Here is a 72,089-nt window from a genome sequence, read left to right on the forward strand (position 1 = left end):
TTTTGACTTCCAGTAGCATGATCTCCATCCCCTCACTTTCAATCTGAAGGTGTCCTCAGGTCTAAAATGAGTCTCTTCTAGACAGCAAATAGATGGGTCTTGTTTTTTTTAATCCATTCTGATACCCTATAAATTTTGGTTGGAGCATTTAGTCCATTTACATTCAGTGTTATTATAGAAAGATATGGGTTTAGAGTCATTGTGATGTCTGTAGGTTTCATGCTTGTAGCGATGTCTCTGGTACTTTGTCTCACAGGATCCCCCTTAGGATCTCTTGTAGGGCTGGTTTAGTGGTGATGAATTCCTTCAGTTTTTGTTTGTTTGGGAAGACCTTTATCTCTCCTTCTAGTCTAAATGACAGACTTGCTGGATAAAGGATTCTCGGCTGCATATTTTTTCTGTTCATCACTTTGAAGATCTCCTGCCATTCCTCTGGCCTGCCAAGTTTCAGTAGATAGATCTGTCACTTGTCTTATCAGTCTCCCTTTATATATTAGAGCATGTTTATCCCTAGCTGCTTTCAGAATTTTCTCTTTATCCTTGTATTTTGCCAGTTTCACTATGACATGTGCAGAAGATCGATTCAAGTTCCATCTGAAGGGAGTTCTCTGTGCCTCTTGGATTTCAATGCCTTTTTCCTTCCCCAGTTCAGGGAAGTTCTCAGCTATTATTTCTTTAAGGACACCTTCATCACCTTTCCCTCTCTCTTCCTCCTCTGGAATCCCAATCATGCGTATGTTATTATGTTTTATCTCATCACTCTGTTCTCTAATTCTCCCCTCATACTCCCGGATTTTTTTATCTCTCTTTTTCTCAGCTTCCTCTTTTTCCATAATTTTATCTTCTAATTCACCTATTCTCTCCTCTGCCTCTTCAATCTGAGCTGTGGTAGCCTTCATTTTATTTTGCAGCTCATTTATAACATTTTAACTCCTCCTGACTGTTTCTTAGTCCCTTGATCTCTCTAGCAATAGATTCTCTGCTGTCCTCTATACTTTTTTCGAACCCAGCAATTAATTTTGTGACGATTATTTTAAATTCATTTTCGGTTCTATTGTTTAAATCATTTTTGATCAGTTCGTTAGCTGTTGCTACTTCCTAGAGGTTCTTTTGAGAAGTCTTCCATTTCGTCATTTTGGATAGTCCCTGGAGTGGCACGGAACTGCAGGATTCTTCCTCTGTGCTGTCTGGAGTAACTTGCGTTGGTGGGCGGGGCCACAGTCAGACCTGATGTCTGCCCCCAGCCCACCACTGGGGCCACAGTCAGACTGCTGTGTACCTTATCTCCCCCTCTCCCAGAGGCAGGGCTCACTGTGGAGTGGTGTGGCCCCTGTCTGGGCTACTTGCACACTGCTAGGCTTGTGGTTCTGCTTCCATGGGATCTGGCGTATTAGCCAGGTGGATCCGCAAGGTGCACAGTGGCAGGAGGGGCAGACTCAGCTCGCTTTGCCTTCAGTGGTCTGCTTCAGGAGGGGTCCTGTGGCACCAGGAGGGTGGCAGACCCTTGGAGGGATGGATCCACAGAAGCACAGCGTTGGGTGTTTGCACTGTGCAAGCAAGTTCCATGACAGGAACTGGTTCCTTTTGGGATTTGGGCTGGGGGATGGGTGAGGGAGATGGTGTTTCCCAGCACCTTTGTTCCCCACCAAGCTGAGCTCTGTCCTCTGGGGCTCAACAACCCTCCCTCCCATTGTCCTCTAGCCCTCCCATTTACTGAGCAGAGCTGTTGACTTATAACATTCCAGATGTTAAGTCCCACTGGCTGTCAGAACACACTCCCTCTGGCCCCTCCGCTTTTGCAAGCCAGACTCAGGGGCTCTGCCTTTGCCGGGCAGGCTGCCTCTCCACCTCCCGGCTCCCTCCTGACATTCCGTGTAGCACACACCGCCTCTCCACCCTTCCTACCCTCTTCTGTGTGCCTCTCGTCTACGTTTGGCTCCGGAGAGTCTGTTCTGCTAGACTTCTGGCAGTTTTCTGGGTTATTCAGGCAGATGTGGGTGGAATCTAAGTCATCAGCAGGATGTGGTGAGCCCAGCGTCCCCCTACACCACCATCTTCCCTCAAGAATGGTTTCTTCTCACCCCGTCCAGAATACAGAATTGAGTGCGGCATAAATAGGAGCAGGAAGAGGCTGGGACTCTTGAGGACACTAAGAAGATACAGATCCAACTAACTACATCACAGATTCCACTGAGAAGCCTTCCCAGGAAATTAAGAAGTGCACCTGTTGTGATGAGCACCGGGTGATGTATGGAATTGTTGAATCCCTGTATTATACACCTCTCACTTCCAGTCCGGCATTCACCAGCTCTGTGCCGGTCATCACCGCCATCATTCTCTTCCTGCCCTCCCCTTCCTATGAGGCCAGATCGCGGGGTGAGTGAGAAAGAATGTGACTTGGGAACAGCCAGGCAGGTGCATTACAAAGGAGGAGGGGTGCAGGATGGGCGGACAGCTTCTCTGCCATCACCAGGCCGCCACTCTCCCCGCAGCTCCACGTCTCCAATGCAATATTTCTTACCAATCCCCAATTTTATTTCTAGGTGAACATGAGATAACACGCTTTATTAAAAGCACTGGATTGATATTTCAGTCTTATTGGCCCACTTGAAATCATTAACTAGGTCATCATTTTTCCATTTAGAGTAACCACATTGTTACCCCTTGTAAAAATAACTGTCATATGTGAAGATATGATCTAAATATTGCCAAAGGCAAATGAATTATTTTTGTAGATGATCATGAGATTAGACCCAAATAATGTGTAAAACAAAGCACTTACAAAAGTATTTTCACAGGAGTTACATTTCAGGCCCAAAGTTGAATGGTGGAAAGTTAGGGCCAGGGAGCATTCTGAGAACTGGCGTGCCACAGTCCCAACTACAAGTGGAGCTGCACACATTTAGGTCCTGGGAATGAGAAGAGATGGCAGCAGAGCAAGAAGTGGTGGTGAAGAGCTGAGAACACCAGCATTCAAATCTCGGCACTGGCCTTTCTGGGGCCCAAACTCTCTCTGCCTGTTTCCTCATATTTATTTTTACCGTAAACTAAGAGAAGAGAGACGTTGGGAGTCACTGACTTTTATCAATGGGGAACAGCAAGGATGTGCTCTTGACCTTTTGCTTTCATTAGGAGATGAAGCATCAAAGCACCTAAGTACAGGTGTGTATATAAATATTCTCCCTTTGGGGTGAGAGCCTGGAATTGGTCAGGAAGACCATGCAGATGCTGCAGTGTCCCACCTGCTAATTGCAGCATTTCAACTTCCTTTCTGTGGTCCCAGCTGTGGGGACAGCTCAGGCTGGCCCTTAGTGCACGGTTGCTTATAGAGCTGGTGTGTGGATGTGCTGGCATGCTGGGCTTGCTCACAAACCTGACCTAGCATCTATGCTCTTAGGTCTGACTCCCCAGGCATCTAGTATTCCTCTTGACAACTGTCAAGGGGGATAGAGTCATGTTGCTTGGCTGGTGTGATCAAAGAGGCTCACCCTAGATTGCTTGGTGAGTGAGCAAGGTGGAGCTATTGGCTCCAGATGGTTTATGATGTTAAACATATCAGATGAAAAGCTAATGTTTTTGTCCAGATTACTGAACATAATGCACTTGGATAACAAATCCATTTTCTCACTGCCCTATAGATTTTCAAAGTCAAATGCACAGCACATTCTGGTGTGTGTATGTGTGTGTGCATATGTGTGTATGGAGTGGGGTGTCAGGGGGTAGGCTGATAAAGAAAATTCCTAGTAATGGACGCTCTTCAGGAGCAGGCATCTGAGCCACTCATCTGCTGGCTCCAATGTTCCACCAAGTGAAATCAGCCATAGGGCTCCAGGGTCACTCAGGCTTTCCAGGTTTAAGAAAAGTGAGACACTCATTCTGCAGAGGTTTACTGGGCACAAACCACAGTCCAGGCCCCCTAGGAGTTGTTGGGGAGAGATATCACTACCATACACAAACTCACCATTTCATGAAGGCAGACAGGCACACATGGAAGATGGTGGGGGGCCACGATGTCATCCGAGTTGTCCTCCCACTGCCCATTAAGTTGGCACCTGTGCAGATGGCTCATAGTTCATCTCATTTATAATTCTGAACTCTTTAACCAGTTTTAGAGTATTGACTTCTTCTAATTCATCCCCCCAAGTGAGATGGTTCAGGCTTCCATGCATTACGTGTTCAACCTCTACCAGCATATATGATTCTAGGATTAAACTGCAGAATTTACAGTGTTCCGGCTGAGCTTTGTTTGTAAAGCTGAGAGTGGGACAGGGCTGGCTATGGGCAGTGGGTCCAAAGTGTTTTTTTATCTCTGACAAAATACATAAAAAGGGTGGGCTGCAGAAGCCCAGTGACAAATGGGCTTCTAGATACTGGAGGAGCATGCATCCATTTGGGTTAACTAGTTGCACTTTAAAATATGAATAACCTCCTAGAGGATTAAGCCCTACTAAGCTTAGGTCATTGCAAGTAAATAATCATCCATCACCTCTCAGAGAGTGGATATAAGTACTTTAAAATTTGGAGATTTGAAGCAGATGCATTTTGGGAGGAGGTGGCTAGCAGTTCAAAAGTGAAATATTTTGAGCAGACAGAGGGAGTCATAAAAGCAGGGAATAAATATTTTCCAAATAATTCACCGAATAGTGGTGGTTCTGTTCCTTCCTTTCTCACAGGGGCCAAGTTTGGGAATTTAACCAGTCCTGTCCTTCCCTTGCCATTCCCTAAAATCACACCGATTAGAAATGCAGTGAATTAATTATCAAATATCCCAGGGAAGGTTAGATAGGAAAGGAAAGGAAAGGAAAGGAGTGAGCATCAGTTGATTCCATCTGAATAGTCTACATCAAGAGAATGGCCATTTTGATTGGGTGAAAAAAAGTAGGGATTTGTACAATTATCAGTTGTAGTGTTTCTCAAACTATTTTTAAATTTACATTGCAGATAAATTAACTTTTGTAAAATACAATAAAACAAGTATCAGGAAAATGAAAGGAAATACTAAAGATACAAGTCTAGATTTTTATTAAGATTCAACAGATCCTACTTATTGTTAAGTACAACATAAAATTACATTTTGAGGGGCGCCTGGGTGGCGCAGTCGGTTAAGCGTCCGACTTCAGCCAGGTCACGATCTCGCGGTCCGGGAGTTCGAGCCCCGCGTCAGGCTCTGGGCTGATGGCTCAGAGCCTGGAGCCTGTTTCCGATTCTGTGTCTCCCTCTCTCTCTGCCCCTCCCCCGTTCATCGTTCATGCTCTGTCTCTCTCTGTCCCAAAAATAAATAAACGTTGAAAAAAAAATTAAAAAAAAATTACATTTTGATAAATATAATCAGCACACACATAACACTGGAAAAAGAAAACAATTACAAAACTGTACACATTCACTGAAGGTATGTATTTGTGTAGGTAATTAATCTATACTCTTGTAACCTTCTGTGGTTCCACAAGTGCAACTAAATAAAAGTTGCAACTAAATAAAATAATTCATGAGTGAAGTGATGATTCCCTATTTCAAATGCCCCTGTGCATCCTTTGAATGAATACCACCATGTATGTTAATATGTGAAGTTTTTAGGGTGACAAACGAGCTTGTTTCTCAGTTGCTAAGTCATCTAAATTCCCAACAGTACTATTTGCAGGAGATAGTGTTTCTATCTTGTTCTATATTTTGTTTTCATAACACTAATAGTAGAGACACCATCTCGCAGAGAAATGTTGACAGTAATTTTAATTCAAACATTTTAAATTTTGAAGGAATTTCAGTGAATTGAGGATATTCACTTTGAAGCTTTTTCCAAAATGAATCAAGTGGTACTGTATCTTCAAAATTAATCTTCAAATTTTCATCAATAGCCTGTTCCAACTATTTGCCCTATGAACTCCTAATTGAATTTAAATTATCTTTTGATGAGGGGCACCTGAGTGGCTCAGTCGGCTAAGCATTCCACTCTAGATTTTGGCTCAGGTCATGATCTTGTGGTTCATGAGTTTGAGCCCCACATTGGTCTCTGCACTGACAGTGTGGAGCCTGCTTGGGATTCTCCCTTTCTCTCTCTCTCTCTCTCTCTCTCTCTCTCTCTCTCTCTCTCTCTCTCCCTCCCTCCCTCCCTCCCTCCCTCTCTCTGCCCTTCCCCAGTTTGCTCTCTCTCTCTCAAAGTAAATAAACTTAAAAAAATAAATTATCTTTTGATGAAAGAAATTATTCCTAATCTGTGAATTTCTTATGAGAAATTCTCTTGATAAAACAAACTCCATATCTTTTCCAACACTTGGTCGATCTTTTTAATTGTTGACATTCTAGCAGGTATGCAGTGGTAGCTCATTTGGGTTTGATTTGGATATTCCTAATTAGTCTGAACATCTTTTCATGTATCTTTAAATTTTTTTTTTTTTTCAACATTTATTTATTTTTGGGACAGAGAGAGACAGAGCATGAACGGGGGAGGGGCAGAGAGAGAGGGAGACACAGAATCGGAAACAAGCTCCAGGCTCTGAGCCATCAGCCCAGAGCCCGACGGGGCTCGAACTCACGGACCGCGAGATCGTGACCTGGCCGAAGTCGGACGCTCAACCGACTGCGCCACCCAGGCGCCCCATTCATGTATCTTTAGTAGTTAAGTGGCCAAATATTTGGCCCACTTTTTAACCCAGTTATGTGTTTTTTTATTACTGACTTTCCGGTGTTCTTTATATACACTTGATAAAAAGTCCTTGACCAGATACATGATTTACAAATATTTTCTCCAAGTGTGAGGCATATCTTAATTGTCACTTTAGAAGAATAGAAGTTCTTAATTTTCATACATCCAATGTATCAATTCATCGATGCCCCAAACCATCAGGCACACTGTATTTTATATCTTTATAATTTATATTTTGGTTTATTACTTATTGCAATGAAGGAGAACACTCACCATGGGGAGCCATGGGGAGTTGGTGGGAGGGTGTTAGAAAGAACCTATTATAAGGTTTGGGCTTTAGTTCGGTAATTTTGGCTTCAGTAGGTGCAATTCTGTGATAGAATCTCTCACTCAATCTTATTGAAAAGCAGAGCAAACCAGAGCAAGGATGAAGCTGTATTTGGTAAAGGAGTAGTAATCACTCATTTTAGCTGGAAGAGGGGGATGTTGAATATTTTGTAGGTTACACAGTGAACTTGTTTTTGTATCACTTTATCATTGTCTCAGGGCAACTTTGTTTGATGTTGGTGTTTTATGAAATTGTTTAATGTCCAACATTAACTAGTTGTGAGCATCAGGCTAGCTTTGTAGTAATACTGAAGCCTCTCTGTGTCAGACCTGTTCCCAGATGTAAGAATCTCCTTTTTTTTTTTCTTGTTTCTCTTATGGATCATAATTTTGCTATTAAATATAAGACCCAAGGTCACAAAGATTCTCTTCTATGATTTTTTCCTGTAGAAGTTCTATGGTTTTACTTTTAGGTCAGTAAACTTTGAGTTAATTTTCATATATGATGATAGGTATAGATCAAAGTGTTTTTTCCTCTTCTTTTCCTCTTCCCCCTTCTTCTCATATTTTCCCCTTATCTCCTCATCCTTTTCCTCCTCCTTTTTGCCTATAGATATCCAATTAGTTCAGCATTGCTTATTGAAAAGACTATCCTTTCTCCACTGAATGGACTTTGTCAAGAATCAGTTACCAGTATACACATGTGGGTCTGTTTTTGAAATCTCTATCTTATTTCATTGATCTACTTGTTTATTTTGATACTAAAACCACACTTTCTTGATTTCCATAGCTTTATAATGAGTCTTGAAGACTAAACTTTGTTCTTTTCTTTTTTTTAAGTAGTTTTGGACATTTTAGGTATTATGCATTTTCATGTGAATTTCAGAGTCAGCCTGCCAGTTTCTACAAAGAGGCATGCTGGGATTTTGATTGAGATAGATTTGGACTTATAGATCAATTCATAGATCAAAGATCTGAATCTTCTGATCCTTCAACAGAGTATGTCTCTCCCATTTGTTTAGGTCTTCTCTGATTTCTCTCAGTGATGTTTGTAGTTTTAGCGTTTAGGTCTTATAATTTTTTTTCACATTGTCTTTAAGTTTTTCATACTTTTTGTAATATTGTAAATACTATTGTTTTTAAATTTCAATTTCCACTTGTTGCTAGTATATAGAAATGCAATTATTCATCCCTGGCTTACTTAAAGGTGTGTTAGTGTCCAAGCACTTGAGGATTTTCTAGATGCTTTTCTATTATTTTTATTTTCAATCTACTGTGGTCAGAGAACATACGTTGTATGACTTCACTCCTTGAATCTCTTAAAATTTATTGAGACTTGTTTTATGGCTCAAATATGTAGTATATCAGTAAATGCTCCATGTGCATTTGAAAAGAATGCATATTATGCTGTTGGGTGGAATGTTCTATAAATGTCAATCAGGTCAAGCTGATTGGTAATACTGGTCAAGTCTTACTGATTTTCAGGATACATATTCTGTTGATTGTTGGGAGAAGGGTATTGAAATCTTCATCTACAATTATGAATTTATTTAATCTTATGGTTCTATCAGTTTTTGCTTCATATATTTTGAAATTCTGTTATTAGGTACATATGTGTTTAGCAGTGTTACATCTTCTTGACCAGTGTACTTCTTTATCATTATGAAATGGCCACCTTTTCTCCGAGTCATGTGGTTGGATATGATATCTACTTTGTCAGATATCAATATAATCACTCTAGCTTTATTTTGATAAGGTTGAAGATGGTCTATCTCTTCTTATTTATATCTTTTTCTTTAAAGTGAATTTTTCTATAGGCAGTATATATCTCGGTCTTCCTTTGAATATAAGTGGACTATGTTTGCCTTTTAAAAAATGTTTATTTATTATTTTGAGAGAGAGAGATAGAAAGAGAGAGCAGGGGAGGGGCAGAGAGAGAGAGGGAGACACAGAATCTGAAGCAGGATCCAGGCTCTGAGCTGTCAGCACAGAGCATGACACAGGGCTCGAACTCACAAATTACGAGATCATGCCCTGAGCAGAAGTTGGATGCTTAACCGACTAACCCACCAGGCGCTCCCACAATCTTTGCCTTTTAACCATGGTATTTAGATTATTAATATTTAATTAACATTAATTGATATGGTTGAGTTTAAACCTACCATCTGACTCTGTTTTGTATTTGTCTCCTCTGTTTTCTGTTCCCTATTTTTTTCTTCTTTTGGATTAATAGAGTTTTAAAAAAGTTTTATCTCCTTTGTTGGCCACTTAGCTATATATAACTATTTGTGTTATTTAGGTGGCCACTTTGGGATTACATCTTTAGCTTATTGAAATTTTCCTTCAAGTGGTATTCTACCATTTCACACGTAGTATTAGACCTTACAAAACTACCCTTTTGTTTGTCCTCTACTAGCCTTTGTAGATTTTCTTTCTACATACACTGTAAACCTCACAATAAAGTAATATTTTTGCTTTAAACATTTCTTGTTCTTATCACACATGCCTCCAACAAGTTTCTCTTTTCTGTTCTCTTAGTGGAAATCTGTGTAAAATAAGAACAAACAGGATCTGAGATCCTTTGGTTTCATAATCTTTAGTGTATTGTCTTTTTTAAATTTTTTTTAAAAGTTCAAAAAAAAATTTTTTTTAATTTATTTTTGACAGAGAGACAGAGCATGAGGGTGGGAAGGGCAGAGAGAGGGAGACACAGAGCGTGAATCAGGCTCCAAGCTGTTAGCACAGAGCTTGTCGCAGGGCTCAAACTCACAAACTGTGAGATCATGACCTGGGCTCAAACTCACCAACTGTGAAATATTGACGTGAGCCGGAGCGAAGTCAGACACTCAAACAACAGCGTATCGTCTTTGTAGCACCAATGTAACTATTCAGAAGCTTTTTTCCTCCTAGTTTTCTTGTTGTTAGTTGTAAATTTGTGGAATAAGCAACTTTCAAGTGAATTGTTACTGTATAAAGAAAGTAGATTAAAAAATAAAAAAAATTAAAAAATAAAGAAAGTAGATAAAAAAGAGAGTTGGGAATAGTTGAGTATTGAGAAACAGATCAAAACCTATTTTGACTACAACTGTTACAGTAAAAAATAGAGAGCGGGGGGGGGGGGTGGAAATCATTCATGGAATGATTCATGGGATGGGAGGTGGTGGGATGTTGCATTTGTATTATAGGACTTGAAGATTGGCTAATGTTGTCTCCTTTTCCCTTTGGTGAATTGACCTAGTTTTCTCTCCTTGCTTGATGAGGAAGCATTTCCCCTTCCCCAAAACCAGATTTGATTAAGGTATTTTATATTTTCTTTAGTCATCCGTTTTAATGTTAAACCTCACAAACTTAAATTTAGACTTGACATAATGAACATGTGGATTCTGGAATGTTGTGTTTTATTGCATTCAAATACAGAGCATAAAATAAATGGTGGAACAATAAGGAGACAATAGGCTATGTGCAGTGAGTACTCTAAAAACTGGCTAATGATCACAGAAGGAACATTTAGTCCTTGCTTATATACCAATACAGCTTTTAACTCCCTCCTTCCAGCAACTTCTGTCTGCGATACTCTACGTTAGGAGACATTTAAAAAAATTATATTTCTGCTTCCTAAATCAAGGGCACAGTACAACGTCCACTTGGAAAATCCCTCCTCTCTCAACACCTAGCACGGTATTCCTTTACGTTCTCTTTTAAAACTATTCTAAACTAGAGTTCTAAAATGTTTCAGTCTAAAATTCAGAGTTCGTTTGGAAGCTTGCTGGAGATCTGTTCAGTACCCACTTCAGGCTTCCCTGTCACTTAAGACAATTTCCTAAATCAAATTCGTGATGTGCTCGGTAACTGCCTCGGTTCTCTTTTGAATCGCGGCCACAGGTTGTCTCGGCGGCCAGGCCTCTGGGAAAGCGGGAGAGAGCTGGGCGCCCAGCCGGCCGCGGACACCTGTTCCAGGCACGACCGGGGCTGCGGGAAGAGAGCGCGCGGCGAAGGGCACGTGTAGGTGAACGCGCACGCACACACGCGCCCAGCCGCCCCGAGACGCGGAGGCGAGAGCGTTTGCAGGAGACGCGGACGTGGGGAGGGGGTCGCCGCGTTCTCACAGGCGGCCTGGGTTACATAAGCGAGCGGGGCAAGGAAGGCGCTTCGCGTGCGCGGGGGCTCGGGCCGTGCCTGCCTCGCCCCCGCCCGGGTCCGGTTGTGGTCCTGCGGGACCGGCCGCCCACGCCGGGTGGGGGACACCGCCGCAGCCTTGCGCCTGCCCGTGCCAGTGGTCGCGGTGGCCCGTAGCGGCCGCCTCCAGACGCGCGTGGCTCTCGGAGAAGGCGGTGGCCGCGCTCCCGCCGCCGCGCCCCAGGCAGCAAGAGCATCCGCTTGCTTAGGCTTCTCCCTTCCGGGCCTACGGGGCCGCAGGCTCGAGGCTATGAGCCCCGAGCCGGTCCCGCCGCCGCCGCCGCCGCCCCAGTGCCCCGGCTGCGACTGCGGGGAGCCTTTCGCCAAGCGCCTGGAGAAGGGCGATGAGGCCTTCCGCGCCGGCGAGTATGAGATGGCCGCGGAGCTCTTCCGCTCGATGCTGGCCGGGCTGGCGCAGCCGGACCGCGGCCTGTGCCTGCGGCTGGGGGACGCGCTGGCCCGTGCCGGCCGGCTCCCCGAGGCCTTGGGTGCGTTCCGCGGGGCGGCGCGGCTCGGGGCGCTGCGGCCGGAGGAGCTGGGGGAGTTGGCGGGCGGCCTCGCGCGCGCCCTGGGCCAGAGAGAGTGGCGGCTGCCGGCTGCGGGGCCGGGCCGCGCCCCCGAGGAGCCGCGTGGGGAGCAGCCGGCCTCGGCGCCCGCCGCGCCCCGTGATCTGCTGGGCTGCCCGCGCTGCCAGCGGCTGCTCCACAAGCCGGTGACCCTGCCGTGCGGGCTGACGGTGTGCAAGCGCTGCGTGGAGTCCGGCCCTGTCCGGCCGCAGGCGCGGCGAGTCAACGTGGTGCTGAGCGGCCTGCTGGAGAAGTGCTTTCCGACCGAGTGCCGTGTGCGCAGGCTGGCGGGACAGGCGCGGAGTCTGCAGCGCCAGCAGCAGCCCGAGGCCGCGCTGCTCAGGTGCGACCAGGCTCTGGATCTAGGTGAGTCGGCCTTGGGAGTTGGCCCGCCGGCCTGCCCACCTGTTGACTGCAGGGGTGGGCGTGGAGAGCTTTGTTCAGGCGTAAGGGTTATTCTCATGATAAAGGTGGTAAGATGAACCTGCACCCAGAGTGGCTGGTGTCAGAGGGCAGGTGCGCCCGCTGGTTGCGTCTTTTACCTCCGCAGCCGCTACCTCTGCAGCCTTCCTGAGTAACCCGTAAGGCCAGGACTGTCTTTTACTCCCATCTCAGCTGTCTAGGAGTGGGAGGATGACCTAGTGTTTTTACTTGTCCGGCAGGAATGTGCAAATAACTAACACCCTAGAGGCGCACTAGGACCGTTGCCTTGTGATGTGGAAGGATTTGCTCTGGAGGTTTCAGCTAATGAATCCAGGAAGGATCGCCTTCCATTCTGCTTTTGTTACTTGTACGTTCTCTCTCAAAGGGCATTAGACGTCGTGTAATTAGCTTATTAATTACATTAACTAGTGTGTGTGTGTAAGTTTTAAAAAATAACTGAAATCTGTGACCAGCACAAAGGATCTCTGATTTCCTACCCACCCCCCCACTCCAGCCCACCTGTTAAGAATATGTAATTTAAAAGACCAAATTTCCTGTCATTGTATTTGATTCCCACTGCCATATGCTCTATTGACAGTTATTGGGGTGAAGTGTGTGTGGAGGGTGATTTGGCTTCACGGTTTTTTTACAGGTTGTATGTGATTTAAATCACTGGCCAAGAAGACTTGGTTTAATCTCTGTTACTAAGAGTCTTGTATGCTGTACTCATCCATTTTATTTTAAATTCAGAGTTAAGGTTTTCCCTTTTTGAGAGCACACCTATATCTAAGTTGGGAGATGCTTTGTTGGAGCAGAACAGTTGAATTGCTTTATGTAAAACAATATCGTGTACCATTTCTGCAGCCAGTATATTCCATACCTTAATATGGCTGCATGTTTCTGAACTTTTGTCCTTTTGTCCATCTTGTTCATGCACGTGCAAGGTGGAACAGCACTATCCAATGGAAATACTGTGTAAACCACATATATGCAATTTTAAATTTCTAGTAGTCACATGTAAAAGGTAAAAAGAAGCAGATGAAATTTATCTTAACACTATTTTTTAAACCTATACATTCAAAATACTATTTCAGCATACCTTCAATATAAAAAATGATGGAGATTTTACTTTTTTTTTTAAACCAACCTTTCAAATGCATTATGTGTTTTACATGCACTGCCCACCCCAATTTGGGCACAAATTTTTCATCAGAAATACTTGCTTTATATTTAGATTTTTTAATATTTAGAGTTGAAAAACTAGGTTGGCATATTGAAGTTCCAAATTAAAAGTTTTCCACTAGTCAATAGGGTATCAGGTTTCAAATTTAAATTTCAATTAATTAAAAAGTTAATAACTTTGTTCCTCTAGTCCCATTTTAGTTGCCCAGTAGCCACATGTAGCTAGTGGCAACTGTATTAGTGGAAATCTAGAACTTTTAAAAACAGCTGCTGGAAATGTAGAAGATCACAATACAAACTGTTGGAGAAGATGGATAAAATGAGGATTATCATATATACTGCAGATCTGCGAGTTGTACACCTGGAAAATTGCTTATAGTATCTGAAAATATTAAATGTGACTTTTGGCCAAGCTGTTTCAACAAGGTGCATGTATATGTGCACTGAGAGAATTATAAGAATGTGCAAGAGTGTATATCCTTATTTAGAGATAGCCCTGAAGTAGAAGCAACCCACATGTCCAATAAGAACAGAATGAATGGCTAAGTAAGAAGAGAATAAATGCCTTTTCTAATACTGTATAGAAAGAAAGTAAACCGGCTACAGACACACACACTACAATGTGGACAAATCACAGACATAATGTTGGGTGAAAGAAGCCAAGACTCAAAGGCATTTTTATGATCTGATTCTATTTTTTTGTAAGTCCAAATACACAAAACTATTATAGCATGTTGGAAGTAAGGGCAGTGGTGACCTCTGGGGGGGGGGCAGGGGGGACAAAATATTGGCAGATTGAATCCAGTGATACACTTAAAACACATCATGGTCAAGTAAAATGTCATTATTTAATCATTGTCAAATGTTTAATCATTATAAATCAACCAGTGTAATTCACTGCATCTACAGAATAGAGAATGGATCTCTCAGGAAAGTTGGAATAAAAGGGAATTTCTTAATATGTTAAGGAGTATATACAAAAATCTGTAGCAACCATTGTAATGATGAAATATTGAATGTTTTACTACTGAAGGAAAAGGTTGACAAGGGTGTTCACCTGTCATCACTGCCATTCATTCAGCATTGTATTAAGATTTTAGCTAGTACAATGAGAAAATAAAAGGTATTAAGGTTGGAAAAATAAAACTTACTATTTGTAGATGACATGCTGGAGTACGTAGAAACTCCAGAGGAATATTTGAACTGTTAGAAATTATAAGCAAATTATCAAGATTGTTGACTATAAGGTTAATATAGAAAGATCACTGATATATATACCTAGTAAAAAAACAAACAGAAAGAAAGCCCATTTATATAACAAAAATTCTTTGGAGTAAATGTTGAAATATCTGAAAGTTGTTCAAGACCTCTACACTGAAAATACAAAATATTTCTGGGAGAAATTACAATTGACTTAAGTAAATGGAAACATATGTTATTTTCACAGATTGAAAAACTCAGTATTGATGTCAGTTCTGTGCATATGGAACTATAGATTGAGTGCATTCTCAGTCAGAATTTTAGCTAGGGGTTTTGGTGGAAGTTGATGAATGGCCAAGGTAATAATGAAGAAAAATAACAAAGCTGGAGAACTGATACTGTAAGATACCCAGACTTACTATAATGTAGCTGCAGTAACTAGCACAGAGTTGTATTGGCCCAAGTTTAGACACATAGAAACTGACTCTCACATACATGGTCACTTGGTTTGCTACAAAGATGCCAAAAGAATTCAATGAAGGAAAAGGCTTTTAAATAGTCTAAGTCTGTTGCATATCCATTTGGTAAAAAAATGAACCTAGATGCCCACTACACACCATACATGGAAATTATAATCCCATATCTAAAATCATACAATATTTTCATGATTGTTAGGCAGTTCTTTTTTTTCTTAAGACACAAAAAACATATCCATACAGGAAAAGATAGATAAATTCAATTTAAAATTAATAACTTCTCTTCCTTAGAGACCCCCCAAAGAGTGAAAAGGTGATGTGTATTTGTAATATATCCAAATGAAAACGCGAATCCAGAATGTTGAAAGAATGCCTACAGTTCGAAAGGAAAATAGGAAGTCTATCTAAATAATAGGCAGATTGAACAGATGCTTTGTAAACTGGATCTCAAATGGCAATAAATATATGAAAGGGTGCCCAAAGTAATTACTGATCAATTGAAAATTTAAACTAAAATATTACTACATGTCTTTCAGAATGATGAAAATGAAAGGGTCATGCTACCTAGTTCTGGCAAGTATTTGAAGTAATCGGGACTCTTAACATTGCTGTGGGAAGTGCAAATTGGTACAAGTTAAGTATGTTTGGGAGTACCAAGTAAGTTTCAACATAGATATAACCTCTGGCACATTTCCACTCTTGAGTATATATCAAGTAGAAATTAATGCTTATGTCCACTAAAAGTAATATACAAGAATGTTCATTTCTAGATATATGTGCCAAAAAAAATTTAGATAACAACCCAGTGGTAGAATAAGTATGTAAGTCAAGTCATACAGTGTATTATGCAACAGTTTATTAAAAAGAAAAAAACTGAGACATAACAGCAATGTGGAGGAATCTCACAGAATGATACTCAGTGACCTATACAAAAGAGTACATTCTATTCATATAACCCCATGATAAGTTCATAAACAGGTTCAAGTAATCTAATGATGATAGACGTCAGATGGTGGTTCCCCTCAGGAAAGGTGTACTACCTGAGAAAGTGCACAAAGTAGCCTTCTTTGTTCCTGATCTGGGTGGTGACCATTCAGGTGTGTAGGTATATAAAAGTTTAAGATACACACTTAAAATTTGTGGCCTTGACTTTTGAGTCCTACATCACTTTGAATAAATAACCTCTGAGGAGAATTGCCGTTTATTCTATTTATTGGGACCACTACATAGCTGTCCTTGCTTTATGTCTCCACTCATTCAGCTCTTTCTAAATAATACTTGGGATGCCTAGGTGGCTCAGTTGATAACGCATCCCACTCTTGATTTTGGCTCAGATCATGATCTCATTGTGAGTTCGAGCCCTGAGTAGGAGTCTGTGCTGACAGTGCAGAGGCTGCTTGGGATTCTCTCTCTTTCTCTCTCTTTCTTTCTCTCTCTCTCTCTCTCCCTCCCTCCCTCCCTCCCTCCCTCCCTCTCCGCCCACCCCCCCCACTTCCATGCACATGCTCTCTCTCTCAAAATAAACTTAAAAAAATAAATAACACTTGTACAGTTCTCTACTTCTCACCACTGTCTGCTCATTTGACACATTTTACACCGGTAACTAGCTCCCAACACTATGACAACTCTGGGTTGGAGTTGGAGGAGAACAGCCTTAGATTAACCCTAAACACAAATGTAGAGAGTAGATTATCTCTTCTCTTCCTCACAATGCCAGGTTCTCAGACTGTACTGTTTTTGACTCATTTCCCCATACAGGGGTTAATTGATAAACCCTTTGGATATTTGTGTCAGTTTCTTGGAAGGTGCACATGTGCATTTTTCTTCCATAAGCTGTCTTCATACAAAGAATTTTAAGTTGCTTTTCCTCTTCCATTTATTTTTTTAGTGATTCCTCCATAAATTTTTCTCAGTTTTACTAAGCTTAAGGCTTAATGGTTGCAAAATCTGTAGAGATTTATTAGAAATATTTTAAAAGATTAAATTATGAAGCTCTGGCTTCATAAATAGTAGAAGTCAACAGAGAAAACAGTCTGATTCATTCAGTGTCTGGATGGGAAGTGACTTTTTTGGACTTCATTAAAAATAGCCTTTAGAATGTGTGGAGTAGAGGCTTAAATGCATTTATTAGAAAAGAATGATTAAAAACAAATGTAAATGAAGAGTGTTTTTCACTGCAAAAACTTTGTCAAAATCAATTAAGGTAACACAAGTGTAAGCAGAGAGATAATGAAGAAAACATGAGTGAAACAAAAAGATTGAGTTGGTTAAGAAGTCAGAAGCTGGTTCATTACAAAGACCAACAAAAGAAACAAATGTTTGACAAATGTAATGAAGAAGAAGCAAACCACAAACAGGAGGATCAGGAGTGAAGAAGTAGCAGAATTGCAGATGTAAAGGAATATAACAGATTTTAAAGCCTATAAAAAAAGGACAGTTTTAAGGAAACTATAAATTATCAAAATTTACCCAGGAAGAAATAAAAGCCTAACACTGACCGAAAATAAATGAAATAGAAGTGCTACTTGGGGCTTTTCTTTTGACAAACAAAACAAAACACTAAGATCAAACAAGTTTTAACAAACTTTCAAGGAAGATAAACTTTCATTTCAGATCATGGAGAGATATGGAAGATTTTTCATTGTTTTATTTTAGAATGCATGAATGGGGTAGAGGGGTAGAGGGAGAGAGAGAGTTTTACGCAGGCCCACACTGACTTGGGGCTCAATCCCACGACCCTGGGTTCATGACCTGAGCTGAAATCAAGAGTCAGACACTCAACTGACTGAGCCACCCAGGTGCCCCACATTTAATTTTATAAGATTGATATAACCTTGATATTATAATGAGGTAAAGCCCAGGAAAAATTTTGTAGACTAGTCTTACATATATACATGGTTGCCAAAATCTTAAACTTGTCAGTATTTGAATCCAGCAATATAATAAGAGTTAAGGCCAAGATGTGCTTATTCTAAGAATATAAGGATAATTCAGTATTAGACAAATTGTTCAATGTAATTCACTGTAAGGACAGATTAAAGGAGATATATTTCATGTAATCTCCCACATGTTGAAAGAGCATTCTATAAAATTCAACAGCCACTTTTTATAATGCCTATATAGAAAACTAGGAATAGGAGGGAACTTACCTAATTTGATAAATATTCTCTGTCAAGAGTTTACAATAAGCATATTTCATGTTAAAACATTATACATATCCTTTTTCAAATTCAAGAATAAGAGCAAAATGTCCGCTGTTGCTGTCTCCCCTGTTACTGCAACGTGGGAGTGAAAAGAAACACGAAATAAAATTAAGAATGCCACAGTCAAAGCTGATTGTTAGCATATGATATGGTTGTTTAGAAGATTCAAGTGGGAGCAAGGTGGGAGAACTTCATTCTCACACTTGCAGCAAGTGTATATCTCAAGCTTGAACTATAGTGCTAGAAGCATTTTTTTGTTTGAGATTTCCAAAATCTCCAAAGGTTATTTCTGTACTTGATAATGCATTTAACTGTGCAGTTTGAGGAGATTTCACTTAATCTTTAGTTGGAAATGAATAATCTGTAACTACATTTACTGTATAATGACATACTAAAGATATAAGAAGAATCTAATAGAATTCTGCAAATAACTCCCAAGCAATCAAATGCTTAATTAAAAATTTTATGCTTGTGGATGGACATCCGTATTTTATAGTACCTATGTGTGTTTTCAAAGATGAAATATGAAAAATCTCATTACAGATCATAACCAACACATGAACATCTTCAATTTATTTTGATGATAGGGAACATTAACTTTGAATTTTAAGGAAAATGTTATTCCTTACCCAAATAATTCTGTTCCTGTACAATATCCTCAAGCTTCTAACTGGCCTGCAAAACCTAAAATATTTACTGTTTGATTTTAACAGAAAAAAGTTGTCGATCCTTAACTCTTACCAGTCAATGTTATTTTAAAGGATTCAACTTTTATTGTTAGATTCTCCTTTCTTGCCATTTCTTTCTTCTTTTTCCCATCTTTTTCCTTGGCATACATTGCTCTATGAAACACATATGCAGCGATAACACAGTTACAAGTAGTGGCTGTAATATCTTTTTGTATGATTTGTTATGCACACTTGCTCAGTTACCTACATAAACTAAGAGGAGATGTAGTAGCATTTGCAAAGTTCCAAGTGGCTAGTTTGAGAAAGAGCCAAGGTCAAGGATTTGGAGCAAACTGAAATGGGTATTAGGTAGAGAGATGAGAACATATTTTAGGTACTGAGAATATTTCTTATCAATTAAAATCAAATGCTATAGCTGTATTACAAAGATCCTGCAATGAGTATATAGAGTGAACCAGGTCCAGCAGTATGAAAAATGGCTTTCATGAGCTCTGTCACTTTTCCATGGTACCTTGCCAAGTCAATGACTTCATATACTACATATCATAGTTCATAGAGTCACTCTTGGCCTTTGCATAGCTAGGCTCTGTCCATAGTCTCATATGAGCAGTTCTCAAGCTTGCATCTGTTTGAGGACTCTAGGGAAAAGGCAGTTATTTTTTCCCTCATTTTCCCACTTAACATACTATAGGTACAATTATGATGACAAGTTCACATCCATGCAGTTGTATAGGAAAGCAAATTATGTGCTTTATTTTTTTTAGTTTCTTAAACTATTTTATAAAATGTTTATTTATTTTGAGAGGGAGAGAGAGAATCCCAAGCAGTCTCCATGTTAGAGTGGAGCCCAATGCATGGAGCTTGATCTCGTGACTGTGAGATCATGACCTGAGCCGAAATCAAGAGTCAGACACTTAACTGAGTGAGCCACCCAGCTGCCTGTTAGTTTCTTGAGCGTGAATTTCCTTGTGTAATTTCAAAAAATTATTTTCAATCTTTTCATTTTTAATATGTAGTTATAGCATTAGGATGTTTCAGCATTTACTCAGTATTATTGCAACTTATGTTGTACCTAGTGTGTGTTCAGCAGTCTTTTTCTGGGTGCATTTAAACATTTATTTATTTTTGAGAGTCAGAAACAGCAAGCTGGGGACGGACAGAGAGAGAGGGAGACACAATCTGAAGCAGGCTCCAGGCTCTAAGCTGTCAGCACAAAGATCATGAACCGTGAGATCATGACGCGAGCCAAAGTCAGAAGCTTGACCGGCTGAGCCACTCAAGTGCCCCTCTGGCTACATTTTGAAGTCTTGCCAATCATCTTCTGTTTTCCTGAGAGAAGCTATGTAAAATATATTTATCAAGTTACTAAACCACATTATGATTTGAGGGAGGAAGTATTTATTTTGCCTTTATATTTACTTTTCAGTTTATTATTTTTAGTGACTTAAAGATTTGTTTTTAAATGTAATCGTTTTAATTTTTTTCTATTCCCTGTGTCTTTCAGTTCCTAGAGATAATTCATTATTGCTGCTGCGAGCAGAGTTGTATTTAACTATGAAGAACTATGAGCAGGCTCTACGGGATGCCAATGCAGTTTGTCAGAATGAACCTCTCTTGACTAAGGTATTTGTATTGGGTGGTTTTAGAGATAAGAAATGTAAGTTTATGGGATTTTCTTAAGAATAAACTAAGATGACTGTGATGAGGTACCTACACACAGTGTATATATCCATCAATAATAGCAATGTAGCAAGCCACTTCATAATAAACCAACTCAGTTTAAAAGATCAAAATGTTCCCAGCTGGATTTAATTAAGAAACACTAATTTAGATCATTCTTAGGAGATATTTAGCCGAATGATATACCTTATATACTAAATAAATACATAAACACAATGATAAAATTGGATAAATTTGTGAGTTCAGGGGAAATGTTTAAAATTATACTTTAAATAGGAAGATTGTAAAATACTCATGAATAACAGGCCCTGCTATGCAGGGGACATATAAATGTTGTTAGTGAAAGGATGAATGTTTTGTATGTATTTTGGAATAATTTTAGTGTCTGTGTTGGAAAGGTCTAATATTTCTGTGATCACACAGAATAAGCTTTGTTAATGTAATAACAATAGCTTAAGTTGCCCTTGAAGATTAAGAAGCCACATAATCAAACTTGTAGCTTTTTTCATAAATCTCTGGAATTTTAAACCCAAAAGGGATTTTGAAGTTTTAAAGAATTTGTGATGAAATTAATACCAATTGCATACTCTATTAGCTAGTAATTAAAAATATTTTTGTCCCGCTGTATTACTTTTTTATCATTTTCATTTTAGAGACATTAAAGAGGCATTAACCCAGGTTAATAGAAAAGATGCCCTTTCCTTCCATCCATCCAACCTTCTGTTCTTTAAAACAAAGTGTTTTCAGATTAGATTGAGTGTTAAATTGGAATTAGGGATGAGCCTTAGGATGGGAAACAAATGTTTATTGGACCAAGTCCAGAAATCTGTATTGTTGCTTGCTTGCTTTACTAAAGACATTTTCTCCTCCTTTTTCTGATGACTTTTCTTCTATCCCTTGATCTGTTAATCTTCTGAGCTAATTTCATCATCAGTGACTGAGCCTTAATTGTTATGAATTATAAGATTAGTATTTCTGACTGACAGTAGACCTGTAGTACCCTGTGAAGCTAGTTTCTTCTCCACAATATTGGCCTTTCAGCTAAAAACTTGGCAGTGTGTCTGTGACAAAAGACAGACTTCATTACTACAAAGTTACATAGATAATTTTAACTGTAAGAGACCCAGCAAATGCATCATTAGCTTTTGGGATTTTGGTCCTGTCTTTAGAATTTGTTGCAAATATGTGGGCCTCAATTCTTGATAAATGCTTAGTAAAGAACAGCTTTAGCAGAAATGTACCCTGATAAATAACTTTAAGATGTGAAGGATAGAAATTTGTTTCCAGGCTAACATCATAACTAAAAGATTAGGACAGAAGCAACATTGTTAAGTATGTTGAAAGGACTGAGGGAAGGATGAATTTGTCCAACTATGGCTGAGCTGAGATGGAAGCACTTTAGAATCAACTGAGTTTTCTGTTGCGGGCTACCAGAGCAATGTGTTTTATCCAGGCAAAACTATCCTTTCAAGCTACCAGCGATGGCTGATACTGATTCACAACTTTTGGTACACATGGAGGTGAGTTAGTGCTAACAAAATATTTGACCACATTCAGAAATATAAATAGTCATGTGATGAGTTTGACCTTATCTAAATGGGTAAGCATACCTGTGCTTTTTAATGCTCATAGAATCCTATGCTGGTAAAACATGTCTCAGTAGATTTCAAATCATTGAAATCTTGAAGAATATACTGACAATAGAATTAAAAGAGTAATCAATGATAGTAAAATATCCAGGAAATCCTTAAATATCTATTTTTTAATTAGGTCACCTTTAAACAATCCATAGAACAAAGAAGAAATCACAAGGAAACCAGGAAATATTTTGAAATCATTGATAATAAAAGCACATTATATCTAATTTGTCATATGCAGCTAAAGCCACTTTTTGAGGGAAATTTGTAACATGAATAAATTATTAGAGAAGTAAGCTCTCAAATGAGTGATCTAAGTTTCCACCTTAAAAAACTAAGAAAAGAGCAAATTAAAACAAAGGTAAGCAGAAAGAACAAAAAAATACATAGAAGAGATTGGAGTCGATAAATGGAAGACAAAAAACAATAAAGAAAAGTCAATGAAACAAAAACCTGTCGTTTTTGAAAAGATCAATGAAATTGATATATCTCACCAGACTAATCAGGAAGAAAGAGAGAATGCACAGATTACTAATATCATGAATGAAAGTGGAGATATCACTATAGAGCCCACAGACATTAAAAGGATAAAAAAGGAACAGTTTTATGAAAACTTTGTATTAATACATTCAACAACATAGAAGAAGTTAACAAACTCCTTGAAAGACACAAACTGCCATTATTCATTCAAGAAGAAGTAGATAACCTCAATAGCCCTATCTCTATTTAGAGAAATTAAAGTTGTAGTTAATCATCTCCCCCTGCCCCACACCAAATATCAGGACTAGATGGAATTACTGTTGAATTCTATCATGCATTTAAGAAAGAAATAATACCAGCCCTTCAAAAATTCTTCTGTAAAACAGAAAACGAGGGAACACTTATTTTATGAGAACAGCATTTTTGTAATAACAAAACCAGGCAAAAATGTTAAAAACAAACTTCAAACCACTATCTCTCATTATCTCATTTGAAAATCAATTTGTATTGGCAGACTGAAAAAAAGCAATAAATGAAGCTAAAGCACTTGATAAAATTGAACATCCTTCATGTTAAAACTTTGAATGAAATAGGAAGAGCAAGGAATTTCCTCAATCTGGTAACGAGCATCTATGAAAAACCTTACAGCAAACATCATACTTAATGGTAGGAAATGGAATGCCTTTCTACTGAGACCAAGAAAAACAAATATGTTTGCTTTTACCACTTACCAATATGGTACTTGAGTTCCTAGCCAGGAAGGTAAAGCAAAAAAAAAAAAAAAAAAAAAAAAAAAAGGAAGAAATAAAAGGCATACATAATGGAAAGAAAAATGTAATACTGTCTATTCACAGTTGACATAATTGTGAGGAAATCTCAAGAAGTTTATAAAAAGCTTGCAGTGTACAAGGTGAATATGCAAAAATGAAACCAATCATATTTCTACACACCAAGAAATAATTGTAAAAATGAAAATTTAAAAATAATATTGTTAAAATAGCTTAAAAAAACATGACATGTTTAGGGATAAAGTTAACGAAGTACCTAAAAGATCTATACACTGAAAACTATAAACCATTGCTGAGAGAAATTAAGTAGCACTTAAATAAGTATAAATACATACTAGGTTCATGGATCAGAAGACTCAATTTTAGTAAGATGACAAATTCCCCAAATAAATAGAGCTAATTTGCCAAATTCTGCAAAGAAGCCTACCAGAATTTTAATCGGGACTGTGTTGTTTTTATTTGGGGAATTTGTCCTCAATGTATATGTGTATATATGTATATATGTATATATCTAATTATTCATTAGTACAAATTATATACATATGTATGTATGTGTGTATGTATGTATATGTCTGTGTGTATTTATGGAAATACAAGGGAAAGAATAGCCAAACAATTTTAAAATATAAGAATGGAGTTCCAGGAAATATACTACTTGATTCCAAGACTTTCTATAAAGCTAAAGTAATGAGAATTGTGTGATATTTGCTTAAGGATAGACATAAGATCACTAAACAGAAGGCAGTCCAGAAATAGACCTACACATAAATGGCGAATTAGTTTTTTTACAATAGTGCAAAGATTTAGGGAAAAGATCATATTTTCATAATTTGTAGTAAGGGGCAATTGCATATCTATTTGCAAAAGAAAAAAGAAAAGAAAAAAGAAATGAACCTCATCCCTCTCTTTACATCATATATAAAAATTAATTCAAAATGGAGCATAGCCTTAAATATATAGGCTATAACTATAGAATATCTGAAACAAAATGTAAAAATCTTTGTCACTTTTTGTTAAGCAAAGATTTCTTAGTCAAGACAAATTGTAAAAGAAAAAGTTAGTAAATTGGTCTTCATCAAAATTGAAAACTTCTGTTCAAAAGATACTGCTATAAAAATGAAAAGGCAGAATGGGAGAACATATTTGCGAGGCATATATTTGTATATAGCATATATAAAGAATACTTACCAACTCAATAATAATTTAAATAACTCAATTAAGTAACGGGAAGGATTTTAGCAGATACTTCACCAAAGAAGACCTAGGAATATCAAGTAAACACACGAAAAGATGTTCCATATCATTAGTCATTAGGGAAATACAAATTAAAACCTCAAGGAGATACCACTCAGTACTCACTAAAATGGCTTAAATTTTTTTAAAAAAAATTTTTTTTAACATTTTATTTATTTTTGAGACAGAGAGAGACAGAGCATGAAGGGGGGAGGGGCAGAGAGAGAGGGAGACACAGAATCAGACGCAGGCTCCAGGCTCCGAGCCATCAGCCCAGAGCCCGACGCGGGGCTCGAACTCACGGACCGCGAGATCGTGACCTGAGCCGAAGTCGGACGCTTAACCGACTGAGCCACCCAGGTGCCCCTAAAATGGCTTAAATTTAAAATACTGGGGCTAAAATGGCTTAAATTTAAAATACTGGGGCTAAAATGGCTTAAATTTAAAATACTGGGGCTAAAATGGCTTAAATTTAAAATACTGGGGCTAAAATGGCTTAAATTTAAAATACTGGGGCTAAAATGGCTTAAATTTAAAATACTGGGGCGCCTGGGTGGCGCAGTCGGTTAAGCGTCCGACTTCGGCTCAGGTCACGATCTCGCGGTCCGTGAGTTCGAGCCCCGCGTCGAGCTCTGGGCTGATGGCTCGGAGCCTGGAGCCTGCGTCTGATTCTGTGTCTCCCTCTCTCTCTGCCCCTCCCCCCTTCATGCTCTGTCTCTCTCTGTCCCAAAAATAAATAAACGTTGAAAAAAAAAAATTTTTAAATACTGACCATACTAAGTGAGGAGAAGGATGTCCAGCAACTAAAACTCTCACACAGTGTGTGAATGCAAAATGGTACAGTCACAACAGAAGACAGTTTGAAAGTTTCTTTAAAGTTAAGTATACACTTCCTATGTGATCCAACAGTCACTCTTAGATATTTCCCAAGAAAAGTAAAAGATATTAATACAGTATTCATAGTAGCTTAATTCATAATAGTCAAAGACTGAATATAACCCATATGTTTGTCCATCAGCATGTAAATAGAGGCTATCACAAGATGGCAGACCAGGTGGTCCCAACACTTATCTCCCCCATGAAAACAACCAAAGCAATAAACAACTACAAAACAGTGAAAACTGTGGGAAAGCTCTGGACTACAGCAAAGCAGCAGCAGAAAACCTATAGAGCTCCAAAACTAAGGATGGTCACATAGAAAAGTGTAGGAAGTATTTTACTTGTATCACTACATCCCCCAGTTCAGAGCAGCTCAGCACCAAGAAGGATCCCCGCATAGGGTAAAGAGAACAAGAGGATTCCAGCAGTCCTTGTTTTCACCAGGAACTTCTGCAGCCTTTACTACTGAGGACCCCAGAACTCTTAACCAATGGCGAACCCAGCTGATGGAACTGTCCAGAATCCTGTCTCAGGGTCTCCTTCCCAGGGCTGGAGCCATTGCTATGGTGACACTTGCCCACTGGAGCCCGAGTTATTGCTGTGCCCAGTTCTGCAGGACTGGGATGCCACAGGGCCTCACCATCTACAGGGACCAGAGCTACCTCTGTGTTGTGCCCCACCCCCCTCAGTCCTAAGCCCTGTCATTGGCCCACCATTACCAAAGCTGAGCTTCTGCTGCTCTGTGCCCTGCATCCTGGGTCCTAAGTGACAGCTTTTACCTGCTATCACTGGGTCATGTTGCCTTTGCTCTGTATCCCACCCCTTTGGTCCTGAGTTGGGGGCTGTGTAGCTGCTGTTGTGCCATCACTAGGGCCACACAGCTGCTTCTGTGTGCCCTACCCCTCAGTCCTGAATAGGGATACCTCTGTGCCCTGTCATCCCTGAGCTGTGCTGCTGATGCATCTTGCTTTCCCCTTTATCCCCTTAAACTAATGTCATTATATGAGTTTCCCAGCTCCCGTTTCCATGGGTGATCTGCACACACTCTTCTTTTTTTTAATGTTTATTTAAATTTGAGAGAGAGAGAGAGAATGAGAGAAAGAGAGGGAGGGGCAGAGAGAGAGGGAGACACACAGAATCTGAACCAGTCTCCAGGCTCTGAGCTGTTAGCAAAGAGCCCAATACAGGGCTGAAACTCATGAGCGGTGAGATCATGACCTGAGCTGAAGTCAGACACTTAACTAACTGAGCCACCCAGGAACCCATGCACACACTCTTACATCTCAGATACTGTCATCACAGCAAATAAGTCTGTGTCCCAGGCCATGGGCTCGGGTAGTTCTGCATGTCACTAAGCCCATGACTCCAGCTCCTTTGCTGTTCTGAATGCCAGCACATCAGAACAGTCACCAAGAGGGATCCTCTTGGCAGGGCACCTGGATGACTCAGTTGGCTAAGCGTCTGACTCTTGATCTCAGCTCAGGTCATGATTTCAGGGACATGAGTTCAAGCCCCATGTTGGGCTCTGTGATGGGCATGAAGCCTACTTAAAAAATAAATAAAGGGATCCTCTTGGCTAGAACTTAACACCCACAGACAAAGTAGAACAGGAGGATCCCAGCAGCCTTTACCAATGAGGACACCAACAGCCCCAGCCACCACTGCCATCACAGACCCCCACAGAATGCCCACAGTCTTGGCCGCTGAGGATTCCCACTGCCTTTGCCAGCATTGGATTCAGTAGACAGATCTGCATGGAGACTATGCCACTGCACCTGAGCCAGCCAGTGCCCTTGCAGCCAACTTTAGATGAAAATCTTTCCCCATCAAATACACATCACCCAGACAGAAAATCAGCAAGGAAGTAATGGACTTGGACTATACTTTAGGCCAATGAATCTGACAAACATATACAGAATATTCCACCCAAGAGCAAAAAAAAATATGTATTGTTTTGAAGACTACAGAGAACATTCTCCAGGATGGATCATATGTTAGGTCACAAAACAAGTCTTAACAAATTTAAGAAGATTAAAATCTTACCAAATATCCTTTCCAAACACAATGGTTACTAGAAAAAGTAACAGGAGGAAAGCTAAAAAAAATTCACAAATACGTGGAAATGAAACAATGACTTCCAAACAACCAATGAGTCAAAGAAGAAATCAAAAGAGAAATTAAAAAAAAATCTCGAGACAAATGGAAATGGAAACACATATACCAAAATTTATGGGGGTGCAACAGAAGCAATTCTAGTAGGGAGGTTTATAGGACACCTACATTAATTAAAAAAAAAAAGATGTCAAACAACTTAATCTTATTTCTCAAGTAACTATAAAAAGAACAAACTAAACCCAAACTTAGCAGAAGGAATAAAGATTAGAGCAGAAATGAAATAGAGACTAGAAAGACAAAAGATCAATGAAACTAAGAATTGGTTTCTTGAAAAGAAAAAATTGATAAACCTTTAGGTAGACTAAGAAAAAAAAGATGACTGAAAGAAATGAAATTATAAATGGAGGAAGCATTGTAACTGATGCCACAGAAATACCAAGGATCATAAAAGACTATGAATAATTATGTGCCAACAAGTTATATAACTTGGAAGAAATGGATAAATTTCTGGAAACATACAACTTATCAAGACTTAATCATGAATATCATGGTTTGTGAGATGAGCCCCGCATGAGGCTCTGCATTGACAGTGTGGAACCTGCTTGAGATTCTCGCTCTTTGCCTCACCCCTGCTCTCTCTCTTTCAGAATAAATAAACATTTTTTAAAAAAGGAAATAAAACAAATGAGCAAAGAAAAAAAAGAGATAAAGTAAAAAATGGGCTCTTGGGGGTGGCTCAGTTGGTTGAGTGCCTGACTCTTGATTTTGGCTCAGGTTGTGATACCAGTGTTGTGGGATCAAGCCCCACAACAGGCTCCAAGCTGAGCATGGAGCCTGTTTAAGATTTTCTCTCTCTCTCTCTCTCTCTCTCTCTCTCTCTGACCCTCTCCCCTGCTAGCACTCTCTCTCTAAAAAAATAAATAAATTTTAAAAATTGAAAAAAAAGTCTCTTAACTATAGAGAACAAACTGATGGTTAGTGGAAGGGAGATGGGGGGATGGATGGAAGTGATGGAGATTAAGGAATACATTTGTTGTGATGAGTACCGGCTGATGAACTGCAGAATCACTGTATTGTATACCTGAAACTAAGCTTACACTGTATGTTAACTAACTGAAGTTTAAATAAAATTTTTTTTAAAAAAAAGAAAAAAAAAGACTTCATCATGAAGTAATAAAAAATCTGAACATACCAGTAATCAGCAAGGAGAATGAATCAGTAATCAAAATCTCCCAAAAAAAGCAAAGCCCAGGACAAATGGTTTCATAGATAAATTCTACCAAACATTTAAATAAGAATTAATACCAATCCTCAAAATTTTTAGAAAGAATTGAAAAAGAAGGAATACTTCCAAACTCCTTTTATGGGGCCAACATTACCTTTATAGTGAATCCAGATAAGGACACTACAAGAAAATTATAGGCCAATATCCCTGATGAACATAGATGCAATAAATCCTCAACAAAATACTAGCAAAATCAAAATCAGGAACATGTTAAAAGAATATACCATGATCAAGTGGGATATATTGCTGGGATGCAAGTATTATTCCACTTCTGCACATCAATCAGTGTGATATACCACATTAACAGAATGAAAGATAAAAATCATATGATCATCTCAATGGATGCAGAAAAAATATTTGACAGAATTCAATACCCTGTCATGATAAAAACTCAACAAATTAGGTATAGAAGGGATGTTCCTCAACATAGTATAGGTTATATGGGCAATCCCACAGCTAACATCATACTCAAGATTGAAAAGTTAAGTCTCTCCTCTAAGATCAGGAACAAGACAAGGATGCCCATTTTTACCACTTCTATTCAACATAATATTGGAAGTCCTCACCACAGCAATTTGGCAAGAAAAAGGAGGGAAAAAAAGGCATCCAATCAGAAAGGAAGAATTACCTGCTTGCAGATGACATGATTTTTTATATAGATAACCCTGAATATTCCACCAAAAAACTGTTGGAACTAACCGGGGAATTCTCTAAAGTTGCAGAACACAAATTAGCATTCCTATACAATAACAAGAAACTATTTGAAGAGAAATTAAAAAAGAAATCCCATTGACAGTAGCATCTGGAATAAAAAAATAGTTAGGAATGAATTTAACCATGAAAGTGAAAGACCCGTACACTGACAGCCATAAGATTTTAATGAAAGAAATTGAAGATTCAAATAAATGGAAAGATATTCTGTGTTCTTAGATTGGGAGAGTTGATATTGCCAAAATATCCATACTACCCAAAGCAATCTACAGATTCAGTGCAATTCCTATCAAAATTCCAATGGGATTTTTCACAGAAATGGAAAAAACTATCCTAAAATTCATAGCGAAGCACAAAAGATCCCTAGTAGCCAAAACATTCTTGAGAAAGAACAAAGTGGGAAGCATCACACTTCCTGATTTCAAACTATATTACAAAGTTATAGCAAGCAAAACAGTGCAGTAGTGGCATAAAAATAGCCACATAAACCAATGAAACAAAATTTAAAGCCCAGAAATATACCCATGCATATGTAGTCAACTAATCTTCTACCAAGAACACACAATGAGGAAAGGGTTTCCTCAATAAATGGTGTTAGGAAAAGCAGATCTCCATATGCAAACAAATGAAACGGGACTTCTATCTTATACCACTCACAAAAATGTACTTGAAATGGTTTAAAGGCTTAAATGTAAAACCTGAAACTATGAAACTCCTAGCAAAACTTAAGGAGAAAGTTCTTTGAGAGTGGTCTTGGCAATAATTTTTTTGGATATGATACCAAAAGTAGAGGTACCAAAAGCTAAAATAAACAAGTTGGGAGTGTATCAAACTAGAAGTTTCTACACAGCAAAGGAAACAATCAATAAATTGAAAAGGCAAACAGTGGAGTGGGAGACAATATTTGCAGACCATATATCTGATAATGGGCTAATATCCAAAATAGATGAAGAACTCCTACAACTCAATAGCAAAATGAATACGGAGACTAAAAAATGGACAAAGGACCTGAATAGACATTTTTTCCAAAGAAGATATACAAATAGTCAATAGGTATGTGAAAAGGTGCTCAACATCACCATCATGGACATGCAAATCAAAACCACAATGAAATATCACCTTACACCTTGTTAGGATGGCTAGTATCAAAAAGACTATAGATAACTAGCAAAGATGTGGAGAAAAAGAAACGCTTGTACACTGTTAGTGGTAATGTAAATTGGTACAGCCATTATAGAAAACTGTATGCAGGTTCCCCATATAAAAAATAATGGAACTGCTGTGTGATTCAGCTGTCCTACTTCTGGGTATATAAAGGAAATGAAGTCAGTATCTTGAACAGATACCTACACTCTCATGCTCACTGCAGCATTATTCACAGTAGCCAAGATATGGAAACAACCTAAGTGTGGGTGAATAATGAAGGTGTGAGGCACACCTGCGTGTGTGTGCACGCACACACACAGGAATATTATTCAGCCTTAAAACAGAAGGAAATTGTGTTATTTGTAACAATGTGGGTGAACTTGGAGGGCACTACGCTAAGTGAAGTAAACTGGATAGAGAAGACAGATACTGTGTGCTACCAGTATATGTGGAACCTAAAAAAAGTAAAATCTGATTTCATAGAATAGAGTGGTGATTTGCTGTTGTTTAACATAGTGTTGGAAGTTCTAGCATCAGCAATCAGACAACAAAAGGAAATCAAAGGCATCAAAATTGGCAAAGATGAAGTCAAGCTTTCACTTTTTGCAGATGACATGATATTATACATGGAAAATCCGATAGACTCCACCAAAAGTCTGCTAGAACTGATACATGAATTCAGCAAAGTCGCAGGATACAAAATCAATGTACAGAAATCAGTTGCATTCTTATACACTAACAATGAAGCAACAGAAAGACAAATAAAGAAACTGATCCCATTCACAATTGCACCAAGAAGCATAAAATACCTAGGAATAAATCTAACCAAAGATGTAAAAGATCTGTATGCTGAAAACTATAGAAAGCTTATGAAGGAAATTGAAGAAGATATAAAGAAATGGAAAAACATTCCATGCTCATGGGTTGGAAGAATAAATATTGTTAAAATGTCAGGACTACCCAAAGCTATCTACACATTCAATGCAATCCCAATCAAAATTGCACCAGCATTCTTCTCGAAACTAGAACAAGCAATCCTAAAATTCATATGGAACCACAAAAGGCCCAGAATAGGCAAAGTAATTTTGAAGAAGAAGACCAAAGCAGGAGGCATCACAATCCCAGACCTTAGCCTCTACTACAAAGCTGTCATCATCAAGACAGCATGGTATTGGCACAAAAACAGACACATAGACCAATGGAATAGAATAGAAACCCCAGAAGTAGACCCACAAATGTATGGCCAACTCATCTTTGACAAAGCAGGAAAGAATATCCAATGGAAAAAAGACAGTCTCTTTAACAAATGGTGCTGGGAGAACTGGACAGCAACATGCAGAAGATTGAAACTAGACCACTTTCTCACACTATTCACAAAAACAAACTCAAAATGGATAAAGGACCTGAATGTGAGACAGGAAACCATCAAAACTCTAGAGGAGAAAGCAGGAAAAGACCTCTCTGACCTCAGTGGTAGCAATTTCTTACTTGACACATCCCCAAAGGCAAGGGAATTAAAAGCAAAAATGAACTACTGGGACCTTATGAAGATAAAAAGCTTTTGCACAGCAAAGGAAACAACCAACAAAACTAAAAGACAACCAACGGAATGGGAAAAGATATTTGCAAATGACATATCGGACAAAGGGCTAGTATCCAAAATCTATAAAGAGCTCACCAAACTCCACACCCGAAAAACAAATAACCCAGTGAAGAAATGGGCAGAAAACATGAATAGACACTTCTTTAAAGAAGACATCTGGATGGCCAACAGGCACATGAAAAGATGCTCAACGTCGCTCCTTATCAGGGAAATACAAATCAAAACCACACTCAGATATCACCTCACGCCAGTCAGAGTGGCCAAAATGAACAAATCAGGAGACTATAGATGCTGAAGAGGATGTGGAGAAACGGGAACCCTCTTGCACTGTTGGTGGAAATGCAAACTGGTGCAGCCGCTCTGGAAAACAGTGTGGAGGTTCCTCACAAAATTAAAAATAGACCTACCCTATGACCCAGCAGTAGCACTGGTAGGAATTTACCCAAGGGATACAGGAGTACTGATGCATAGGGGCACTTGTACCCCAATGTTTATAGCAGCACTCTCAACAATAGCCAAATTATGGAAAGAGCCTAAATGTCCCATCAACTGATGAATGGATAAAGAAATTGTGGTTTATATACACAATGGAGTACTACGTGGCAATGAGAAAGAATGAAATATAGCCCTTTGTAGCAACGTGGATGGAACTGGAGAGTGCGATGCTAAGTGAAATAAGCCATACAGAGAAAGACAGATACCATATGTTTTCACTCTTATGTGGATCCTGAGAAACTTACAGAAACCCATGGGGGAAGGGAAGGAAAAAAAAAAAAGAGGTTAGAGTGGGAGAGAGCCAAAAGCATAAGAGACTCTTAAAAACTGAGAACAAACTGAGGGTTGATGGGGGGGTGGGAGGGAGGGGAGGGTGGGTGGTGGGTATTGAGGAGGGCACCTTTTGGGATGAGCACTGGGTGTTGTATGGAAACCAATTTGACAATAAATTTCATATATTGAAAAAAAAAAAGAATAGAGTGGTGATTGCCAGTGCCTGGCGGCAGGGAAAAATGGGGAGATGTAAGTCAAAGGTACAACTATAAGAAGAGCAGGTTCTGAGGATCTAATATACAGCATGGTGACTATAGTTAGTGACTATAGTTAGTAATACAGGATTACATACTTGAAATTTGTTAAAAGTAGATTTTTAGTGTCCTCGCTGCAAAAAAAAGAAGAAAAGGAAGAAAGAAGGAAAAGAGTTAACTATGTGAGGTGGTAGATATGTTAATTACCTTGACTGTGGGAATCATTTCACAGTGTATGTATGTATCAAATCATCATGTTGGGTGCTACGTTTTATATGTTATATTTGTTAATTGTTCTTCAATAAATCTGGATTGAAAAAACTGGATTCAGCTATCATCTGGAGGAGTTCAAATTCTGGTTTTGGGCTATGTGACAGTATTTTTTTGTGTTTGTTTGCTTTAACTCCCACAACCTGTCATTCCTGAGACTTTTCAAGGAGATAAACAAGATGAGTTCTACTGTGCATATGACCTATCATAACTGTCCATTTGAGTAAGGTTACTGGTCAGCAAATGTCTGGTAACTTAAAAATTTCTGGTTTATTGTGCGTGATTCACTTGTCTGAATGAAGTACTATGAAATTAATAAAATTTCTTTTTAAAAATTAAAAAATTCAAATAAGTAGATTGTAGTATAATCATTCAGTGGAACCCTACATGGTGATAGGGAATAATGAAGTATCTGTCTATTCAACAATGCGGGTGAACCTCAGAAGCATCACGTTAAGTGAAGGAAGGAACACAAAAACATGTGTGATTACATTTATATGAAATTGTCAAAAAGGCAAAACTGTAGTGACAGGTCAGTTGTTCCTGAACTTGGAGAGAGGAGAGGATTGACTTCAAAAGGCATGAGGGAACTTTCTGGGGTGATGGAAATGTGCTACATCATGATTGTGGTTGTAGTTACACAGTGTATACATTTGTCAAATGTCATACATTGCACATTTAAAATTGGTAAACCCCTAGCTAGACTTCTCAAAAAGAAAAAAGATAGGAACCAAATAGATAGATAAAATCACCAATTAAAGAGGACAGATCACAACCAACACCATAGAAATAAAACAATTAGAATACTATGAAAAATTATATGCTAGCAAACTGGGAAATATGGAAGAAATGAACAAATTCCTAGAATATCACAAACTACTAAAACTGGAACAGGAAGAAATAGAAAATTTGAATAGACCCATAACAAGCAAAGAAATTGAATCAGTAATCAAAAATCTCCCAACAAATGCAAACTGGTGCAGCCACTCTGGAAAACAGTGGGGAGGTTCCTCAAAAAATTGAAAATAGAACTACCCTATGACTCAGAAATAGCACTACCAGGAATTTATCCAAAGGATACAGGAGTGCTGATTTATAGGGGCACATGTACCCCAATGTTTATAGCAGCACTTTCAACAATAGCCAAATTATGGAAAGAGCCCAAATGTCCATCAACTGATGAATGGATGAAGAAGATGTGGTTTATATATATAATGGAATACTACTTGGCAATGAGAAAGAATGAAATCCTGCCATTTGCAACAACATGGATGGAACTGGAGGATATTACGCTAAGTGAAATAAGTCAGTCAGAGAAAGACAGATATCATATGTTTTCACTCATATGTGGAACTTGAGAAACTTAACAGAAGACCATGGGAGAAAGGAAGGGAAAAAATAGTTTCAGAGAGGGAGGCAAACCATAAGAGACTCTTAAATATAGAGAAAAACCCGAGGGTTGATGGGGTGGGGGGTTGGGGTAAAGGGGAAAATTGGTGATGGGCATTGAGGAGGGCACTTGTTGGGATGAGCACTGGGTGTTGCATATAAGTGATAAATCATGGGAATCTACCCCCAAAACCAAGAGCACACTGTATACGCTGTATATTAGCCAACTTGACAATAAATTACATTTTTTAAAAATCTCCCAACAAATAAGAGTCCTGGGCCAGATGGCTTCCCAGGGGAGTTCTACCAGACATTTAAAGAAGAGTTAATACTTATTCTTCTCAAACTGTTCAAAAAAAAAAAAAAAAAAAGAAAAAGAAATGGAAGGAAAACTTCCAAACTCATTCTACGAAGCCAGCATTACCTTGATTCCAATACCTGGCAAAGGAGAATTACAGGCCAATATCTGTCCCTGATGGACCTGGATGCAAAAATTCTCAACAAGATACTAGCAAATTGAATTAAGCAGTACATTAAAAGAGTTATTCACTATGATCAAGTGGGATTTATGCCTGGGCTGCAGGGATGGCTTAATATTCACAAATCAATCAACATGATACACCACGTTAATAAAAGAAAGGATATGGGGCACCTAGGTGGCTCAGTAGGTTGAGCATTGGACTTTGGCTCAGGTCATGATCTCATGGTTTGTGAGTTTGAGTCCCACATTGGGCTGTCTGCTGAACCTGCTTTAGATCCTCTGTCCTCCTCTCTCTCTGCCCCTCCCCTTCTCATGCTCTCTCTCTGAAAAGTAAATGAAAACATTTAAAAAATAAAAGAATAAGAGTCATATGATCCGGTCAATAGATGCAGAAAGACCATTTGACAAAATACAGCACCCATTATTGGTAAAAAGTCTTAACAAAATAGGAATAGATGGAACATACCTCAACATCATAAAGGCCATATAGGAAAGGCCCGTAGATAACATCATACTCAGTGGGGAAAAACTCCTTTCCCTTATGGTCAGGAACAAGACAAGGATGCCCACTTTCAACATTACCATTTAACATAGTCCTGGATGTCCTAGCCTCAGCAATCAGACAACAAAAAGAAAGGGTATACAAATCAAGGAAGAAGGCAAACTTTTACTGTTTGCAGATGACACTGTACCTATGTAGAAAATCTGAAAGACTCCACCAAAAAATTGTTAGAACTGATACATGAATTCAGCAAAATTTTAGAATATAAAATCAATGTGCAGGAATCTGTTGCATTTCTATACACAAATAACAGAAAAATCAAGGAATTATTCCTATTTACAATTGCACCCAAACCAATAAGATACCTAAGAATAAACCTAATTAAGAAACAAAAGATCTGTACTCCAAAAACTACAGAAGACTTATGAAAGAAATTGAAGAGGACACAAAGAAATGGAAAAGCATTCCATGCTCACGGATTGGAAGAACAAACATTGTTCTAGTTGCTTGTTACCCAAAGCAACCTATGTATTTAATGCAATCAAAATACCACCAGCATTCTTTGCAGAACTAGAACAAACAATACGTTTCTATGTAAAATTTGTATGGAACCAGAAAAGACCCTGAATAGCTAAAGCAATCCTGGAAAAGAAAAAACTGGAGGCATCACAACTCTAGATTTTAAGCTATATGATAAAGCTGTAGTCATCAAGATCATATGGTATTGACACAAAAACAGACAGATCAATAGAACAGAATAGAAAACCCAAAAATGGACCCACAGCTATATGGTCAAGTAATCATTGACAAAGCAGGAAAGAATATCTAATGGAAAAAAGACAGTCTCTTCAACAAATGGTGCTGGGAAAACTGGACAGCAACATGCAGAAGAATGAAACTGGACCACTTTCTTACACCATACACAAAAATGAATTCAAAATGGATGAAAGACCTAAATGTGAGATAGGAAACCATTAAAATCCTAGAGAACATAGGCAGCAACCTCTTTGACCTTGGCTGGAGCAACTTACTGGACACATCGCCAAAGGCAAAGGGAACAAAAACAAACATGAACTATTGGGACCTCATTAAGATAAAAAAACTTCTGCACAATGAAGGAAACAATAAAACTAAAAGGAAGCCTACAGATTGGGAAAAGATATTTGCAAATGACACATCTGGTAATGGGTTAGTATCCAAAATCAAACTCAACACTCAAAAAACAAATAACCCGGTTAAGAAATGGGCAGAAGACATGAATAGGAACTTTCCCAAAGAAGGCATCCAGATGGCTAACAGACACATGAAAAGATGCTCAACATCACTCATCATCAGGCAAATACAAATCAAAACCACAATGAGGTATCACCTCATACTGGTCAGAATGGCTAAAATTAACAACACAAGAAACAACAGGTGTTGGTGAGGATGCAGAGAAAGGGGAACCCTCTTGTACTGCTGGTAGGAATGCACATTGGTGCAGCCACTCTGGACAACAGTATGGGGGTTCCTCAAAAAACTAAAAATAGACCTACCCTACGATCCAGCAGTTGCACTATTAGGTATTTACCCAAAGGATAAAAAAAATACAGATTCAGAGGATAAAAAAAATACAATGTTTATAGCAGCATTATCAACAATAGCCAAACTATGAAGAGAGCCCAAAGGTCCATCAACTGATGAATGGATAAAGAAGATGTGGTATACATCATAAACACACACACACACACACACACACACACACACACAATGGAATTGTATCCATACATACAGTTGTATACGTACAATGGAATATTACTCAGCCATCAAAAAGATTGAAATCTTGCCATTTGCAACAACATGCATGGAGCTAGAATATATTTTGCTAAGTGAAATAAATCAATCAGAGAATGACAAATACCATATGATTGCACTCGCATGTGGAATTTAAGAAACCAAACAGAACATGTGGTAGGGTAGAGGAAGAGAAGAGAGGGGAACAAACCACAAGAGACTCTGAGAGAACAAACTGAAGGTTTATGGAGGTAGGTGGGTGGGAGATAAGCTAGATGGGTGATGGGTATTAATGAGGGCACTTATGATGAGTACTGAGCGTTGTATATAAGTGATGAACGACTAAATTTACTCCTGAAACCAATATTGCACTATATATTAACTAACTAAAATTTAAATTTTGAAAGTATTCATAAAAGTTTGTGGATTTTATTACATATAAATTATATGTCCCTAAAACTGTGGTGGCAAGAATGTATAAGCAAGTATAAGTCTATAGCTGAAGAGAATGAGGAACATTTATGAGATTAGAAAGCTCAGAAAATGTTTGGAATGCAGGTTAATGGATGAAAGAGCAGAGGATGTTATAGTTCAATGGGAGCCGAGTTCACATCATAATATAAACTCCAGGAAGGATTCGATTTAAGCTCTTAGGAAAGGAATAAGAGAGAAGGTTTGCTTGATGGTGCCAGTTCACTCTGCCATGCAGATCAGTAGTGGAGAAAGAAAAGTCCTGGTACCTCACCCCGACTTCCTGCAAAGAATTGCACAAACTGTCTGGGGAAAATTGTGGCTGCCAATGCATGTGACAGGTCCTTCCCCCACCCCCCCAAGGAAGCCCCTCTAAATCCTGGTACATGGGGCTCCCAGCATAAGGCCTGGCTTCCCTGTCACACACCTGAAAATAAAATCTCTCAAATAGATCTCTTTTATGTAGACAAAGGACCCAAAAAAGCTTCCATTCAGCAGTGAAGACTATGGAGGACGAGGGTCTGACTCAGCATAAGAGAAAAACAGTTGGAAACAGTACATCTTTCTTAAATATGAACAAAGAACCAGAGAGTAACAAGAAAAAATAAATAAGAAAAAGACTAAAGATAATATGTGAACTGATAAATTACAGTATTTACAATGATTTGAGAAAATACTGCAATTACCAAAAAAAAATGCTGGTGGAAAATTCTGATCCATATTACACTTTGTTTATTTCTGTTGTAGTATTTTGTAGGCTATGCTTTGTGTTACAGATATTTCTGCTCATGTCTGTCTTACCTCACAAGTCTATATGCTCCATGAAGACAGGAACATGGTTGTGATCTGTGATTGCTGAGTGTATTTAAAGTTGGTAGATAGCCAGTTCTCTCTTAGCATGTACCTTGGAACTGCCTTGGGCTCAAATTCCTAGTCTGGTGACCCCTGTTGGCTGATTGTGGATTGTGTTTATGAGACATTTGGGTTTGCTTGGTTTCCAAGGCAGAAGAGCTAGAGCCAACCTTGATGGGTTTTTGTTTATTCTAGCTAATTTGAAAATTAAATAGTTCTAATGGTTTTTTTCAGGTCTCCTTGTATACAAGAATATAATCACACCATTTTTTAAAATGTATATCTTGTTTTTTGATGAATCCAGGGGCATCATGTGAAAGCTCAGGCTCTTTCTGGATTGGGAAGAAGTAAGGAAGTGTTGAAGGAGTTTCTCTACTGCCTTGCTTTAAATCCTGAGTGTAACTCTGTGAAGAAGGAAGCACAGAAGGTGTGATTTTCTTTAAATGACTTTCTTCTTTAAGTCTCATTTATATAGCCCTTGTGTCCATGCTAGTGACTCCTGTCACATAAACAAGAAATATAATTCTGAATATTCATGACAATATGATTAAAGACACACAGGAATAATGATGAGTTTCATGCACTTGATAACTTTCATCCAGGGATAAAGCACAGTGAGATGGCTCTCGTATAGCTCTGTTCTGCTGAAATAATGGCACGTGCTAGTGAGGGAGGATCCATGTGTGAGACTGGAGAGGCAAAGTGAGTTTTCTTAGACTGGTAATTTCAAGCATTATCGTTTGTATAGGAGCCCTATAAAAGACATTGTGATAATACGCAAAATATACCAGTCTAGCTGCATAGGTTGACTTGGAAGTTTTAGCAAAGCTTCACCAGAACAATGCAGAAATACCTTCTCTCTTATTCAGGTCTTTAACCCAGTCTTCTTAGAAGTCACTGAGTCACACTTACTGTGAAAGAGCCTGTACAATAGTTACAGTCTTAGCAGGTGCAGTGACCAGCAGTTCTTGTTTTTATGTCAGTGTTTCCCTATTTTAACACTATCACTGACTTCTACCACACATTTACCTTGTAATTTCCACTTTCCAGTCTAGTTTTATTTTTGGCAGCAAGGAATAATGAATCTATTCTTCCTTCTCCATTTTAAAGCACCTTAGATATTTGAGATGGACTGTTATCTTTGTCTCAAGTCTTTCTTTGGCCTGAACATCCTTATAAGGTAGTAAGGTTTCCTCCTTTGGATACATTTAGTGTACCCCAGCATCCAAATCTGACAACTATAGGGGGCACCTTTCACCTTCCCTTGTGTTCATTTCATGAGGCATGTTTATTTTTAGCCTAATACCATCACACCATTGGCTCATAGTTAGACAAAACACCTACATCTTTCTTGTTTGTTTTCAGTGAGAACCTTGTAGCAATATTTTTTTTTATCCTTTTATTATGCAGTCTATCGGTCTTCGCTAATGCTGTCAGATCATCACTTACTGGTTTTGGCCGTTGTTTCAACTTGTCAAAATAACATTGAATCTTAACATTGGCTTTTCTAACTATCCCTGCCTGCTTTGTTCCACCTGCACATTTCACAAGAATGTTAAAATGCGTCTCAACTGCTTTTTACAACAGCATCATAGGAAATTCAGCTTGAGCTCAAAATTAAGCAGATGTATAAAGGTCCCAGGACCAGAATCTAGATCTTGTGGTGCTTCTTGTCAGTCTGGTGCTATTTCAGATATGATGTTTTTCCCTGTAGCATTCTGTCTGTGGTAGATGTCTTCTGTCTCACACAGTCCCAAAACAGTGCCTGGTGGTGCCCGTGAAACATGGTATCCTCCCAGGCAGCCTTCTGCTGCTCTAGTGAAGCCCCTCAGAGCCAGTGCTGAGGACATTGATGTCCATGCTGAGTGCTGTTTCTTCTTGATACAGCAGTTATGGGTGTGGTGCACTGACCTGTGACATGAAGAACCATGGAGGACTCTTTATTAGGTTTCAGTCACTGCTTTGTACTTCTCTTAAGCCCTTGGATTTCAGCTGAGTCCATGAGGATTGGCAGGACCATCGAGGGATTGGCAGTTACTTCCCGCTACCACCAAAGGCTGGTCTGTGACTCTTGAACTAGACTTACAGCCCTTCACCTTGTCTTCCTTTTATAGTTCTTTACTAGGTGGCTCTTCCAGTTCTCTTGTAAGTTGAGCAGTCCTCTAGAAATGTCTCAGTCCTGTGGGTGATCACGACTTGGATTTAATTTAGGATCCCTGCAACCTCTAGACCCCACTTTTCTCTCTTAACCCTGAGACTTTAGGGGTGATTTTCTGTAGCAGATGTGTAAGGGCCAGACAGAAATAGTGATGCTCATATTTTGTAGTTGGTTAGACTAAAGTGGAAAGGTACTGCTAGCCAGAATGCTTAAAGCATCGATTATGGTTTCAGAAACTTGAGTTTTAAAACGTTGGCAATTGGAATATGGTAACTATTCTTTTCAATGTCTTGGATCAGTTTGCCCCGTAGTTTCCTTTGGATCTTTAAGGCATACTATGTATTTTTCAAAAGTGTTTTAAAATATATTTTTTTCTTCTTGGAAATTTTACAGGTAATGTGTGAGGTGTTGTTCCCAGCTTCAGAAAATGTGCATCAAAATTTAACACCTTCCATCCAAAGCAGAATATTGAACAGCAGGTTGAAGGCTCAGTGTGCCAGTGATATAAACACCCAGCCTCTGGAAGAAGGTGACAATGCAGGGAGTTCTAAGGTACAAAGTGCATGTGTTTGTCAATTTTATCTTGATTAAACTTTATGTAATTCCTTAATTTTCAACGTTTACAAGTTATTCAAACTGTGGTGTTATATTAGTTGGAAGTACTTCTCAAGACAGGTTCTAGCTCCTCAACCTGAGAGTTGAACCTTTTAAAGGAAATTGATGGAAGTAACGAAAACAATGCAAAGAAACATGTAGAAAGAAAGATTTAGGACAGCACACATTGGGAACCCCAAGCATCAGGAGCCCTGAACTTACTTTGGCTTGGAGAAAAGAAAGCAGAGGGATGATTTGAATATATGAAGACTGATATTCAGTTGATCTGTCTCAAGGAGAATTATTCTGTATTTTACTACAGGAAGTGCAAAGCTCATCTTAGAAGTTAATAGATGAAACCAGTCATGAATGAAGAGTACAATCCTGTTTTTTCCAAAGATGTCTAAGAAAGGCTACTGCATGAATACTGTTTTCTCTTATTTTGTGATTTCTTTAATATTTTGGATTCTTTTTTTCCTACTTAACCAGAATCCATCTGAGAAATCCGATGTGTTCAGAAATACAAATTCTTCGGTTTTGTATTTTATACTGGGTCTGCACTTTGAGGAGGATAAAGAAGTGTTAGAAAGTTTCCTTCCAGGAGCACCCAGCACCAGTTTAAAGAGACAGTTTCCAAATGATATGGAGGATGTGCATGACCTGAATGGTCCTGGGAAAATTCCCAAAAAAGGTCAGTAAACTATTTTATCATGGAGTTGTGTGACTCCAGAGTGATAGAATGTTAGCTAATATTCAATGCATTTTTTAATTTTTTTTTAATTTTTCTTAATCTTTATTTATTTTTGAGAGAGAGAGAGAGAGAGAGGGAGAGAGAGAGAGAGAGAGAGAGAGAGAGAAAGAGACAGAGTGCAAGTAGGGGAGGAACAGAGAGAGAGGGAGACACAGAATCCAAAGCAGCCTCCAGGCTCCGAGCTGTTAGCATAGAGCCTGACGCGGGGCTCGAACTCACGAACCGTGAGATCATGACACGAGCCAATGTCAGACACTTAACTGACTGAGCCACCCAGGCACCCCCAATGTTTTCTTTTTTTTAATTTTTACACAGATAGTTTAAAATTAATAATGAAAGGAATATGTCAGCTTTAAGATTATAGAACAATTTGAACGGTTAATCCCACAAGGATTTCATAGTCAAAACGAGGGAAAATTTAGTTATAACTTTAACTTTTATTCAAGTCCACTGTCCAGATAAATTATTGCTGTATATTGTTAATCGGGTTAGGAACTATTCCTTCGTAGCATGATTTGTTACATTGATGTAACACTTTTAGCCAGAGGAAATACAATTATTGCATGCTGGTATCCATATAAGCAGTGTTAATTTTAGCATTTTAAACTTTTTCAGAGGCAGATTCCTCACCTCAAAGGAATATGACCTCTAATGTAGGAGAAGGTCCAGAGCTCTCCATAGATGTAACGGACTTTGAGTGTGCCCTTTGCATGAGGTAGGATGACGTAGAATCTGTGCAACTCTTTGAAATATCCATCCTTCCTGAATTTGATATCATAAACATAATAGGCTTTTCATTATCAGAAAAATTATATATACCTTAGCAATAAATGATTTCTAAAAATTTGATAAGGAAGCTATAAATGGAAATAGATATAATTGATTTCTACAACAGTAGGGAAATTATCTTAAGGAATTCTTAGAAAATAGATTATTTGAAAATCTCTTCTGGACAATTTTTGGCTAAAAACTCAGATATATTTTCCAGGTTGCTCTTTGAGCCTGTGACTACGCCATGTGGACATACATTTTGCCTAAAATGCCTTGAGCGCTGCCTTGACCATGCCCCGCATTGTCCGTTGTGCAAAGAAAAACTTTCAGAAGTAAGTATTTCTTCTGAAATAAGAAGACTGTTCGGCCCCTCTTCTTACCCCTCAGCAGGTGCTCATTTCTTGGGTTGGCTTTGTTTTGACTACCCATTTATTAAAGAAAGTTGGATTTCTCCAATCAAAGATAGGTCTTTTTCCTATTGGATTTCTCAAAAGATACACAGAGGAAGTTTAGATACAGAACCCATTAAACTTAAGGGAAATTTTCAGGCATGAGTATCGAAAACAGGTAACATAATTGGAGCTCTTACTATGCGTTAATTATTAATAATTGAGATAACATTGCTGAGTCCTTACCCTATGTTAATCATAAAGGGTTGAGGTAACATAATGGCATACTTAATATGTGCCAAGGATTCAGTCCTTTACTTCATCTCAAGGTGAAGTCATATTATAGTACTTAGTTTTTCTTAGGATCGAAGACTTGATCATTTTTGATACTGGGAAATCCCTTTGGTGCCCTGTCAGTTGCATCTTTTGTCTGAAATCAAAGCCAGTAATACATAAGTTTCCATGAAGGGAAGCTGCTTAGTTATGTCTAACTCAAAAATAAACTGTTTAAATCCATACCATAGGTGTGGTAAATACAATAAACAACACTTAAAAGCTTTTAAAAGCTTTCTGATCAACTTTGCACATCATGACTCTGTCAACTATGTGGACTCTGGTACTTTTGGTGCCACTAACCTTCCACAAAGCAAGTTATTTAACTTCTGGGAGGGCAGTTACCTGTAAAATGATACTACAAATATTTGCCTTAATTACTTCTAGAGATCAAACTCACTAAATGCATTTTAAATACGATCAAGTGTTTTTTTTAAAAAAACAAATATACAGTTAAATTTATTTTTGAACTTGATATGGTATAGGAGATATCATACTTACATGAGTTTTTAAATAATTGTGACTTAGTTTACTGCCAAAACTATAATTGAGACCTTTCTAGAGCATTATCTGTACATAGTTTCTTTTAATTGCATACATCCTGAATCTAAGTTACTCAGGGAGAGCCTGAATAATCATGAATATCATTCATTGTACCATGCACCATGTGTCCTGATGGTGGATGCTTTTTGAGTCTTTGTAGCAGTTTCCTTCAGCTGTTCCTGTGCAGGTCTACTCCACAGTATTTGCTCTCTCTTCTTGCTAACAGTGGGTAGCATCTGGCCCACTGCCTTGTTGTACCCATGCTTGTCTGGACCGGTGGACCTGGAGGCAGCTTTCTTATTCTCAGAGAGTAAGATGCATGTCTTTATGACCACTGTTTGTAACACAGACCCTTCATTCATGTCTGCGTTCAGTGCTATTTGGTTAGGGGGCTGTGTGATGAACCAGTGCATTGAGGTTGGCACTATAATATAAGCTCCTTAGGGACAGAGATGACTTCTGTCTTGTTTTCACTCTACCTCCAGAGACCAGAACGTGTACTAAAGGTTCAGCAAGTCTATGTTGAATCAATGATTAAATGAGTGAATGAATGAATGGCTAAGTGCAAGTTCTGTGTAGATTGCCGGTGTTCCAGAAATTAGAATATAATAAAACAAACTAAAATAATAATAATTTGATCTTTCTTCAATGCAGAAATACTTTCATGAGGTTAGACTTTTTCACATGCGTTATTATAAACACGAATTGTCAATTATCTGTGTATGTGCCGAACTCTTGGTTGACATAAAGCCAAGTGAAGCAAATTTTATTGTATTACTCTTCAATAAAATGATACCCTAAAAGAACAGTATAAAATACTGATGTCATTAATAATACTAGTTGTGAATTAAGTGAAACTTGTTTCTGCTAGTTACTCCGTTACTGAGGGTCTCAAACACAGTTGTTGTTTCCCAAAGTTGAACTTCTAGTTCTTAGTGGGTTATAGCAACACATGTAGCTTGCTTCATATACTTTGTTTCATGTAGCTTGCAGCCCAGAAATGCAGCAAGTTAACAAAGAAACAATAGGACATTGAAACCTACCGGCCCTGGGGTCCTAGCTGTGCCACTGTCACTCTACACTAGCCCCTTAACCTTTCTGAGACCCATCTTCTGTATTAGTGCATTGTAGATGGTGCCTGTGGGACAGTGCTGTTTTAAGGCCTAACTTAATTTGTATGAAGCATCTTCAGCTGGTACCTGATACGTATTCAAATGTTGTTGAAAAAGAACTGTTATTTGCAAATTCATGTGTCTAAGATAAAAGCAGTGCACACACAGACACAGAATGATAGATCTTCAGCTACGTATAACTCTTTCACCCACTGATCCTAGCACATTTTAATTCAGTTTCCACCTATTTTCCTTCATATCCGGCTGTAATTCCTTGGTCTGTCAGTTCCTTTCCCAATCCAAATAAAGTCAACTCTGCTTCTTGCACGTGTCCATATAAATAACAAAGCAGAGCTGGAGAAAAGCCACAAAATTGGTAAGATTGGTTTCAGTTTAAATTCACGATCTTAAATCTTAGACTGAAAACATTAGTACTCATCCTTACTATGCTTCTCTAGTAGCTTGAATTTTCTACTTTCCCGGATGAGTATTTCCTGTTTCTCTTCTTTGACAACATATCTACTCACTTCCTCTCCCCTCCCTGACATTATGATACGTGATTGAGAATACAGAAGCCAACTCACTAATCCTTCCTCTGGGTGAACACCTTCTCCTGCCCTTTTCTCAGAGGGGAGGAACTGCCCTGCCCCTCTCCATATCCCAGACTGGCTGACCTCCAAGCTCTGTATCCCCATCCTTTTGTCTTCCCAAAGACTGCACCCCTCTACCTTGTTGTCGACCTTTCCTACTGGGAGAAGAGTGCTTTGTCCTTTGGAATTAATTGCCATGTGGTATTAATATTGCCTTTTGTTACAGTTGTTGGCAAGCAGAAATTTTAATATAACTAGTCTGGCCGAAGAATTAATATTTCGATATTTGTCAGATGAACTCTCTGATAGAAAGAGAATTTATGATGAAGAAATGACAGAATTGTCAAAGTAAGTCCTCATGTTGTATATACTTGGTCTTGAGTTCAGATTAAAGAAGGAAATCCTTGTTAACTTAATAGCTTTATCTCAGGTGTTTTTTTTTTTTTCCTCCTTGGCAGAGAAATTAGAAATCCCACAAATAGAAAAAAATTAATTACAGAGACTTATAGAAATTTAATTGGGATTATAAGAACTACTTCAAAGGTGTGGCTTCATAAAAAGTATGTAGTTGCTTTTTGTATCTAAATAAGTGGTACTGAATTTTTCAGAATTGAAAGGTACTAAGTATATAGAAACAGAAGGGAGAGCAGGATTACCACTCAAAATAGGCTTGACAGTTGTTTTTATCTTTTAAAGTGAGCAGAGTTCTGTGTTGTAGCAACTTTTAACTATTGAGGTCTTAAAATTCTGCTACTCTTTTTTATTTAGAACTCACTACTTTTGACTACTATGTAGTTTATGCTTTCATCAGAACTTTTTTCTCTTTTTCTTATTTGTTTTTATTGAGGTGTAATTGGCACATAACATTACATTAATTTCAGGTATGTAACATAATGCTTTGATATTTATGTATATTGCAAAATGATCACCACAGTAAGGCTTAATGTCTATCACTATACATAGTTAATTTTTTTTTCTTGTGGTGAGCACTTTTAAGGTCGATTTTCTTAGCGAATTTCAAATATACAATGCAGTATTATTAACTGTAGTCACAATGCTTGGCATTACATCCCCAGGACTTACTTATTATGCAACTGGAAACTTGTATCTTTGACCCCTTCACCCATTGCCCACCTCCCCCCCCCCCAACCCAGCCTCTGGCAACCACCAATCTTTTGTCTGTATCTATGAACTTGGTGTTGTTTGTTTGTTTGTTTGTTTGTTTTTAAGATTCCACATGTATGTGAGGTCTTGTGGTATTCATTTTTCTCTGACATCTGTTTTTCTGTTTAAAATGTTTACTTATTTATTTTGAAAGAGAGAAAGAGGAAGAGAGAGAACCCCAAGCAGGGTCTTTGCTGTCAGTGTAGAGCCTGACATGGGGCTTGATCTCACAAACGATGAGATAGTGACCTGAGCTGAAATCAAGAGTTGGACACTTATTTCACTTATGATGGTGCCCTCAAGGTCATCAGAATTTTTTTTATAGGAGTCATAAGCTATAACTTTTCTAAGAAAACTAATACAATATAGTATGTTCTAGCTCATCAAATTAAGTAAGAAAGGCTTGGCAGGAAGCCTGGTTGGTTGAAAACTTTCTCATGTGGTGGGCTTTCTTTTCCCACTAAAGACTGAGGAAGGGAGTGCCTGGGTGGCTCAGTCAGTTAAGCATCCGACTTCAGTTCAGGTCATGATCTCATGGTTCGTGTGTTTGAGCCCCACTTTGGATTCCGTGCTGACAGCTCAGAGGCTGGAGCTTGCTGCGGATTCTGTGTCTCCCTCTCTCTCTGCCCCTCTCCCACTCATGTTCTCGTTCTCTCTCTCTTTCTCCCCCTCCCTCCTTCTCTCTCTCTCCTTCCCTCTCTCTCAAAAATAAATAAACATTAAGAAAATTTTTACAAATATAATAGAGACATAAGCAGGCTTCAGGGTTTTATTTTGTAAATGAGAGAATTGAGGTTAGCTAGCTTTTGCTATTTTACAGTGACTAATACTCCCTTCTGTTTCTGACAGCTCCTACTTCTAAGTTAACATTTTTCCTCACCCCACAGTCTGACCAGAGATGTCCCCATCTTTGTGTGTGCCATGGCCTTCCCCACCGTCCCATGTCCACTGCATGTGTTTGAGCCCCGCTATCGGCTTATGATAAGAAGATGCATGGAAACCGGCACCAAACGGTTTGGCATGTGTTTATCTGCTGAACACGCAGGGTAAGAATTGCCAACGTTCAGAGGGTCCTGAATAAATGCATAACCTGTTATTTTTCTTGAAGAACAATTTAAGGTGATGTTGAAAAATTCTGGTGGCTTCCATTACATAACAAAGTATAAATCCAAGGCCATCCATGATGTGATCCCAGCTTTCCTTCTAGCCTCATCTCCTACTTCTTTCTTTCAGACATAATATTTGCTAGTCCATTAGCATATTATTTGCTTTTCTGTAAATATACTTCATATCCATACTTCCATGCTTCTGCCTATAAGTCTTTTGTAGTTCATCATCATACAAACAAATCCAGTCTAACTTTTTAAGATCCAGAAATTTGCTATGTAGGAGCACCTGGGTGGTTTAGTCAGTTGAGTGTCCAACTCTTGATCTCAGCTTAGATCTTGACCTCAGGGTTGTGAGTTCAAGCCCTGCATTGAGCTCTGCATGGGCATGAAGCCTACTTATAGGCAGGTAGTTAGGAGATAGATAGATACATACGTACATACATACATACTTACATGCATATGTACATACATCTTCCTTGAAACCTCCACCTATACAGCCAGACAAATTTCAGTCTTATAAAAACCCACAGCTCTTAGTTTTGACCTCTCCTCATTTTACATCATTTGTGTAGGGAAGATGTTCCAAATCGACAGGCAGCTCCTTTCCATGGGCTGCTCTGAGGACTCTGGGAAGGAGACTCCCAACAGATGGGAAAGAATCCCATCTGTTGGCTTCCTTATCCCCTAGGACTTTGTCATTACTGCATGGTCATGATGAGGTCTCTACATGTAAGTTCTAGCTGGTAGAAGAGGCACAGGTGCTCTGAAAGGATTTGAAGAAAAGGGGTACTCATCACTATTGTTCATACCTACTGCAAAGGAGGCTGGGAAATGTAGCCCATCCATGTGCCCAGGAAGAAAAGGAGAGTGGATACATAGGACCATCCACTAGCTTCCATAATATATACCTAGGAACAGATCTTTTTAAAGATATGTGTAGCACCTTTATGGAAAAAATTCTACAGCTTTATTGAAAAATATTCAAGAAGGCCTAAATAAACAGAAGTACCATATCCATGGATGGATGCATAGATTCAATGTCATAGTAGAAATGCCAGTTTTACTCAAATTAGTCTCTAAATCTAAAGTAGTTTCAGTCAACATTCCAAGAGGACTTTTTCATGGACTTGTTCAAGCTGACTTTAGAATTATTATGGAAAATCAAAAGACCAAGACCATGATAGTTTTGAGGAAATCAGCTGAGCAAGATGGGAGAACCCTCCCATCTTGTAAATCCTAGTGAGTAGACCATTACAGTATATGGAGATAAGAAACAGATCATTCATATTTGGACCCATATTTAGATATAATTATGTGAGAAAAAGCAAGCCGCTCATTTTTAAAAGGTGCTCAGAAAATTAGTGGGCAGTCCAAATGTGGAAAATAATCTCTTCTCTGCCTTGCACTGTACACACAAAGTAACACATGTTATTTACATTCTCAGTGTGAAAAATAACATATAAAAATTTTAAGAGAAAATGTTGGAGACTATAATTAGGAAAAGACCTTTTTTTACACAAGATGCTAAGAGCAGGTAACATAAAGGAAGAGATTAATAAATTTGAATATGTTAAAATTCATCAAAATCAGCAAAAGCAAAGTGATAAAACATCCAGAAGTTCTGCTTCCACTGAGGATATAGAACACTAAGAAGTGAATTATTCCATATAAAGTATAGGACATGAGTCTCTTGAACCTTGCTCTGGTGAGCAGAAGTTGCTCAGGGGAAGTGAGGAAAGGTAAGTCTATCCAGGGAGAGAGTAAACAAAAGTGTGGCTCATCTGTGGCAGAGCCTAGGAGAAGGAGACCTGCAGGTGTGTAGGAGGAATTCAGCTAGATTTTTGGGACCAAGTTCTAATGGCCTCATGTGGACAAGCACGAGAGTCCAGAAAACCCTGGGAGTTTCAGGCACAAGGGGAGTTTGCATCCACTCACAAATTCTTGTCCACATACAAGACAGGATGGCTCATTGGAGAGACAGGTTCTGCAGCTGAGACGAGCTTTGGAAGAGCTGGTATTGGAAGACATTTGTCTGCTGATAGTTGGGGCAGCAAGTCCTCTCTTGAAAGGGATCTTCAGGGCACCTCCATCCATGCCACAGCTATGGATAAGATAGCCCTGTTAGATAAGCAAGAAGAGATCGTTTTATTAGAGATTCAAGTAGAGGTGTCCAGCCTTACAGGCATGTGACTTGGGAACCATCACTCATTGTTAGTTTGAAGGCATGTAGTGAAGTTGTTCATTCACTTTAGAATTGGGTAGCCTTGGGTTCAGATCTCAGGTCTGAATCTTACTGTGGCCTTATAGAAGTTGTTTGATTTTTCTAAGCCTTTTCTAAGCCTTTCTGTTTTTGTGCTTGAATGAGCGCATATTATAAACTGCTCCTAATAGTGCATGACACATAGTAGGCACAATCAGTATCCTCAGGATACAGATGATAGTTCAAAAGGGTGAGAGTGGGTAAGGTCACACAGGAGAGCTTTGGAGTGAAGATGCCATTGTGGGTGGCCCTGGTGTTTAAGGGACATGTGGAGGAGCCAAGCTGTGAAGGGGTGCACTGGTCGGGAGGGCAACTGAGAGCAGCAGTGGGTGTTAGGTCAGTGACAGATCAGTAGAGGATATAAGTAGCAGATGGGGTCATGCCAGAGTCATTTGTGACTTCCACTGGGGTTGTTTCGGTGAAACGGAGGCCTGATGGGGAGGTAGGAGATGGAAGGCAGTGACTGTAGATGACTTCCCATAGTAGTTTGTTGGGGACGATAGAGTTGGCCAGCATCAGTGGAAATGAGAGAGGAGGGAGCAGAATCTGTGAGTAGCGTGGGGGCCCAGGCATACTTTGTGCTCTCTGTACCCCCTGCTGGTGCCCTGGCCAAGGGGACTGAGGATCCTGTCTCTCTCCACCTCCTTAGGTCCTTCCAAAGCACTAGCTTATTTCAACTACTGAGGCACAAGGGCCCTTTCCCCTCCAGCTCTCCCTCAGTGGCCTTGCACACCAGTGTGTTTTGCATTTAACAGAAGGAATCATCTGCAGGTATCTCTTAGAGAAAACAAGCTTGCTGGTGCCATGCAGAGACACCATTTGTTTTGTTTGGACCTCCTGCGTTTTTAAAATCACGGTTTTTTTCTCCCGCCTGTCCTGTCAGAATTTCAGAGTACGGCTGCATGCTGGAGATTAAGGATGTCAGAACATTTCCTGATGGGAGTTCAGTTGTGGATGCCATTGGAATTAGTCGGTTCAGAGTTCTAAGCCATCGTCACAGAGATGGCTATAACACAGCCGACATTGAATATCTCGAAGATGAAAAGGTGAGGTTTATTTTCCTGGCGTGTGTTTAGAGGGCCATCGAGTCAATACTGTAGACTTGTCCAGGCCATGCAGTCTTGGTTGCAACTCCTCAGCTATGCTCTTATAGCCCAGAAGCAGCCATAGACAATATGTAAACGAGTTGGCATGACTGGTTTCCAATAAAATGCTGCTTACATATGGAGTGAACAGGATTTAATTTGTGAGTAGTAGTCCATCCTGTTCTAGATACTGGTATTAGTTCAGAATGAGATATAAAAAGTAGCATTTAAAAATACCTTCTAAAAGCAGTGTGGAAGTTCCTCAGAAAATTAAAAATAGACCTACCCTATGACCCAGCAATAGCACTGCTAGGAATTTACCCAAGGGATACAGGAGTACTGATGCATAGGGGCACCTGTACCCCAATGTTTATAGCAGCACTCTCAACAATAGCCAAATTATGGAAAGAGCCTAAATGTCCATCAACTGATGAATGGATAAAGAAATTGTATACACAATGGAATACTACGTGGCAATGAGAAAGAATGAAATATGGCCTTTTGTAGCAACGTGGATGGAACTGGAGAGTGTGATGCTAAGTGAAATAAGCCATACAGAGAAAGACAGATACCATATGGTTTCACTCTTATGTGGATCCTGAGAAACTTAATAGAAACCCATGGGGGAGGGGAAGGAAAAAAAAAAAAAAAGAGGTTAGAGTGGGAGAGAGCCAAAGCATAAGAGACTCTTAAAAACAACAAACTGAGGGTTGATGGGGGGTGGGAGGGAGGGGAGGGTGGGTGATGGGTATTGAGGAGGGCACCTTTTGGGATGAGCACTGGGTGTTGTATGGAAACCAATTTGACAATAAATTTCATATATTGAAAAAAAAATAAAAAAAACTGGTGTCTTTATAAAAAAAATAAAAATAAAAATACCTTCTAAAGCTAAATATAAAAGGTTTGGCTCTCTTACCCCTTAAGAATTATTTATATGCCTAATAGAAATAACAGAACCCATGTTTTGGCAAATTAACAAAATGTTTTGAAGGGATTCTCAAAAGATGTGTACAAAGATGTCTCTAGCAGTCTTACTCATTAATGGCCACAAACAAGAAATAGTGCAGATACTCATCAACAGGGGAATGGATAAACAAATTGTAGTACATTTACACAATGGAATACTACTTGGCAATAAAAAGGAAGGAGCTAATGATACACAAAACCATATGAAAGAATCTCTTAGATCTCTCAACGAACACATCTCTCAACATCCTGCTAAGCCAGGGAAGCCAGATGCACAACCACGTGTGCTGTGTGGCTCCATTTATATGCTTCCAAGACCAGGCATCACCTGTCTCTGGTTTTGGAGGGCAGAGACAGGCTGGGGTGAGGGTTTGTAACTGACCAGAGGAGGCTGTAGGGCCATTGTGGGCCATGGAAATGTTCTGTGTCCTGTTCAGGATGGTGATTCCACTGGTGTGTGTGGCTGGCAAAACTCTGAGCCAGCCAGTGAGATCTGTGCATTTTCTGTATGTAAATTATCCTGCAACAAAAACATTACAACTGTTTAGAAGGAGGGAATCCTTGGAATTACTGTATCCCTCTTTTGAATTCTGTCCTTCACATTTAGAACCACACCATGGTTCTCACCGTGGCGAGTGAGAGTCTTTAGCTGTCTGACATCACACTGGAAGTCGCTTTGGGGACAGTGCTGTACATTTGTGATGCCCATCAGGAGACCCACACCCACACTGCCAGCACTGCCCTCTTTCCAGCTGCTGTTTCTGGTCATCCTAGGCACAGGGCTATACAGCTCAGAGGAGCCAAGGGCAGCAAGTCAACCCCAGCATCTCAGGAGCAGGGAGTGGGTTTAAAGGATGGGACTGAATGTGATTGTTCTCTGCTGCCTGGGTAACAAATCTGATGGAAGAGTTTACTGACTGTTGTGGATGGCAGTTTTTAGTGGTGTTTGTATTTATTTCAGAACAAGAGCTTACCTAACTACAAATAAAATAATTTTGGTGTTTTTTTTTAAAGAAAACCCTCTACTACATAGGAATATTTGATTTGTATAAATCAAATTGAGAATGGTTGCATGCATTATAATCTAATTCCTCAGTTTACCCTAGTTTTCAGAGATCCTTGAATTTTATAACCAGAAAGGACCTGAATGGTTTATTCCCATTTTGTAGATGAGAAAACTCTACCCTCAGGAGGCTGTGTGACTGGCTCATGAGAATCAGCAGTGAAGCCAGAACAAACCTGGGTCCCTCGGTCCCCAGCCCAAGCTTTTCCCACTCAGGTGTTCCTCAATAGGGGTGGGATATACTTAAAATAGTGACTTGGCTGTGAGATAGGCACCCAGCAGTAAAGCATGATAAATCTAAGGTATCAGGGCTTACTGCTGCTTAAGGCTAATACAGTGATACAGGGTAGCTGTCATGTTTTCTGGAATATAGTTTGGTGATATGGAATATAGTTTTTTAAATGTCTCACTCTTTGACTTGGCAATTCTGCTTCTAGGAAACTATCCTGAGGGAATGACAGCCCCTTCTATCACCACCACTGACAAAAAACAAACCACTTTTGCATAAATATTTATATTACTGTGTAATATTAAAGTCTATTTTATCTTAATGGTGGAGTAAGTTATAGTATATCTCTACATGTAGCCATTGAAAATGATTCATAGTAACATGGCATATATGTTTATGTTGTTAAGAGAAAAATCAGGATGTTATGGATAGACAGGATAGGTAGATCTTCACTGTATAAATAAGTACAAATTTCTATGTTGAGCATATATCATGTTTATAAAACACTGATGAATTATCTGAATACTAAATGTCCCAGCTCCACTTACCAAATACGGCAGATGATCACTATATTTCGTGTGCTAATAATGAATTGCTAAAATGGTCATCCCTCTTTCCTTGATCAGGTGGAAGGAACAGAGTATGAAGAACTTACCAGTCTTCATGATTCAGTATATCAGCAGTCAGTTTCCTGGTTTACTTCACTTCAGGATCACATGAAAGAACAAATCTTAAGCCATTTTGGGTTGATGCCAGACAGGGAGTCTGAGCCTCAGGTATACTCTCCTTATTTCTTTTAGAATGCTATTATTATTTCCTGCTATATGTTAAGACACATTATTCTGAAGGAAAATTTGCCCGTGCTGTGCTGTGTACTCCATTGTGATCACTTATGAACGGGTTCATTTGTCAACAGCCCAAAGAATCACCTAATGTAGTAGCATGTGCCTTTTGGAGCAAAACAACCAATGCTTTTTGATTAATAATGTGTGAAGGTCATTTCTTTTCTATCAAAAATCAGTTTATTCTGACTGGCTGTTGGCTTTGGTACTTTTACTTCTCTCACCCACTGTTTAAATCAGCTGTTTCAATCTTATGACTTAGAGGGTAATAATTTGTGTGTATTGGCATGAACAGTCCATATTTTGCACATACTATTGCCTTGTGCCTAATCAACAGATGTTGAATAAATGCAGAGAAAATCTAACTCCTGTTAAATTAGGAGTCTTCCTTGCCCTCTATATCCAGTCAGGCTTTCTCTGTGTTCCGCCAGCATGCTTTCAGTGAACTTGGCTCTGCAAGCAGGGCGTGGCTTCGGGCTGTGAAGCGCTTCTAAGTGTACACTGAATCCTTTCTTCCTCCTCCGGGTGACAGAGCCAGGCAGGGATGGCTTAGGCCTATGACAGAGTATAAAGTTCCTTCTGTACAAACTCACCTGTCTTGTGGAGAAAGCAGTATCCGGGACCAGCTCTCAGCAGGTTTGGGGAAAGATGAAATGTACTTTGTATTTTTCCCATCCACTGTTACACTCTTTTTCTATCTCTGGCCGACTTCTGTCTTTTACCCCCACCTGAGTTATGTCTTTTCCAAACTCAAGACCAGCCTTTAAGCCAAAAACTGCCTCAGTGTTACTCCTAATCTTCCAATAGAAGCTTCCACATCCTAAGCTAAAGTGACTTCAGAGTCCACCCTCTCTAGTTCCCAGTTGGATTCTGTATTCCTTTAGGGGTAGAATTGGAGGAGAATCCAAGATGGGAAGCCGGGCGGCCTAGATATCTTGGTTCTTAATGCAAGGAATACTGAGAACAACTTTATGACTAGCTTTTGCTTAGATCTCAGTCCAGAAGTGTGTGTTGGGTTATGTGAAATATAAGCTATCAGGTAGCAGAATAATTCTTATATATTTAATTCATGATGACTCCAATCTATATATAATTAACAATAATTCATATATAGATGTTTTGTATACATGTGCATATTTATCACACAGATATTGTTAAAAGATTTATAATACTCAGGCTTGTACACCTACTTTTAGCCTTCCTAATATTGAGCTTTCTATAGTATATTTAAAACTTAAAAAATAATAACACAGAACATTGGAAAGTAGAGGTGAAATTTATGGTCCCCTCTTCTGACTGGTATATATGCATAACAAGAGCTTTGAGAGAACAGAAGCAATTAATTCATGGCGCAGTCGGTTAAGCGTCTGACTTCAGCCAGGTCACGATCTCGCGGTCCGTGGGTTCGGGCCCCGCGTCAGGCTCTGGGCTGATGGCTCGGAGCCTGGAGCCTGTTTCCGATTCTGTGTCTCCCTCTCTCTCTGCCCCTCCCCCGTTCATGCTCTGTCTCTCTCTGTCCCAAAAATAAATAAAAACGTTGAAAAAAAAAATTAAAAAAAAAAAAAAGATGCTTCTCTTTGCAGGCTTTACGTTTTGTGAATTCTCCCACATTTAAATTTGTAACAGAAAAGTAAACTTTGTATCTCAAGGGTTGAATGGATGGAAAGTAGATCTAAAATAGAAGGTGGCATTTAATCCTTGCCCACGCCTTGTTGGTGAAACAAAGAGAAGAGACTTGCATTTTAGGTGCTGATTTTCCTTCCCTTTCATGTCCCTTGCAGAGTAACCCTAGTGGTCCTGCGTGGTCCTGGTGGATCCTGGCAGTGCTGCCTCTGGAGCGCAAGGCTCAGCTGGCTATTCTTGGCATGATCTCACTGAAAGAACGTCTGCTCGCCATTCGGCGGATATTAGTCATCATTACGCGTAAGATGAATAGTCGGCAGGAGCTGGTTAACAGCAGGGAGAGAAATAATTGATTTTTTTCTCTCTGTCAAGGTTTCTGGAAGCCCTTGTACTTTTATGAGGAGCGCTAGACGTGGACAAGTAGCATCCCATTCATCGTGCTTTGTAAAATGCTTGTTGAGGGTTACAAAACGGAACACTTAGCAAACATTGACTCCTACTCAAATGTTAGAAGTTGGTGTCTGGCGGAACCTGACTGGGTACAAGGTTAGCCTGAAGTTTGCATGGAGCCCACAGTTGGAAACCAACCTAAGAAAATCTCTTTGAAGCAGATGCTTTAATGTGCAGTTCACTGACAGCAGGGAACACCACAGATGGTTGGCAAGTGGTTTAGGTTTTGCGAGAAAGAAGGACTCCCTCCCTGGTAAAGTATCTCACTACACCAGATGGGAACAGCATGCTTTGGTGGCTAGAGAGTAAGAGGGAAACCACATTTTTATCTGGAAGCAGATTTCTCAGAGCACAGGCTAACTGAAAATGCGCTTCGGCTTTGTGTGTCGCTGTGAAGTTGTGTGCGAAATTGAGGGATCGAACTGTTGTCCAGTACAGGAGCCAAAATTAGTCCTCACCCAAGAAGTAGTAGCTACCAGATAGAACTATGTTGTGTGTCCCGTAGTAGTTCAGATATCATACATTGCATGTTATAATCAGATGAACATCAGAATACACGAAGGTGTACCTTGGATATAGAAAAATCTGACAACAGTATAGTTGATTTGAGGATATATATTTATATGCACTCAATAAAGAGTGAGCAAAAGTTCACTAAAACTGTATGTGTATTGGAATGTCAAACATGCAACCAAACTAGTACAAAAACCCCCTTGAAAGCATAAGCCTGTCTCATTAATTTGGTGAACACTAAACATCCACTCATCCATCCACTCATATATGAGGACATTAACGTCTGCTCTGGAATGGGACTCTATCTCTTCCAGGAAAATATATCAGGACAGTGTGCAAGAAGAGGGGGCGGTGCATATGGGGTGTAAATATTCAGCAATCTAAAAATTGTTTTCCATCCTCAACCTAAAAATTGTCTCTGTGTCTTTTGAAAAGAAGTTTTAAAAGTGATCAGACCCAGTGTTATCTATTACAGAACAATACGTTACAACTTCGACCTCTAATGCATATTGGTAGTATTAATTGGAATAACCGTGTGAACTAAGATACTGGATCATTAGCACTGGCCTAACCAGCTGGTGCACTGAGTTGGCTTCTTGGGCTGTGCCATGGATGCTCTTAACTAAAAGATGATGAGAACCAGACCGGAGAATAAATCACAGCTTTAAGTTTTGCTTTTTTCATTCAAGGTGTATCATATTTGAGGTTTTTGTTTGTTTGTTTGTTTGTTTTTTGGTTTTTTTCCAGGTAATTTATTTTTTTTTCAATAAATGAAATTTGTTGTCAAATTGGTTTCCATACAACACCCAGTGCTCATCCCAAAAGGTGCCCTCCTCAATACCCATCACCCACCCTCCCCTCCCTCCCACCCCCCATCAACCCTCAGTTTGTTCTCAGTTTTATTTAAGAGTCTCTTTGAGTTTTAACAGAATATTTCATAATGTCAGAAGTTGGTTGTTTATCAATCCATCAAACATTTTATTAGAAACTTTATAATTGTATTTTTTTTAATTGTATGGGTTTTCAATAGCTAATGCTCGGTTTCATTATGGGAGTGAGAAAATCCTCTTCTTGTATAACTTAGTCATAAAGAGAAAATGTGAAAGTATTTCCAATCAGATGTTTCTGGTACCTCACTTATTGCAAATCTCGTATCTCATCTTGAATATGGTTTAAAGGCAATTTGGCCATGTGATTTCTAAAATATTTTATTGATTCATGTGTTAATGATAGTATTCAACATTCTTAGGCATTGTATCCTAATCTGATCATCTAAAAGAAAGCAAAACTGTATCTAGTATGCCAGAGGACCTTTCTTAGAAATGGCTCCTAAAAATGGGTATGCATTGACCATTTTCTTTTTTTTGGAGAATCTTTCCTACGTTAAAATCATATCATTGCTGTTTCCATTTGGGAGTGTGTAAAATAGCCACAGTGTGATCCTAGTTTCTGCAGGAGCCTTCCTGAAGTTAAGTCTCTGTGCTCGGAGTACCAGGGCTTTTCCTGTCCCCATCACATGCTGTGGCTTTCTCACCCTTACGCCTGAAATGTCATAACTGGCACAGATCTCTGATCGGAATCATTAATTATCGCTTCCTGATTCTGTCTGCCTCTTTCTGAATTGTCACCTTGTTCCTAGTGCTCTTATGTAAAAGACTATTCAAACAAGTAATGATGTAGATAGAACAGCCAAAGTTTTGGTTGTTTTTGTCTTTTGACACCCAAGGGAATGGACTGCGACTGCTTCATGCTGTGTCCAGTATCTCACCTCTCTGCCCAGAGCAGAGCAGGAGTAGATGGGTATTTCCTGAGCACTTAAATGACAGGAAGTCGGATCAAGGAAAGAATATTTCAAGTCATATTATGAAGGAAGCTTCCTTTCAAAAACTTAAAGAAGGACACCTAAATTCTGGTTTGTTACAAATTTAGCTAACGCAGAATAGCTTTGCCCCTGCCCCTGCCCTCTTTGCTGTCATGGAGATGTCGTTTCTAATATTTCTCAGAAAATAAGCTCTTATTCAGAGTCAGAACATTCAAGTTTAATTTTACTGAAAATGTTCCAACACTAATGGTCTAGTTAGTTCTGCATCAGAATAAAAGCAGAATCTATTTAGAGTAATAATAACAGTGTGGGGGGGTGATTTTTCTTCTTTAAATATAGTAATTGAAGTACATTCTATACACTTTGTTAGGTATTTTTCCATTTCACTCTCCTAAGTGGCTTGACTCATAATTCCATCCCTGCATTCCTATGTCTCTGAAATAGAACTGATATCCTGACAGGCAGTATTCTGAAAGCTTAGATTTTTAGGGTACCACATTCCCTATGTGTCCTCATCTTCAGAATTGAAAGTTAGAATACTTTTTAAAGTTCCAAATTAAAAAAAATTTAAATTTTAAGGTCTATCCATGGAACCACAATAAGTATTAGCTGATTCATGTGCCAAATTTTGGAGTGTTATCCCATTTTTACAACCACAACAAAGTCTTTCTCTTAAGCATCACCCTCCTTGACCTCCCAAACCAAAAAGCACCAAGACTGTTTAGTAAGTTGTATCTCAACTATTAACATACATTAAGCCTTACCACAGGACGTTTAAATCATCAAGGAACAAAATAGATGGTAGAGTTACCATGAACTATGATATTATCATTGTGTCATAACATTATTTGAAAATTGGCAGTTGGTACAATCAAAATACTCCATTGCCTGACCTAGCTGTATCACATAGAAGTCATTATGCTTTTTAAGTTGCTTTTTAAAAGTACTCATCTGTTTCTTCTTTTCTCCTTTTGTGTTTTCTCCCACTACTTAAATTACTTCGGTAGATACCACTCTTTAACATTTAGATGCTATTAATGTGGATGGAACTGGAGAATGTGATACTAAGTGAAATAAGCCATACAGAGAAAGACAGATACCGTATGTTTTCACTCTTATGTGGATCCTGAGAAACTTAACAGAAACCCATGGGGGAGGGGAAGGGAAAAAAAAAAAGAGGTTAGAGTGGGAGAGAGCCAAAGCATAAGAGACTCTTAAAAACTGAGAACAAACTGAGGGTTGATGGGGGGTGGGAGGGAGGGGAGGGGAGGTGATGGGCATTGAAGAGGGCGTCTTTTGGGATGAACACTGGGTGTTGTATGGAAACCAATTTGACAATAAATTTCATATATTAAAAAAATAAAAAAATAAAAAAAATAAAATTTAGATGCTATTTATCAAATCAAGTGACAGATATGAAGAAGAAAGAGCCATTAGGAGGGAAAATAAATGTGGGTGATTTTTGTTTGTTCAACAGGCATGGGGTTTTATTTTTTTCTAAATACCATTATGAAACAGGGTAGAGAGGCTCCCATGTCCCATTTTCAACCTGGATAGCAGCAGCGGCTTGAAGAAAGAAACTCTTCCTCTGTAGCTCTACCCCTGCTAAAAGACCCTGTTATGATTCTGTGTTTCATCAAAACCCGGGAGGCTAGATCTGGATGAGTAGGGTGAGCTGTATCAACCACACATGGGAAAAATTGAACCCTTCATGTTTCCCAGTATCACCTTGTCCCTACTGGCACTGCTTCATTCTGAGCCATTGACTTCTGACTTGTAGGAGAAGGTCTTTCCGCCTTTGCAACTCCTCACCTTAACTTCACCTTAATTTTGGCTTCTTGACTGATAAAAAAATTACCAATATCTGCTGAATTCTGTCAAGTAGCTTTTAGTAGTAGGTCTGCTTTTAGGTGAATATTAGCATATTGACTATTAGAATATTGAAATAGCATAAACTATTGAGGAAATTAGAGTGCTGCTACCCCAGGTGGACCATTTGGGGGACACTAGTTCTGACTTGTGGCCGGCCAAGTCTTAATTTCTAACGGTGACTGGGTGACAATGCAGAGAGGTCCGTGCCTCCGTGCCACTGAAAGGCAAGGTTGTTGTTACTCATAGTTCCACTAGAAATAAGAGGCATGAACTTAAGACCACACGGGGAAGCACCAGAGCTAGAAGGCAGAAGCAGGAGTGAAGGCAAAGCGTGGGGAGGGCCTTTATTGTGTTTCTGTGGGAAACACCAGACAGGACAGGGGAAACAGCTTAAGATTGTCTAGTTTGGATGATCATGATTGGCTCTGGGCTATAAGAGTGGGATCTACTTGTCTGGTATTGAGTCCTGGGTGATTAAGGCCAAGACTCTTTTCTCCTAGACTGTAAGAGCCAGACAAAGGAGGTGGCTCCAAATATGGGCTCTGGGTTGTTTAGTTCTCATATGAAAGGCGTGCTTCCTTGTGGACCCTTTGCTGTCTCTGACTGGCCAGCCCAGGAGGGTCAATCTCCCCAGCCAGTGAGGCCCCGGAGATGTCAAACGCATGATTTTTAAACGCATGATTAGTACAATTGGTCCTCCAATATTCTGACATCATATTAAGGAAACTTCGGGGTGATGACAATGGAGACATTAAACAGTAAGGCGTAAGTTACCTTAAACACATAGAAAGCATTTTATTATGAGAGTAAAAAGGAGAAGCATAAGGAGTCCTTGAGGCCAGACTATAACTAAGGTTCCCACTTATAGGCCTTAGTCAAAATCATAGATCTGGAACTCTGGGGGGTCTTCAACACTATCTTGGTGGAATTGTAAAGTGTACAAGAAGTATGAGTGTGATAATATCTCAATGTATTTCTCGAGTTAAGATGGCAGGCTCAGCAGTTACGCTATTGGAGGGTATGATAACTTAGTAAATACATTAACGATTAAGCAGTTATGTGTGTGTAACCAAGGAAAAGGAGTGTTACAATTAGAGACGCAGGGCAGGAGAGGTGGTGGAAAGCTGGAGAGGGCAGTAGAAGGCGGCAGTGGAGAGTGAGTAGTCCTCTCCCAGACACTGGAGGGGTTGGCAGAGACAAGGCAGGCTCTTCCTGGGGAAAGTAATAATCACCATTGATTTTTGGAATAGTGTACAGATAGTAAACTCCATCAGATTTCACTTTAGGCAGGGGAGTGTAGGGGTGTGTGTTTTGGCAGAGAGCAAGGAATATACCAGAGTAATTCACTAAGCAGGCAGCAAGCTCAGAAACATAATAGAATCCCTGATATTGAAGGAAGAGAAGTAAAAATGTCCTGGGTTTACTTTGTGACTTAGCAAAGGTAGTCTGTGGGCATAAGTTCTAGTGTCCAGTGTAGAGTTATCTCCAGTGGCAAGCTTGGGGTCTGGGCAGTGAGCTTCCAGGCCAGAGTGATGTTGTATGGGGTTTGGGACTTGGGGTATCCATTTTAAGTAGGTACCCACTCAGGTCAATGTGGGTCTCAATGTTTGCTATGTTTGCTTGAAACAGTGGTTTACTTCAGGTGTTTGCAAACCAATGAAAATGTCCAGATCAACAGTGATAAGACCAACAGTCAGCAGAATGGTGGGCAGCTACACCTGGCAGAGTTTTTGGTTTTGATTTTTGCTTCAGGTTCACTTGGGTCCCTTATCAGCTGCACAGCTGCCTGACCTATGGGAATGTCCATAATTAATGCGTCCCAAGAAAGCATGTGCCCTCGATCTGGCCGCTAGCCCTTGTTAGATGGGGGAAAGATAGAAACATTTATAAAGGGAGGGGGAAACATTGTTAAAGGGCCTAACATATATAATGAGTTTTTAATATACATGAAGGCAACACATATCCCCCTTTATTTTATTTTGTTTTCTTTTTTTTATTTTTGAGAATGTGTGTGCACACATATGCAGGCGCACGTGCGTGAGTAGGGGAGGGGGAAGAGGGAGAGAAAGAGAGAATCTTAACCTCCACACTCAGTGTGGAGCCTGATGCAGGGCTTGATCTCATGACCTTGAGATCATGACCTGAGGCAAAATCAAGAGTCAGCCGCTCAACTGACTCAGCCACCCAGGTGCTCCTGTTCCTCTTAAATAGAGGAAAGTGCAATCAGAAAAAATTTTCCCCAACTTTTTTGAGGAAAATGGACAAATATAATTATATATATATTCCAAGTGTGTAATATGATTTGTTATACATACACACTGAGATAATTAACACCTCCATCACCTCACATAGTTAACCTTGTGTATGCGTGTATGTGTATGTGTGATAAGAATGCTTAAGATCTACTGTCAGCAACTTTTAAGAACACAATACTGTATAATTTTGTCCCTGTGCTATACATTAGAGCCTCAGAACTTATTCTTCTTATAACTGAAAGTTTGTACCCTTTGACCTACATCCCCCCATTTCCCCCTCTCCTCAGCCCCTAGCAACTCTGCAATTCTATTCTTTATTTCTATGAAATCAGCTTTTTCAAGATCCCATATATAGTGATATCATAAGTATTTATCTTTTTGTGTCTGGTTTATTTTCACTTAGCATAATGTCCTCTGTGTTCATCCTATTTGTGACAAATACCAAGATTTCCTTCCTTTTAAGACAAAATCATACTCTACTGTATGTATATAAATATGTGTGTGTATGTATCAGATTATCTTTTTCCAGTCATCCCTTGAAAGACATTTAGGTTGTTTCCATATCTTGGCTATTGTGTGAATAAGCTGCAGTGAACCTGGGAAATGAAGATATTTCTTCAAAATACTGATTTCTTTCCTTATAGGATTTCATTTTATTTCCTAAACGGTTTACAAATATTTGTTTCCCATTCTGTAGGTGCATTTCCAAATTATTAATTGCTTTCTTGCTATGCAGAAGTACTTTAGTTTTATGTGGTCCTACTTGTTTGTTTCATTGCCTGGGCTTTGGGCATCTTATCCAAAAAGAAAGCATTGCTAATACCAGTATCAATGAGCTTTTTTCTAGGAGTTTTACAGTTTCAGCTCTTACATTTAAGTCTTTAATCCATTTTGAATTAATTTTTTTTAAATTTTTTTAAGAGAGAGAGAGAGCGTGCACAAGTAAGGGAAGGGCAGAGAGAGAGAGAAGGAGAGAGAGAGTCCTAAGCAGGCTCCACACTGTCAGTGCAGAGCCCAATGTGGGGCTTGAATCCACAAAACATGAGATCATGACCTGAGCTGAAGTCAGGAGTTGGGTGCTTAACTGACAGTCACCCAGGTGCCCCTTTTTTGAGGTGATTTTTATAGGTATAAGATAGCTGTCAATTTCATTATTTTGCATGTAGATATCCAGTTTTTCCAACACCCATTTTTTGAAGAGCCCATCATTTACTCATTGTGTTTTCTTGGCACCCTTGTCAGGATTAGTGGACCATATCTGCACAGGTTTATTTGGGGGCTGTCTGTTCTGTTCTACTTTTTAGGCCAGTATGAAACTCTCTTGATTATTATAACTTTGTAATGTAGGTTGAAATCAGGAAGTGTGATGCTCCCAACTTTATTCATCTTTCTCAAGATTGCTTTGGCTTTTGGGGTCTTTTGCGGTTCCATATGAATTGTAGGACTTTTTTTTTCTATTTCTGTAAAAAATACCATTGGAATTTTGATAGGGACCACATTAAACTTGTAGATCACTTTGGATAGTACAGACATTGTAACAGTATCAGTTCTTCCAATCTAGGAACATAGGCTATCTTTCCATTTATCTGTGTCTTCAATTTATTTCATCAGTGTCTCTTAGTTTTCAGTGTACGGGTCTTTCATCTCCTGGGGTAAACTTATTTCTGTGTATTTTTGATGCAATTATAAATGGGATTTTTAAAAATTTTTCTTTCTGATAGTTTGTTAGTGTGTAAAAACGCAACCAATCTTTATATATTGATTCCATATCCTGCAACTTTACTGAATTCATTGATTAGTTCTTACAGTTTTTTGGTGGGATCTTTGGGGTTTTCTATTTATAAGAGATAATTTTACTTCTTCCTTTCCAGTTTGAATTGCCTTTTATTTCTAGGATTTCCAGCACTGTCTTTAATAAAAATGGTGAGTACTTGGCTTGTTTACGACCTTACAGGAAAGGCTTTTAACTTTTTGCTGTTGAGTGTAATGTTAGCTATGGGCTTATGATTCATAGCCTTTATGACATTGAGAAACATTGATTCTACGCCTAATTTATTGAGAGTTTTTGTCATGAAGTGGTTTTGAATTTTGTCATATACTTTTTCTGCACTATTGAAAAGATCATATACATTTTATCCTTCATTCTGTTAATGTGGGGATCACACTGTTCGATTTGTATATGTTGATTTTTCTTTGCATCCCAGGGGTAAATCCATCATGATCATGTTGTATAATCTTTTTAATATGCTCTTGAATTTGGTTTATGAGTATTTAGTTGAGGATTTTGTGAATCTGTCTTCATCATAGATATTGACCTGTAATTTTTTTCTTATAGTGTCCTTGCCTGGTTTTGTGTCATAGTAATGATGGCCTTGTAAAGTAAGCTTGGAAGTGCTCCCTCTTCTTTGATTTTTGAGATGGTTTGAGAAAGGTTAGTATTAATTGTTTAAATCATTGGTAGAATTCATGTGTGAGGCCATCTGTTTCTAGGCTTTTCCTTTTAAGAAATTTTCGATTACTGATTCAGTCTCCTTGCTTGTTATTGACACTCATATTTTCTATTACTTCATGATTCTGTCTTGGTAAATTGTATATTTGTTTGAATATATCCATTTCTTCTAAGTCATCTCATTTGTTGACATAAATGTTCAGAGAATTCTCTTAAGAGCCTTTGTGTTTCTGTGGTATCATTTGTAATGTCTCCTATTTTGTTTATCACATACTTGAATCACCTCACTTTTTTCTTAGTCTGGCTGAAGGATTGTCAGTTTTATTTAAAAAAAAAACAATTCTTCGTTGATCTTTTCTGTTGTCTTTCTAGTGTCTATTTTATTTACTTTCTGCTCTAACTTTTATATTTCCTTCTTTTGCAAACTTGGACTTAGTTCCTCTTTTCCTAGTTCGTTAAAGTTTAAGGTTAGGTTTATTTCTTTGTACACATTTACTAGGCATTAATGTAAACTTCCCTCTTTAGAACTGCTTTTGCTACATCCCATAAGTTTTGGTATGCTATGTTTCCATTTTCATTTGTCTCAAGACAAACCCTTTTGATTTCTTTTTTGATTCATTGATTGTTCAGAAGTATGTTATTTAACTACTATGTAGTTGTGAATATTGTAGCTTTCCTTCTGTTATTGATTTCTAGCTTCATATCATTGTGCTTGGAAAAGATACTTGATAAAATTTCATCTTTTAAATTTATTAAGACTTGTTTTGTGACCTTTATATGATCTATCCTAGAGAATGTTCCATGTGCACATGAGAGGAATGTATATTTTGCTGCTGTTGGGTAGAATATTCAGTATATATCTGTTAGACCCATTTGGTATAAAGTGTAGTTCAAGTCCATTATTTTCTAATTGATTTTCTCTCTGGATGATATCCTTGCTGAAAGTGGGGTTGAAGATGCCTGCTGTTAACTGCTTTGCTGTCTGCTTCTGACTTCAGATCTGTTAATAATTGTTCATTTTATTTAGGTGCCCTGATATGTGTTATCTGTATATGTGCAGTTATTATATCCTCTTGATGAATCGATTCCTTTATCTTTTTATAATGATCTTCTTTGTCTCTTGTTACAGCTTTTGACTTAAAGTCTATTTTGTTTGACTTTAAGTATAGCTACCTCTGTTCTCTTTTGGTTTCCATTTGCATGGAATATATTTTTCTGTGTCTTGACTTTTAGCCTGTGAGTATGGTTAAAGCTTAATTGAGTCCCAGCATAAATTTGGGTCTTATTTTTTTTAATCCTTAGTCACTTTATGTCATTTAACTGAAGAATTTAAACCATTTACCTTAGAATAATTATTGATAGGCAGTGACTTACTATCACCATTTTGTGAATTGTTTTCTGACTGTTTTGTAGTTCATTTGTTCCTTTTTTCTTCTGTTGTCTGACTTTCTAAATTAATGATTTTTGTAGCGATATGCCTTGAGTTTTTTTCTCTTTATCATTGATGTATCTGTTAATAGGTTTTTGCTTTATGATTTCCACGAGGCTTTCATAATGCATTTGTAGTTTCAATAGTCTATTTTAAGCTAATAAAAAGTTAATTTTAATTGCGTAAAAAGTTCTACACATTTACTTGTCCTCTACATTTTATGTTGTTGATGTCACAGTTTCCATCTTTTTATATTGTGTGTCCATTAACAAACTATTGTAGCTATAGGTATTTTTAACACTTTTGTCTTTTAATGTAGATGCTAGAGTTGAAAGTACTTTGCACACTACCATTACAGTATTAGGGTATTTTGATCTTGCCTGTATGTTTATCTTTACCAGTGGTTTTATATTTTTATATGTTTTCATGTTACTAATTAGCATCCTTTGGTTTTATCCTGAAGAACTTCCTTTGGCATTTCTTGTAAGGCAGGTCCAGTGGTGATGAATTACCTCAGCTTTTGTGTATCTGGGAAAGTCTTTATCTCTCCTTCCTCACGGAGGGACAACTTTGCTGGGCAAAGCATTCTTGTTTGGCAGGTTTTTTCTTAGAGAACTCTAAATATATCATCTCATTCTCTCCTGGTCTACATTGTTTCTGCAGAGAAATCTGCTGATAGCCTTATGGGGTTTCCGTGTATGTGATGTGTCTTTTTTTTTTTTTCTCTTTGGCTTTTTTCAAAATTCTCTCTGCCTTTGATTTTTGAGAGTCTCATTATAATGTGTCTCAGTGAAGATCTGTTCAAGTTGAATCTGTTTGAGCTTCATATGCCTGAATGATCCATATCTCTCCCCCAATTTGGGAAGTTTTCTTCCATTATTTCTTTAAATGGTTTTCTGTCTCTCTTCTTTTTCTGTGACATTCATAATATGGATATTTTTTTGCTTGATGGTGTCCCATAACATAGGTTTTCTTCACTCTTTTTCTTTTTTTGGCCTCTGATTGGATAATATCAATGCTCTGTCTTTAAGTTTGCAGATTCTTTCTTCAGCTTGTTGAGGCTGCTGTTGAAGCTCTCTGTTGCATTTTTTCATTTACTTTATTATATTCTTCACAGTATTCTAGAACTTCTATGTTGTTCTTTTTAATGATTTCCAAATGTTGAACTTTTTGTTTTGTTCATGCATTATTTTTTCCTGAGTTCATTGAGTTGTTTATCTCTGTTTTCTTGAATTTCACTGAGCTTTTTAAAAATAATTATTCTGAATTATTTTTCAGGTAACTCATAGAGTTCCAATTCTTTGGGGTCAGTTGCCGGAAAGTTAATTGTGTTCCTTTTGTCATGTCATGTCTCCTTGCTTTTTTTGTGTTTCTAGTGGGTTTCACATTGATGTCTGAGCATTTGAGGGAGAATTAACCTCCTCTAGGTTTTTCAGACTGGCTATGGTGGGGAACGACTTTCACCTGACTTTCACCTGGTGGGCTGTGAGGGCCCTGGCTTAGTAGGATGCATTTCTTGTTCTGGGGAGGGTACAGTGGCATAGTTTCCATGCAGGTCTGTTAATTTTTTTCAGGTTTTTAAAAAATTGTAATGTTTATTCATTTTTGAGACTGAGAGAGCACAAGCAGGGAAGGGGCAGAGAGAAAGAGGGAGACAGAGAACCCAAAGCAGGCTATGTGCTGTCAGTGCAAAACCCGATGTGGGGCTCAAACCTAAGAACTGTGAGATCATGACCTGAGCCGAAGTCAAATGCTCACCTGACTGAGCCACCCAGGCACCCCATACAGGTCTTTTACATGAGGTCAGTGTTATTGAGGACTGTGGGGATCTTTAGTGGCCAAGACTGTGCAGGGCTTGCTGGTGGCAGTGGCAGCTAGGTCTACTGGAGTCCTTGGTGGTGAAGGTTGCTAGAGTTCTCCTGTTCTCTTTTGTTGCCCATGGAAGGAAGTTCTAGCTGAGAGCATCCCTCCCGGCACCAAGTCAGTACACTGATACTCAGTGGAGCTGTGGTCCAGGTCAGTTGCACATGGAACTACCATGGTGCCTGGGTCCTGAGGCACAGGTGCGCCTGCTGCAGCTGTGGCACCCATGTCTGAGGTACTGGCATTTGTAGATCTACAATGAGACCAGGGTTGGGAGCTTGCTGCATGATTTGGGTCCCGAGAGCAGGGGATGCAGTAGTGGCACAGACCCTAGGATGACAGAGTGCAGCAGTGGCCTGGGCCTAGGGGGCAGTGGCTGGCATCCATCAGCACACCCTGAGGGTAGTGTGTCAAAGTTCCAACTCTGAGTCCAGGGGGCAGGAGACAGAGCAACAGCAGTTTGGCCAGTAGTTATGCTGGATCAAGGCTCCAACTGAGGAACCAGGGGGGAACACAGAACTACAGTGGCATGGCCTGATGATGGCAGGGCAGAACTGTGACTTAGGACCTGGGGAAGAGGTGTGGAGCAGCAGCACCTCAGCCCCAGTAATGGTGGGTTGAAGCCCTGACTAGAACCTTGGAGTCAGACACAGAGCTGCAACAGCACAAGCTTGTGATGGCGGGTCAAAACTGTGACTTAGGACCCTGGGGGCAGGTCTCATCGCAGGGACCACTCCAGCCTCAGGAAGAAGACCCTGCAGGACTCTGAGCAGCTCTGTTAGCTGGGTTCAGCACTGATAAAGAATGTCAGGGTCCTCAGTAATAAAGGCTGCGAATGTCTACTGCTGGGGGGCCCTGCTCTCCTTTCCCTGTGGGGTGACATCCCTCTGAGGGGATCGCTCTTGGTGCTGAGCTGCTCTGGACTGAGTTGGGGTCTTGCATGTAAAATGCTTCCTGCACTTTTGTAAGTGGCCATCCTCAGGTTTTGAGCTCTACAGGGTTGTGGCTGCTGCTTTTTTGTCGTCCAGAGCTGTTTCCACTTGGTGTGGAGTTATTTATTTGTTGCTTTTGCTATTTTTGGCAGGGAGAGAAGAGCACTAGGACTACCTACCCCATCAACCGCCAGATATTTTGGAGGGAAGTTTTTAAAAGTTTGTATGAGGAGTGAGGCAGCCAAGAGGTCCTGAATTAAGAGACATTAAGGCCTGGGGCACAATTGGGGCCATCGAAGGGTCTGTTTGCTAGACTCGACTTTGAAAAGGAAATGTTTGAGGACGTCATTATTTTTCAAACTGGTTATCTGGGACCTAACAGGGACATGAAAGGTCTGTTGAACATCTTTTCCAAATGCCCGGCATTGCATATTCTGAGAAGTGACATGTATGTCTTGATTACTACTGAAAATGCCTGCAACCCCAGAGGAGTAAGAAGTGTCCTGGCAAAGGCTTGTGTTGTGGGTCTAGTATGTATATGAGTTTGATTTGTGTTTTAGATAGCTGTGAGGGATAAGATTCTGAGCCATTTTTATCCCAAAAGGGACAACGCTTAGGCAATGGCAACAGTTGTGATATTTGCCAAGGAGAGCATCCAGTGCTAATATGACTGTCTGAAGTTTGGCCATTTGTGCTGACACTTGGGGTCCAATCCTTTTAGAGACATCCTAGCTGAGAGACAGAACGTTTCAGTGTTCCATTGAGCTCCATCATTTTCATGATGGTGGACAAGGTCATTCATGTGGTCTGTGAATTTTACCTTCTGTTCACTCATTTAATCCCAAGGGCTTCTCAGGTAGCCAGGGAGTCTGGGGAGGGTGACCTCCTCCAGCACAGTGGCATCTGGAAAAGGACTAAGGACAGGAACCACCCTCTCTTGTAGCTGAACTGTGTCACGTTTGGCTCCATCCTATATCAGGGAAGCCTCAGTACCCATGCAGACCTTGTGGGGTGCTACTTCCATGGCCCAGGGGCATCTGGATGCAGAGATATAGCCCAGGGTCTGTGAGAGCCTATGTTTTCAGGAGAGTCTGGTATGTGGTCAGTCATTTGTTGTTTTAATGGTACATAGCATGAGACCGAGAGGCTCAATTTTTTGCATCTACAGCCTTTTGGCCACTTACAGCCACATCGGTGGTCCAGAGATGCTGGGAGACCTGAGAAGAGGTTGCCAGTATCTCTTGAATGAGGGAGTCTCTGAGGGCAGTGCATGTTGGTGTTAATTTGATCAGATTTCAGATGTTTTTCCGAGGCAGCCCCATTTAAGGGGGCTGATTTGTAAGTAGCAGCATCCATGAGATTAAGGGCAATTTGTAAATGAGGACTATTACAGAATATTTCAGAGGACTACTTTCAGAACCCCCAAAATACTGAAAGATGTTGGACTTGTATGTCACTTGGGGAGTGTGTGAGGTGAGTCTCCTTGGAGCAAGGGTGGTATTACTGTGATGTCATGCCTGTGCTCCTGGAGAAGATGGGTGCAGCAAAGATCTTGTCTGAAAAGCTGCTGAGGTACCCCACAGGGAGCTGGAGAAGACGGGTCCATCCCTTTGAGGTGAAGGCAAAGTGTGCCTGAGAGACTGTTGAAGTAGGTGCTGAGCAGAGTGTACTAGCCAAGTCTATAAGAGCAAAATATTTACCAGTTATTGACTGAATAGAATTA

General features: G+C 39.3%; 1 protein-coding gene across 1 annotated transcript; it reads left to right on the top strand.

Moving 5' to 3' along the window:
• Positions 1–11,393: 11,393 nt before the first annotated feature.
• LONRF2 (LON peptidase N-terminal domain and ring finger 2) lies at positions 11,394–57,134 on the top strand. The gene is made up of 12 exons (XM_047067463.1): positions 11,394–12,075; positions 20,387–20,505; positions 39,504–39,626; positions 41,751–41,909; positions 42,441–42,642; positions 43,324–43,417; positions 43,691–43,805; positions 46,667–46,788; positions 48,492–48,650; positions 51,857–52,019; positions 54,943–55,092; positions 56,940–57,134. Exons 1-12 carry the CDS (start codon positions 11,394–11,396, stop codon positions 57,132–57,134), a joined length of 2,283 nt encoding a protein of 760 aa, XP_046923419.1.
• The last annotated feature ends 14,955 nt before the right edge of the window (positions 57,135–72,089 follow it).

This window comes from Lynx rufus, unplaced genomic scaffold, assembly GCF_022079265.1.
Source record: "Lynx rufus isolate CCGP_SWC_20201006 ecotype Redwood Valley unplaced genomic scaffold, mLynRuf1.p SCAF_8, whole genome shotgun sequence".
NCBI lineage: Eukaryota > Metazoa > Chordata > Mammalia > Carnivora > Felidae > Lynx > Lynx rufus.

Bases quoted from the DNA above. Each gene is read 5' to 3' on its own strand.
- LONRF2 (XM_047067463.1), top strand. From the start codon at position 11,394: ATGAGCCCCGAGCCGGTCCCGCCGCCGCCGCCGCCGCCCCAGTGCCCC. The intron at 41,910-42,440 runs GTACAAAGTGCA...CTACTTAACCAG, and splicing joins ACAATGCAGGGAGTTCTAAG to AATCCATCTGAGAAATCCGA. The intron at 48,651-51,856 runs GTAAGAATTGCC...CTGTCCTGTCAG, and splicing joins TTATCTGCTGAACACGCAGG to AATTTCAGAGTACGGCTGCA.